We start from the raw sequence: 72,089 nt of genomic DNA, 5'->3' as shown, positions 1-72,089 counted from the left end.
TTGGCACTTAAATTTTAGGCCACTGTTCCTATATGGGATTTGTGAGTTCTGGGCAAGAGCATAATTGAACTTATTTAGGCTAGCAAAGATTTTCCAGTCCTTTCAGCAGAGTGGATTTTTAAGAAATACCTTGTCCATATAGAAACAATTTCAGGATCTGCTAATATAGCATGATCAAATTTAGGGACAGGTTGCTTCAGTGCTTCTTACATCTCCAGACAGTAGTTGGGGTGGAGAGTTGCAATATGTCACACAGTGTTAGACAGTCTCTTTCAGATGGGAAAGATCGGAAAGCCTATCAAGGTTTTGCTGATGCCAATTAGGGTAGCAAAGATTAGAAGATAAGAGATTTTCACTTATCACAGCATCCATCTTGCTTTAGGGTGAGCAGTGATGGGATGTTTTTCCTCCCACTTCCATTCTGTGACAACAGAATGTTTGGGTACAGAAGGTTTGGTTTGGGTGGTGTAATGGGTTTCCCCTCTGATTTTGGAAAACACTTTAGCAATCAGAAGGAGCTGAGAGCAAGCCTGCAGTCTCCATTGTCCAGGAGACACCAGCAAGGCATTCCTAACTCTTGAGCTCTTCAGAAATGGAAACATTTACATTTCTTTTTTGTTAGTCCTGTAAACACATCAAACCTGCAGTAAGTACAAAAAAATCCTTGTTGTTCAGAATCTATGACTGTTCACTTGTGGTGTTTAAAGACATGCCTGATTAAGTTATCCACCAGACTGTTCTAATAACTGCAACAGAGTGATCTGATGCCAGATCAAAGCATGTGTTTGAAAGCTTGATTACCTCCTGGCATTCAGAAAAGCTCCTACTGCTTCTCGCTTCATTGTCATTGTCTATCATTACTTATACTGATTATCCTGAGATATGCTACAGAGATCATTCAGGAGCTTTCTGGTCTGCTTCAGACTCGAAGGAATCTGCAGCGAATGCCTGTCTCTCAGGCAATCTCTCAGGCAATACGCAAAGTAAAATAATACCTGACAGAAACTTACCCAAGTATAATACAAAATGCAAGTTAAAGATGTTCTGTGCCTGCCCTCAGTCTTTTTCTGTCTCTCTCTGCAGTAAACATTGGCAAAAGTTTTCACCCCAAAAGGCCTGTTCCTACTCATTAAAATTACTTAGAATTAGATCATTAGCTCAGTCTGTGTGATTAATTTACATTCAGAAACTGAACCTTGTTAATTTTCCAAATGGTGCCTATTTCTGTCTGGTGACTGTAATAAGAGAGCAGACACCAGTTCAGTGGTAGATGTCTACACCTGATCAGATGAATCCCATCAGCAGCCAAATTATTGCCCAGCTACTAGATTAGAGGCCTTTCAATCCCAACATTTTCATTGTGAATTCCTTTTGATCACTTTACATAGTCATATTACTTCATTATGCCGGGTGTACAATGGGAGGAAAAGATCTGAAAATGAATCATTTGAGCTCACTTCGGTAAACCAAAGTGGATTTTTTTTGATCGTGCACTATGATAACATTGCTTTTAGATCTTAAAAACAGCAGGAAAATGTCTAGATTTTTAATTAAACTTTTTGTGGGAACATCTGTTCTCTGAAGAGCTTCATGCTCACGTTTTTTCTTCATGCGTAACAAAAACAAATGTTGAAATGCTGGAATTTTACTTGATTGAAACTGGGCTGTGTTTAACAGCACTAAAAACATACTGAATTCAGCCAATTAGGTCAGAGAGTTGCAAAAGGATTTTACAGCAAAGAACAGCATACCATATTTAAGCAGCTTTTTAGTGTTTTCGTTTTATGTTTACTGTAGCAAACCATCATGCTATGAAATACTGGCCATACCTCTACTAGTAAGCTGGACAACTGGGGTATGTTTTCTGATCATGTAAACAAATGGGACAGCCTGGCTTGCTTGCAACTCCATAGCTAGACCATTTCCAAAGCATGGTCTTCACCATGCTGTGTATTACAATCAGCCCCTGGCCTCATGTTATCCCTCAAGCCACTCCTGGCCGTCATCCGAGGAATTGCTAGTTAATGGTCATACACCGTGCAAAACAGAGGGGCAGTAGACACCAAAGAGTATGAATGATAGATGCTACTCCTCAAGCCAATGCTTTGGCCCTGTTTAGCTTGCTTCAAGTTTGCCTTTAGTTTACCACTGCTAAGTAAAAGTGGCAAAAGCTGACTCATGCTCACACCAGGGAGGGTGAGGTCCCTTCTCCTCATGCCTCAGTGGTATACTGGTGGTTCTAAGATATCCTACTGTTCAGTCTACTGCTTTCAGTTCAAAGTGTTTAAAGTAATGTAAGAGGTGTTTTGCAGTCCATCAGGATGTTTTCATTACAAGTGATGTTGGAGGTGTATTGTGTGCCCAGGGATATACTATGGCAGTGTCTGGAGGTGAGTGGTAGGGCAAAAGGTTTTCATATATTATGGAAAGACTGTACAGGGGAAGAGAGCCAAAGCTGGTGTAGTCACATACATGCTATCTTTTGGGAAAAGACCCTGGAGTGAACTGTCCCCAGAACTACAAGAGGGCTTTGTCCTAGCTAAAGCAGATAAGAGAGGGCCAAATCAGAACCATGGAGTGAAACTACAACCAAATAATCAAAGTCTCTCTCCTTTGCCCTTGTGCATTTAGCAGCAATAGCAACTTCAGGTTGTAATAAAATGTTTAACAATGGTCTATCATTGCTTTTGGGAGCTCACCATGGACTGGAGACCTGGACTTTAGAGTCAAACCGTGCTTAGCTTGCAAGTTCTCTAAAGCCAAGACTTTCAATGGCAGAATTTCACTTTCAATTTTAGAGCACGTGAACTTGAAGAGAATGTACATTTCTACAGAAAGGATAATGTAAACCTTTGCTGTTCCAAACTGCAGTATTTTTGTGTACGGTTTGTGGCCAGGCTTTGAAACAACTCTCTTGCATGGTAACAGTCAAAGTGACACTGTCATCTGTTTTGTAGAGATATGATTTCATTACAGCAATGCCCAGAGAAGAGTCCCCTTTATAAAAGATTCATAAATGTCTATTTTCAAAAGGCCTTATCTGAACCATAAAATTTATCTTTAGGCATGTGCTATAAAATAAGGCTGTGGCACTCAAGCATGATTTTATATTTTTGGCAGCAGCACAGACAGTATGTTTAAAATTGATTCAGTCCTTTTTTGGTAACTTAAGGGATGTCACAAATTATATCACATTTTTATAGCGTTAGATTTTTTTTAACAGATTTAATAAAATCCCAAAAGAAGCCTGGTTTTATGCCTGTAATTTTTATAGACTAATACATCTGAGACGGACTGGTGTTTCACAGCCAAATTCCAGCTCTATACAAGCATGTTATTTTCACTGTCTTTGTAGAAACACTAATTACTATAACCAAGAGTCTACAAAATCTTGTAGATACAGGTTTGTAATCTACTGGGAAACACCCTGAAGAATCACTTTTGTTTTTACACACTTTTATGTTTAAAGCTTAGCATGACTGACTGGTGACTCCTCACAGAGAACTATGGTTCAGAGCAACGGCAATAAAAGAAAAGTAATAAATGTGAAATCATTTTAGATCTGTGTGATAGCATCTTCTATCAGTTAATTAAAGAAGAGTTCCTTTTTTTTTTCATGCACAGCAGGACCTAGCCCAGTCTCCTGGGTTGGGAGGTGGTGGGCCAGGGATTCTCCCTGCCAGGCCAGGCATATGCAGGCATTCACATTCGGTAACAAGCCTCTATTTCCCCAGACTGCTTCAATACCCAGCAGCTGCAGCTGCACCTGTAGCATACATCCAAAACCCGCAGTGTACCAACGCATCGCTCTCACTTATGCATCACCCAAAATGCCTATTAATCCTGGGTCCCCTTACTGCCAGCTCCACTCAGCACTGCAGGCACTGCCTCTCACCTACCATCAACTGTCTCAATGCCTAATCCCATGCACAGTCCCTCACTGTAAATCTCTTATGTCCTGTCAGATCTGCCACGCTCACCTGCAAAATCACATGATTCCTTGATACAGAGCCACAGGGCTGTAGAGCTAATAGGGACTTGTGCAGGAAGGCCATGTGTTTGTCACTGCTGCTATACTCTGTGTGTTTTGACCTCAATGTCTCCTTTTTGGTCAGCACCAGAAATACACCAAAAGAAGTTTCAAAAGGTTTCAAGTGATGACTTGATGATATAACCAAAAACAAGCTTGGGAAAGTTCATGCTGGGAATTAGGTAATGCAGAAGTACTTTGGCTTCTAGGAAGAAGTAACACTGCAAAAATATTGTGAGTAAGGTAAAATGAGGAGTCACCCAAATGAGCTCATAGGGTAGATTGTCCCTGTGCTACTGAAAAGGAGGTGTTCTTATAAATCTGATAAGAATGAAAAGTGAGTGAGCAGGTTGTAGCTCAGCTTGCATAGGAACAACCATGAGCTACACAAACAAATATGAGAGCTGTATGACTAAACACAGGGTGTAATATATGTTCATTGTACTGTACAGGTAGCAAACATGCCGTCAACTAACTTGTCTTCACCTCTTCCTTATCCCCATAATCCTCCAAATATTTTATCAGTCCCACAAGACTGTGTCTCAGAAATTCAACTTTATCACCCCTGAATCCACATATCTTCCACTCTTATTATTAAAACTAATTCACAGTTACTAATTAGGATGGCTTGAAATGTCTAAAGTTTTCTTGGAATTCAGAATTTTCAGAATTAAAATAGTTTTCTCCCTTATTTTTAGTTTTAGTTTTATTATTTTTAATAAATACAGAGCTTCCCATAAAAAAATAAAAAATACATTAAAAAATAAAATAAAAGACAGTGTTTTGGTCCTGATAGGTGGCAAAAATTGGTCACCTTTCCTTTTACTCCATGGAAGGAAAGGCAGTAAAAGTAAACAAGGAAGTGGAGATATTATGCTCCTGAGAGAGAAGACGGAAGAATATCTATAAATAACCCTGTCATTTGGTGAGAAAATGCCAGCTGCAGGAGGCAGCTCCTTACTGGAATTAGTTACAGAAGGAAAGACAAACACAGAGCACAGATACAACATGCTGAATGACTGGCTGCCTGAGGCCATCCCTTGAAAAGCCTCTGGACCACACAAGGCTGGTGTTGCCAGAAGGGAAGGTACTCCGGGGTGGCAGCACAGTGATACCCACACTCCAGTCCCCAAGCCTGTGCCTGCGTGTGGCTGCTCTACAAACCCACATTCACTTTACAGAAGCCTTTTCAAGAGCCATGTGTTTCCTCACTTCGAGGGCGCTTCTGTCTATACTGCAACACCAGCACTTAGATCTTACAGAGCCTGTGAACTTACATAAATATGGCCTTATCCTCTGTTCTTATTTCCTGGTCCCCAGAAGACTTCCTACTACATGTATCTACACAGAAACGGCTGCTGAGATAGATCTGCTTCTGCTTGAAAAAGCAGCTCACGAGACACTTATTCCTTCCTATTTAACTCCATATAACAAAATACATTAAGGGACACTGTCCTTTATTAAAAGACCTACTGCACGTCTTTTTGGCTCAGAGACCAGAACTGATCAGAAAGCATACCCTAAATGAGTTTTTGGTTAGGAATAGAAAAAGCTATTTTCCCTTTCTATACTGAATTTGAAATTCATAATTAAACTTTGATCAACTCTGTCATGATTCAAAAGCTGGAAAAAAAATGCTACCCTTTCCTGTTTAGCATAAATTTATCAGTCATATTTCAGATAGGTCTAATCAGACTGATGTTGTCATAGGTAATTAATTTCCCAAAAATTCATTACACAGAACATTAGCCAAGGATAAGGTTTTAATGCCTAGGACTGCATAACTAGTTCAGCACATAAGTGAAAGCTGGAAAGTTCACCCAAAAGAGGAAGTAGACATTTCTTATCACCTTTGATCTGTTTACACTCCTGTGGCTTACTATATATCAGCAATAAATTCCTGCTAAGTATTTCCATAATTCAGATCAGTGTGTCATCATCCAATATGATACAAGGTAGCCTGCAAAAGAGCAAACATCTACAGCAAACAGAACATATCCAGTGATTGACGTCTTTCTCAACTTTCACACTTAATGTGCCTCAGTAAAAGTGAAAATGCTGGTTCATTCACTCAAATACCCACATGGAGAAAAGCAGTGGTAAGCCATACTATTTGAAGTGCATTCAGCATGACTGTCTGCAGCAGCCCAGATCTCTGAGACCCCTGAAGCTCTATGGAAATGTAAATATTACACCATCTCCAACTGCTGCAGCTTATGAGCTGCAACTCCATGTGCTACTGGCTACTGCAAAACCTTCCACTTACCTCCAGCAGAAAGCAGCCTGCTGGAAGGAGTAGTTTCCAACATCAGTGTATAGGCTAGATGATGCTACACTTAAAGACTCTACCTCTTCTTTCAGATGTTCCAGATATCCAAGGAGTAAGGATACTATATCCTTGACCTCCTATGGAGGCTCCTTTTCTTGAGCCCTTCATTGGTTATTATTAAGAAAAATAAAACCTATAGAGGGTTTTAATATTTTTTAACTTCATTAACCTTGAGCAGGTGCTAGTAGGCTGAGGATTGGTTACTATGGCAAAAAAACTGTGACTTAGACCTTCCCAACTGATCTGTGCCCTCCTTAGGTGCAGTGATTTTTCTCAGTTCTACACCAAACCAGTTCAGACCGTTCAGATGAGCACAGCCTGAGTTGTGGCAGTCCCTCGGGCAGCACAGAAAAATTCCAGTCTGCAAAGGCCAGAGGTTGCTCAGTGTTATCTTGCAGATTCCAAGGGGTTTTCTCATCTGAAATAACCCATAACCAGCTGAGAAGAGGAAGCCACACTACCTCACACACCCACATCAAAGATGATTGACACTAATGGCCTTTGCTATACTGAGGTACTTTCTTCCTTTATCACACTGTGTTGCTCTCTAGTCCTGTCAGAGGTTCCCAGCACTGTCTGGTTTGGTCTTATCATGGCAGCCTTACTGGAAACTGTCATCCCTGTTGCTGTTATTCTTCATAGGATTCATCATTCATGATTATTGCACCAGTTTTCAGAAGTGCTTGTCAATTGGAAATTCCCAACTTTGAACCCACTTACACAGATTACAGTCCGTATTGCATTTGCCTAGTTTCCTTATAGGAAACTGGGGACACGCTGTGCTTTTAGAATTAGTTGGTTTACTTTCTCTGGATTACCTTCCTCTGAAAATGAAAAGAAGCTGTGTTGTAACTAGAAAGCAGCCAAGGATAAGCAGTTTTGTAATGGGTTGTGTGTCAGATCATAAGCTTGGTTATTGTCGTTTCTGGCCAAGGCTCAGCTCCCCCCTACATAGCATGCAGCCACTGGAGCCAAGGAAGCGACTCGATTAGCTGGACACAGCAATAGGCTGTTCCCTGCAGTGGCACAGCCACTGTGGCACAGGCATTGATGACATGAATTTGCCTTCTGAAATCTCTGGCATGATTTTCTTGCTCACATTGTCTACTTGACAGAGTACTTGGAATCATCCTCTTATGCTGAAGCTAAAAATAAAACTCTGGAATGAGAATTTACACTTAAAATGGTTATTACTGGTGGTAAAGCTCTGTTAAAGATCAGTCTGTGAATTCAGACTCAAGTTAACACAGTTTAAGGACTGGAACAAATTTCAGGGAGGCCTAAAAAAACATAAATTAGGGAAGAAATGATGAAAGAGATAAGATGATTGATTTCAGCTTTTAAATTCCTGCCTGAGAGCAAAACCATTCTGAAAGACAGCTTTGAATGAATTAAAATTCATCTGAGACAAGCACTGATACCATGACCTTCTTCCTACACAATGACAAATGATATTTTCCACATTCGACAATGCAAATTACTAAATCAAAACACACATCGAATTATGAAAATAAAATGAAATACTGATAAGAGAAAAATGCAGAAACTACTTCCAAGGCCAGTTTCTCACAACAAGAAGCGTGTAGAGCAAAATGACATTTGAATATCTCTGGCAAAATAAAGTAGGAAAAAACACGTGAAATCACAATACAATAAAATCGTATTAAGTCTGTGGGCCTTCCCTTCCCCAACCCTCAACAGAAAAGAAGGGTTAGACAGGGTGCAGAGGTGGAAGCCAATCTGTGCATGGCTGGATTCAAGGACACTATGAACAGACCAGGATGTAACTCATTGTGCAATATGGGGAGAAGTATTAATACAGATTAATACCTCTGTAATAGGAAAACCAAGGCAGTAAAACCAAGGCACATTCAAAGTCAGGATTCAGAATCAAGCAATTTTCCCTCCCAAGAAATTACCTCTTACTGTGTGCATGTGTGGTCCCTGAAGACTTGGCTCTGCAATTCATACCTCAGTCATTACCTCATAGGAAGGGATAATTTGACAGCAGATATATCTTTTGTATTTTCTTTCAAAAGGTACTGCATTAGTCACAGGTTGTGCATTCCTCTTATGCACATTCTTCTCTTTTATGTAGCATTTTAGCATTCTCTTTTTGGTCCGCTTGCAGCTAAGTGAAACTGAGATTTTTATAGGGGGGGAAAAAAAGCATTTGCAAACTTGCATTTGCTTCCCTGTTCTTGTCCTTGCAGAGTGGAAGGACCTCCCATGGGGTCTGATGCTGTTATATTAATAAGTAAAGTTAGTAAAAAACTAAGAGTTAAAAAGCTGTGAGAAAAAATGGCCATACTTGCTGTTCTGGCTGTGGTTTCCTGTTCAGATTGGAGGAATGTTTTAGGAACCCTGAAACTGAAACAGCAGTGTCATGAAAAGGAAACCAATGATTGTGCGGTACAGTAGAGAGAAGTGGGTAAGAAATGAGTGTTTGAAAAGAGCTGGGAAAGAAAAGGGATCTGAAAAATTTACTTAGCTGCCTTGATGGAAAAATATTAGGGAACTGTGGATTTCGAGCTTTGCAAAACTTTTATGATTCATGACCATGTGCCTGTTTTACCTCTGAAAGCTGTATGTGGAGTAACTCTAGGGAAACTTCAAGGAGGCACATCTATGGATAGCGCAAGCAAGCCCTGCAGCCATTATGGCAAAGCCACCCCTGCTTTTCATGAGGAAAATAATTCCCAGTAACTAATATTATGAATATAACAGATTAATCTGTAACTAGCTTTCATTTGCTTTCATGAGCCCTTATTTTTTTTCCAGTGAAGCACCAGGGAAGTCACTCTCAGAGTAATCCTTTCACCTCAGGATGAACAGCTCTCCTCTGGAATTAGCAACAGCCCAAACAGAGCCTCACCTGGACCTGCCCCCTGTACCTCATGTGTTAATCAGCATTGCATATATACATGTTTGCTTTATAAAATGCGTGTTAGAACAGGAAGGTAGAGCATTTCATGAACCTATTATCTGTCCTCTTTTCCACATAAATGCTTTGGAGATGTTTTCCTGGCACACTGTGGGTTCCCTTGGTCTGCAAGCTGGCCCAGGCCCCAGGTTTTGCAGTCTGTTTTCAGCACACTTGACAAAAATGTTGCACTCCGCCATGCCTGAGTTTCACTCCCACCAAAGCTGTAGCTTTGCCTTTACAGGTACCATAGCTCAGTCATATATTCAGGGGCCACTCCTGGGCTCGCACCAAGAGACTCCCCTTCCTTCCCATAAGTTCCCAAGATGCCAGACAAAGGCAGCTCAGAGACACATCAGTGTGGGGTGTTGGTCATAACAAGTTTGCACCGATGTTGTCTCATCAGTCCCTGGAGGGAATTTCCAGACTTGTTTGCTCTCTTCACTGCACCTCAAGCCCCTGCTTTGCATTTCTGATTGCATAGGTAGACGGTGTCCCTCTCCCTGCTCTTGTTTTCTGTCAAACCCAGAGGGTGGTTAGTACAATTCCCAGATTCTGGAGATGGGGCAGTACAAATGTCAGTGGCAGAGGTTGGACACAAGTGGCATTAGCAGTCAGCTGGCTTCACATCTTACTGAATAAGCTACTGCATAAGGTAACTTCCAAGCCATCAGACTGTAACCCTCAGTACTCAAGTGCACCACAGAGGGAGGGTCCTTGTTTCTTCTTTGTCACTTTTGAAAAGAAAGAGAGGCTGAGTTGCTGCTGAGGAGTCCCACTGGGCCTTGAAAACACACAGAGCAATGGTGTCCAGAGAGGTGTCAAATGGCTTGTCTTGAAAATCAGAGGCTGACAGATGTCATTCAAGAATAAACAAACAAAGGAAACCAAACAGCAGATAACTGGGTGTCATGGATATTACACGGAGAAGTTTGCTGTGCACTTTCAGAAGAACCCCACAGTTGTGGAAGTACCTTTCAACACTGATTGAAATTCCCCCTGCCAGATTCCTAAATGCAGCAAAACCTGAGGCCCAACAGGTATTCCATTCTTTCCTTACCAATCATTATGGTTTGAATGCTGTGCTCAGGTTTTCACAATTAATTAAATAAATGCTAAACCTACGCAGCTGTTAAGAAACACTTGATAAAAATCACAGCTGAGAAGGTGAAGGAGAATGACTAATCCTCCAAAGTAAACAGTAATTTGCATAAATTAAGAAATAAATACAGGGAGACATTATTCATGGCAGAGTACTTCCCTTTGGAGCATTCTACAGCTAATTGCAAGTCAGTGCAATGTCATTCCACAGTTTTCATTTTTGGCCCCAGCTGTGCTATTAAGCAATCTATCTGAAGACAATGATGTCTTCAAGTGACAAAAAAATGAGGATGAGGCAGGGGTATGTAAAAGGTATCCAGCAATTTAAGAAGAAATATTGAAGTGAATTTTTACTGCTGTAGAGGGAGCATGGGTTGGTTTCTCAACTGCTCAACATGCTCATAAATCATCTAGCTACTGGCATAAAACATTTGCCAGTGATCCTAAGGTATTCAAGCTGAATATGACAAATTACAGATGGTTTCACAGCAGTGAGCAGCTGGTGATAAAATGGTAGGTGATGTTCAATAATGATAAATAAAGTGATATATGTAGGAAAAACACAATCCTAACTTAACAGCTCTAGAAAACACCATTGATACCAACACTACCATCACCACCCCTACCATGAAACTTTAACTACATGCAGAATGTATCCTGGCTTATAGTAACTCAGTAGACTTGGGAGTGGGGAAGCTACCATAATGACTAAGTTACAAATCTTTTCTAAAGCTATTTAACTTGCAGAAAAATATTACAATCTGCATATGATACAGTCACATACAGCCTGCTCTACATAGAAGTGATTTGGACTGGAGGCTCAGGACTACTTTCTTTTAAAACCTGACTATATTAAGAGCATGGAGTTTTTAACAGTGCTGTCATGGAGACATGAATTAAGTGAGACTAATAATAGACTTAAACAAAATCTATTTTACAAAAGCAATTGAAGCTCCATCAGCATTGGTGGGTCACAGACTTGGGATGTCAAATGCAATTGGTACTACAAAACTGACTTAAGAATTCACAAGGTTTTAGAAGGGTAACCTGGAATGTGCAGCAACTCATTCAGTAAGGCCAGTGCTCTCAGCCTCGAAGAGTTACCTTTAGTGGTGTCCTGACCCAAGAAAGAGTCACAACTACAGACTCACTGCTCCGAGGATGACTGACTTGACTGATCCTTCAGGTGGGATCCATACTTACCACAGGAACATTCATGTCAGGAGTGAACATCCTCTGGCTGGGTTTTCCCTGCAGACTGGCACAGAGGCATATTAACATGTGTGGAACTGTTACAAAAAGCTAATACAAGGAAAGTGTCTACAATTGTCTTTTTCTTCCTTCCTATTTTGCTTAGTTAAATAAGTAATAACAAAACCTCTCTTCTGTCCAGTCTACAAGAAGCAGGGTCTGCACAGAATGTAAAGCTTCATTATTTTGTAATATAGTGCTAAAGTCTGATTTGTCCATAAGAACTGGGGAATGAGATTTCAGATTTCTAAAAGTTCCATGTTGCCAACAGTTGCGTACTCAGTGGTACTGGTTAAAAACAGTCATGTAATTGTCAGCATCATCAGGTAGGGCACAGAGAACAGGACAGAACATCACTACACCACTGCATAAATTAATGAAGCACTCATATTTAACTATTGTATGCAATTCAAGTGATTTCCATACAAAGAATAATTAAATAGACCTGAATTCTTCAAGCTGAAAAAAAGAAAATAAAATAAAAATCAGGAGGCGATAACGTAGAGGTTGGTAAAGCATAGCAAGTGTGAGAAAATAAGTACAAGGAAACTGTTCACTGTACCTTTCAACACAATATATAGAGGACAACTAGAGCTAGGTGAATGACATATTGATTGGTGACAGGTTTAGAGCAGACCGATACTTCACACATCACCTGATTAAATTGTGGAGTCACTTGAAATAGAAAATTTGAGAATTTTATGAAAGCTCAGTAAAAATCTTAGGTAAATTTGTATAAGAAAAACCCTTCCAGAGATATTAAACACACACAAGAAAAAATAATTCATCATGTTCTAAAGAATAGGGCATTGAAGTTGGGGAATATTACCTTATGCTTATCCTGACTATTTGCAGATGTACCTGTTGAAGACAGTACAAGCTAGATGAATCTCTGACTTGACCCAGTACAAACTCCCACATGTCCTTATACAAAGTTAGGGAAGCCAGAGGTGACTGGGTAGAAATGTGAAAAAAGTAGGGGTGCAAAGAAACTCTGTTGACAATGTGCACTGAAACCCTGGCTAACTCATCAAGATTGATTTTGGAGTGCTCTGGAAGAAGGGATGGGATTTACAGGGGAAAGATGTAACTGTTCTTACCTCTGTCTGTGATTCTGTAAAGTCCCAGAGGTCTAGTGGTGGACCTGACAGTGCTAGGTTAACAGCTGGACTTCATGGTCTTAAAGGTATTTCCCTACCTAAATGATTCTATGATTCTGTAACAGTGTTTTTTGCTCTCCAGCTCCTTAGCCGCAATTTCTCAGCTACCAGCCAGCTGGGCTCCAAGAACAGGAGAGAAAATACAGTGTTGTGTAATAGAGAATAGAGGATGTGTGCCTCTAGCTCCAGCCCCACAATCCTCCCCCAGGGATGCACTTGATTTGGAGATGGCATAAAGGGAAGCGGCTTGCTTCATCATGTGAGAAATGCCTGAAGGAGGAACATCTTTATCCTGGCAACCATGAAAAAGTAGCTACCATCACAAAATATCCAGTCTGCATCCTGCCCTGACTTATATCAATGGGGAACTAAAGTGTTTAGGAGAACTAGCAAGGATGACAGCAAAAGCCGATAATGTCCTGATCCAGAACCCATCAAAATTTCCCTAGTGAAGAACAGACTGATTTCTCATGATCTGTACTCACTGAACAAAACCTATAATTACCCACATTCCAAAAGCTGTCCCCTATGTCTCATAGTCTAAAAACTTGTTTTCTACTTACCTGGAAATGAATCACGAGACTTCACAAGAGAATTAAAAGCTTTTGTGCTTCTGGGAAGTGAAACTCAGTAGTATGCATATACTGCCAACCAAAAAATAGCACAAAAGACAAATGGAATCCATATTTGACTGGAATTTACTACTTATTACTACAGATGACTTACAGATCAGAGGAGTACTTTCCTTGGGTGGGACAAAGTCTGTTTGTGAAAATACTAAGTGAGCTGTGAATGATGTTTTTGGCAGGCACAGTGGCTGTTGTTGTCATGTAGTGCTTCACAGGACAGATAATTCACAAGAAAAAGTTTCTTGCAATGTTCATTCTTTGTCTCCCTTTGTCTCACACTTCATACACATGAACACACACACACCCTTCACAGAAATTCACAACTGTCAGATTAAACATGGGGTGGGAATTGTGCTTGTGAACTATATTACAATGAACATTCTTTAAGTGGCCCTCCCACTTTGCTGGAGTTTTTCAGAATTCCATAAGATTGTCTATTACATTTAAAACCAGTTTCTTTACAGACTTTATGTTATAGATCTATAAGGGAATGCTGCTACCCTGTATGCCAAGTCCTATATCCAGGAAAGACTTGATGCAATGGTTCTTCATTTCTGTGAGCTGGAACCAAATTACTGGAGTATTTAGTGGAGAAAGATAATGAAACCTTTTGACAATGTAAGCCAAATTAGCCTCTGGTATTTGAGTCTTATAAAATACAAGAAACATAGAAGTTGGATTACATTCTTTAAACACTACTTTTCTCTTGTAATGGTGACAGAGCATGGCTAAGATGGAGTACAGTAGAGCATCCATTCAGGAGTCACAGAGTTCTCTTTCATCTGAGGCAGTGACACAATGGCAGCAATTTTTGTACAGCTATTTTGCATGATACCAAATGTCTCTGGAGCAAGCAGAGACATTGACAAGTGATTAACAGCCCCCACAAGTACATTTACATTAACTTTTTGATCTTTTCCGTGGAGCAGATCTTAGTCTGAAATATCAGCTTGTGCAGACTAGGTTATATATATATATGGTTCCAATCTGGCTGTGTCCACAGCCCTTGAAGGGAAGGAAGATACCCTGGAGCCGAAGCTGTGCCCATGATTTGTCTCAGATGGGAAAAGTTAGTTTGCTCCAAATGAAAGCCCTGGAGTGAACTAATATGTATGTAATATGGATGATCAGAACCCTGAAGTAAACTAGAACAATAAAGTTTCACTCTAGGGACTCCAACATATTTTTTAGACAAAGAAAATAACAGAGTATCAGAGAGTTTTGTATTCCCCAGAGATCGAGAGTCATTTTGCAATGCCTCTTCAGACCTAGTTTCCTGAAAATTAACACATTTATCTCAGCATCCTGTTGGTATTTGTCTCTCCAAAGTATAGATTTAATCAGTTCCAGCTGGCTGTGATTGGAAGAACTTCCTGTGGCATTTCACCCCACAAGATGCAAGAAAACATAGGAGGACAAGGGAGACAGAGACAAACTTATTAATAATTTCATTCATGCAAGAAAAGATCTCCAAATCCATTTGTGGAGTAGAGAAAGACAGAAGAACAAAGCTTTCTGAACTTCAAGAATTCTGCTTACAGAAGAAAAGTCAGAAGATTGCTTGCTCATCAGTGAGGAACTAACACATGCTTCAGCTGTGAAGGCATAGGTTCTTGATTTGTTCCTGGTCTTTGTTGGATTTTGGGCATGCCACAAAGGCCTAATTTCCAAACCCCTCCCCCCCACCACCCCCTCTGACCAAGGTACCCAATTCAAGAACCTGTGAGCTCATTTTCATGTGGAAGACAGATGTTGCTGCAGTGGAGCAGCTCCCAGGAATGAAAATTAGCAAACAAAATTAAAAGACAGTGCAATAAGATGGCATCTGAAAGTTTTGCAGCAGCAGTTGAAGGACATAAAGTCAAGCAGAAATAAAAGGTTGGTTGGATTTGGGTGCAGTTTTCACTGCAGTCCTTTTCCTGGGAAGTCCTGTTGCAGCACTTCTGGGAAGTGGGGATGGTATCTGATAAACTGGCCAGCAATAGCTAGCTGTGTGGTGAACATTCTCCTGGCAGTAGAAGCAGATGAAGTCTGAGCACCTTGGAGCTTACAAATAAAGGTGATCTGTAGCACACCCTTAAAGAGCTAGAAGTGTTTCTCTAGGATGAAACTTGAGGGTCACAAAACACCATAGAAGTCAGCTACCTGAAAACAGGCCAAAGGGTTTGAGTCAGGCTAGGTATTTATGACAGTTTTCTACTCATCATTAAGTCACAGAACTTGAAGGAACACAGGAAGGAAGCCTCAGCTTGAATCATAAAAGACAGCTCACAGTTTCCAAAAGAAGGGACCCCAAATGAGGTAACTCATTTGTCTCAGCTCAGTCTTGTACCTTAAATAAGCCAAGACAGAAAGAGCAGATTTGGTAAATGCAACTCAAACAACACTACAGAACATAAATCCATTTAAAAAAGCTGAATTTTTGTTTATATAGCAAGGTGAAGACAGATTCCAGATTGTTGCCTGTGCTTTGGCTTGGCCAGAGCAAGTTATCCTCAATCTGGAAACCACACTAGTGCTGTGATCAAAATTATCTATTTTGCCTTTCAGTAAATCTTACTAGATTAAGCATATTCCCACACAAATACAGTTAAGTGACTTCAGGACTCAGATACAAAGCCATTGTAGAGCATGGACAGAAAAATCTTGCTTGGTCTAGAAATACTCTGAGATATTCAGCCGCTCATGGTTGTAAGGTTCATCAGTGTAACCTGTGTAGGGCATAGAAAAGAAACTGGGTAGATAAAGAATACATTAATGGAAGAAGCAGAACATTTAAGGGTTTTTATGATGGTATCTGCAGACATACAATCATGTCTTCCAGGGTAAGCTGGGAAAAGCCTAGTCTCAAGGCACTCAGCTGGCCAGGGTCTTGCAGATAAATAATCAGTGAGTAGACGAAGGAATATATTCTGGATTTCAGAGGGAATCTGAATAGAGGAGAGGAAAAGCTGCCATAGAGGAAGCTCACTGCCACAAAATCCAACACTGCAAGAGAGAAAGAGATTCATTATCTTAAATAACTAAAGTGAGAATTCTACTTCTAAAAGTAAAGGGGAACTGACAGGAATGCAAAAAAATGAGAGAATCAGCTTTGTCAAGTTCCAGTACTTTCAAGCGGGAAAATGAACATAAAAAGGTTGTACATGGCTGTTGTGTAACTCGGTGTTTCTCCATTGTCTGAATCACACCTTTGCTATCCCTCCCCACTGCTGGGACTTTAGGACTGTTTTTACTGAAGAACTTAAAAAAAATACTGCAGGCTTTGCCCACACCCTCTCTAACTCCTGCTCTGCACTTAGAAGCTGAGGACCCAACAAAATGTGAAGTCCCATAGGGAAGAAGCCCATAGGCACATTTACATGGCTATTGGGTCAAAACAAAGAGGTTTTTAATTACATTGCCTACAATATGAAAACATCCAAAACCTTCCAGCACTCATGTGGAGACAGCAATGTGGAACATGATCCCATCCCAAGCTGATTTTGAAAACTGGACACTTAGAAGTTAGATAGGAATTTACACAGCTTTAAAGGAGCATGATTTAGGTTTCATGAGTCAAAATGTAGTCAATGGCAGGAAATATATCTTACAAATTCCACCTGTTGAAAGATGCAGTCTAAAGAAATTATCATCTGCTTTTCAGTAGATAAATTGTCCTGGTTTTGTTGTATCAGGTATCTATTAAGAAGTCATTTAGTCCAATGTGCTGGCTCACATATGTCTGACTTTGTAGTTCAAGGCATGAAATCAGCAGTAAACTAACCCTTAAAAAGAAGTCATTATTTCTCTTCCCATTTATTTCTGTGAAGTAGTTTTTCATAAGTCCAGAAGAGAAATCAGTCAGGAACACAGCATGCAGAGCACTGGACTACACCTACTGTGGCTATTACCATGGCTTATTGAATACACAGCTACCCATCAGGATGTGGTGATTCAAGCATGCCACTCAACTATAACTTGTTATCAAGGATATGCATCTGTGACTGCAAATCATAGAATCATCGAATGGTTTGGGTTGGAAAAGACCTTAAGATCAAACAGTTCCACCCCCACTGCCACGGGCAGGATGCCTATGAGAGACTGATCTGAAATCAGACTCCACTGTCCATTGTCTCAAAGATTGGTATTAGAAGCTGAAATGGGATTCCACTGACCATTGTCTCAGAGATAGGTAGGAGGAGTTGAGATAAGACTCCAATGTCTATTGCCTGGGAGAAGGGTGTGAGGAGCTGAAGTGTGACTCCACTGTCATTGCCTGAGAGATAGGTGGGAAGAGCTAAGACTCTTCCATCCATCATCTCAAGGACTGGTGTGAGGAAACTTGCTGTCCATTTTGCCAAGAATTGCTGCAGACGTGCAGTTGAAGAGCTGTCCACTAGACCAGGGAAACTGGCCCACCAGGAACGTGTAATATGGGTTGTCAAGAACAGAGGTACTCCCCCATCCCCGACTCAGTATAAAAGGGAGAAGACATTACCAGGAGCTCACCTTCAAAGGGACAGCTCCAGGAGGACACTTGCACAAGGACACTGTCCATGAGGACACCCACCTCTGATGACTGTTACGGACTCTTAGGGACACTCTGCTCTACCAACTACAGACCCTGAAGGACTCCCATCACCTCTGACAATGGCTACGGATCCCGGGGACACCACTGCATCCATGGTGGTGACTATCTCTCTCTCTCTGCACCCTGAATTCTTGCTTCATTTCTATTTTTTTTCTGATTTGTCCCATTGCTGTTTCTTTTACAATAATTTCCTTTTTTCATAACAATTGTCTTTTTGTAATAAATCAACTGATTGATTACAGTACTTGACCTTATTTGCTTCTTAATTTCACTCTTGGGATCATGAAGGAAACAGTCTACACAGTGAAGCTTTGATATCAAAGGAATCAAGCAGGATTCACTCTCTTCAGGTCACCTCAAAAACCTCGTGTTTCAACACAACACATGTCTCACACCATATTTGTCTCCTATAAATTGCTCTTTGAAAATCTTGAAACAAAAAACCACACTCAGATAGAAAGTATTTTTTATTGATCAACTTCTTGTTCCAGACCCTCACTCCCCACCCATATTCTTGATCCCACATGAGCAATTCCACATGGTTTCAGGATTTGTTAATAATAATCTTTTAGTTGACTTTCTTCTTTTCTTTGTTGCACAACAGGAAGTAAGGATATTTGAAGGGAGTATTTAGGGAAATAAAGGCCAAACATGTGATTATCAGTACAGCATGTAATATTTGTTTTGAATAATTGAGTATAAATACTGATATAATGGAAAAGAAAAAAAAAAAAAAAACAAAAAACAACTTCAATTATTTCAACTAAACTGTTTCCTGCTAGGCTGGATTTCCACATGACTGTTTTAAATAGCTATCAAACCAAAAACATGTACCTCCTCAGACAAATAAGAAGGTTATCTCCAAGTCAAATACAAATGCAAACACAGAAAGCAGTTGTTAGATATATTTAAAGAATATGGTCTGTCATGGTGAGATCATCAGAATGGCATCAGAAAACAAATGAAATTGCAGAGAATGATAATGTAACAAAGCTGAGAAAACTTCATTATTAATTTCTCAAACACTTTTGCTTATGGTTTAAAAACAAAGGTTACAAATAAGAAAATCTGAAATACTTGTTCTATAGGTACACAAGGTACTATGACAATACTCATTTATAGAATATCGTATGTATAATATTAATTTAGAAGAAAATGTGAACCTGATTCTCTAAGTGATCTAAGACATTTTTTGGTTTTAAATAGTAGGAAATAAGGAATCATAATTCACGTTCTTTTGGACATGTTAGAATAAGTCTAACTTGCTATATGCTTCTCTCACAACAATAATCTCACAGTAATTAGTAGAAACTACCAAGATGAGAGATGACCATTTAGACAAGACTTGCATGTTACACCAAAATACAACTTGATGCTGAGAACATACTAAAGACCTTCAAAATGTGTTGTTAAATTCAATGCAAGGAATGCACACTCTTCATTCTAGGGAAAAACAAAAGAGGAAAGAACATTGGCTTTTTTTTTCTCTTAAGTGTGAGAGAGTTCATTGCATTCATACATTGCTGGACTTAAATAATACATGTAACCATTTGTCTATAGCTTGTTGACTTGCACGGCACAGTCCAAACAGCACTCATATGAACAAATTAACAAATCCAAGATACCTTATTCTGAATGGTATCTCCTGACAAGGGAAAAGCCAAAGACTGCCTCAAAGCAAAGGTGATAATACTTTCTCAACCTCATGACTTGTATAACTTCTGCAAAGCTGCATCTTTTTCCCACCTTTGAACAACGAATTTTCAGAGCATCTCTACTCTCTTTTGGAGTTCTAGGTTACTCCCACTATTCAAGGTTGTCTCCAAAAAGGTATCCTAAACGTCCTAAAGAACTGAGGGTCTACCAAATCATACACCCATTGACTGCATTAATAATTGATTTTTTTACAATCTGGGAATAGGTGTTTTTCAAAAGGCTGTGGCAGTGAAAAGAACACTGAAATAGCTGAGAAGACATGTCTAATGCATGAAAGCACAGAGGGGACTAATCTGCTGCAAATGTCAGAGAGAAAGCAGGGGGCAGGTGCTAGTAATGTGAACCTCTGTCCTGGTTTCAGCTGGGATAGAGTTAATTTTCTTCCTAGTGGCTGGTGCGGTTCTGTGGTTTTGACTTTAGTCTGAGACCAATGCTGATAACACACTGATGTTTTAGTTGTTGCTCAGTAGTGCTTACCCTGATCCAGGACTTTTCACTCTCTTACTCTCTGACAGTGAGGAGGGGCACAAGAAGCTGGGACAGAGCAGAGACAGGACGCCTGATCCAAAATAGCCAAAGGGGTGTTCCATACCACAGTATGTCATGTCCAGTGTATAAACGGGAGAGTTGGCTGGGATGCACTGATTGCTGCTTAGGAACAGGCTGGGCATCAGTCAGTGGGCTGTAAGCAGTTGTATTGTGCATCACTTGGATTTTTCCTATTTTCTTTGGGTTTTATTCCTCTCTCATACACACTTCTTCATTATTACTATGATTATTATATTTTCCTTTATTTCAAATATTATTTTTTTTTATCTCAACCCGCAGGTTTTATCTTTTTTTGATCCTCCTCCCTATCCCACCAGGGAGGAGAGCAGCAAGTCAGCAACTGCGTGGTACTTGCTGCTGGGGTTAAACCATGACAATGTCATGCTCAGCAAATCTGAGATTGTTACAGGGCTTTTGAAGGTTGTCTTCTGAATTTATAAACTTCTTACTTCTACTGGTTGTTTGTCTCCCCTTGTCCCCCTCTTTGACAGCAAGGCAGCTACCTCTGATGCCAGACTGCACTGTGGTGCAATAAAAAAGTGAGAAAGAAGAGAAAGATCACAGGAGCAAGAGATGTTTTTAGTGAGGACAAGGAAAGTGGAGAGATAATAGTACAAATTTCACTCAGATGAAATTTGCTAGTACAAAATTCTCTCAAACGTTGCTCCTGTTCTTTGGAGAGGCCAATGGTATGTTTTCAGGATTAACAACTCAAACAACTCACAAAGGTGTTTTAAACTGTACATTGGATGGATACCTGTGTGCCATAGCCTTTGCTGGGTTTCCATCGCTATATGTCTGACCACGGAAACCTGAAGAAACAAGTTCAGATGTCAGTTGCCATTTTGGTTTTATTAAGATTCACATATTTATTCTCACATTAATTGATTTGGGTTATTGTTCCATTCAGAGTAGTTTATTTTTAATAGGTGAAATAATGTCTCAAAATGTTTGGCTACATTAAATGGAATACAGAAAAATGGGCAAAGGAAAATAAAACTTAAAAAGAACACAGAGGTTTGCCTCTAAGCCAATGCTATTAAAAAAAAAAAAAAGTTAAATATGTATTTTCCTATTTCCATCCTCTGTAAAGCAAGTAACAACAACCCATTCTAATTCCAAAGCACAACAACTGGTAGAAAAATGCAATGGAATTCAATATAATGCATACTAAATGTCAGTTGCAGCTGGAAAGAAAGCAGCCTTCATGATGGTTAAGTATGCTGATCTTTTTATAATAGACACTGTTGTCACTGGAATCTTGGGTTTGAGTAACAAAATATATGTTAATAACACCATGATGCTGCTTGATATTTTTAACAGTGACATATTTTCACTATCCCATTATAAGATTATTTCTCATTTATTTTGCCTTTTTGTATAATCCAAATTGTCACAAATTATGGGCTAATTTTGGGTTTAATAATCCCTTCAAATTTACGTGGGTTGTTTTTCTTAACATCTTAGGTTCAAAAACAACAGTATCCCAGGGTAATAATTATCACCCTTGGGGATATCGACTTTAAGAAAGTTTCATGATCTCCTGATTTGAAAAAGCTAGTGCTTGAGAAAATATCTTTGTTATAGGAAATAAACATCTAAGTATCCAAAAGTCCTTAGTAGTAATTCTATTACTGTTACATTAAAAGTCTTACACAATTACAGCAGTGAGTTAGACCCACCTAGTTTTGTCCCATCTCTGGCGGTAGTTTGTACCAATCTGCCTCAGAGGAAGGTTTTGGGAACCCGCTCCTGCTCAGCCGACAGAGATGGACCACATTATCCCAAAAATATAAGCATGGCAGAATTCACAAAGCATGAGGTTAATATCCTCTATGCAACAAACACAGTGATCACATATTCTGATATTCTTGATCTGCAGTTTCTCATCCTTTTTCTGTATCCCCACAAATTCTTGATCAGAACAAAACTTGTGACAGAAAGTTCCACAACTAAAGAAAATACTGTGACTCAAAAGTTCTTTAGTCAGTTTTCAGTATTCCACCATTTTCATTTAATACACAGACCCATTCTCTCCTGATGTAAGGTAGAAGGGCATTCCCAGATTGCCATCTCTGAACCCTTTCAGTATTTTACGTGTCTTTTGTCACTTCAGTTTGTTAAAAGGAAAATATGAATGAGGAAAATGCATCCAGATTACATGAATCACAACACACTGATTATTTAGTTGATTCACCTTGAGTGGGCTTGTTACAAGTTTTTAAGTGGAGAAGAAATCAGAACTTGCATTATGCAAGTGCTTCCACAGAGATCTACACTTCCAATTCCAGACTACAGATTCACGCACCCTCCTTTTTAGTGTCAGGATTCTAAATCTGAAGCTGTAGTTAACTGGCAGGTATTGTTAGACAACAAAGAACATCTGTCATAGGAATCACTATGTTTACAGTGAAGTGGGAAGGGAAGTTTGGGTAGGTGGGTTTGGGGCAATTCAGCAATGCTCAGATTGAGTCTTCTCTCAGCTTGAGTCCTTTTAGACCTCTTAGTTTTAAACTAGTCAATTCACTCTTCCTCACCGTAAACCCCACAGCCTTAGTTCATCCTGAAGTCACTAACTTCTACACTTCCAGGGCTTCCAGGGCTTTACTTCCAGGGCTTGGAGATCTTGGAATATTCTGATTCCATGAGCTCAAATCATAACAATATCCTCACTGTACTGCAATGAGAGAAGTACTACAGTCCCATTTGCAGAGATGGGGAATTCCTACTGGAATTACTACAATGACAGCACTGTGTGCCTGCTTGCCAAGGACTGTTTTTACCTAATTACCTCGTGTACTGACAGCAAGGTAAATATGGATGTGGCATGCAGAATTTGGCATGTGATGGAGAATTCACCCAGGAAGCAGAGAAAACAGCCAGCCACACAAGTTGTCCTTGCCCTAGCTAATTAAATGCTAGTTGAGGTATGAATCCATTATCTATGAGGAAAGCTGAGCATATCCAGCTCACATGCAGACTCCTGCATTCAGTCAGGTGAATCACACGTTGCTTTCTCAATGAAAATGCTCTTCATGTGGAGTGCTCTCTTCTGTATAGTTGAGACCTAATTTTTCTTTTGTTATCATTCATACTTACCGCAGTGGATATCACAGATCTGCAGTGGAACTGAATAATCTACATCTGTCCTCCAGCCCTTTTAAAAGAAAGAATTGAGGCTTATTCCCCTTTCAACAGCACTGCTACTAAACACTTGTGTTGACAAAATGAGGTTGCTTTATTAGTTTACACAAATTACTACAATTTTAATCTGTTTTTAGATATATACATATGGAGACTGCTGATCTGTTGTATATTTAGTGAGTTGCAATCACCTTTAGGTTTCTAATGATAAAGCTAATCAGATTTTTTTTCTTGAGTGGGGGCTTTATTGTGACAGATAATGTCTTATTTACAAAATAAGCTATTTATATAAGTAAACGTCAATTTTACCACCAAATCTGATTTTCACTAGGGAAAGAGGAACTGTCATTACCCAGAAGGTTCTTGTCAATCTCACTTTCACCTGTCCCTTTCTTCCTAGCACCGGAAAGTGAAGCTGACAACGGCTTGTCCTGATGTCTGTTAAGAACATTAACTCTGGAGACAAGTAAACGTACCAGCTTCATGCTCATTTGCTATTAATGCTGGATTATTAAGTTCAGCTACAGTAACAATGTGTAAAAAATGTCAAAAATCATTTGCTCAGCTCTGCTTTGAGGAGCACTAATTCTTGTGTGCCATGATGCGCTTACCATTCTGTTTGCTATATGCCTAATGTTCTCCAGCTAATGTCAATCTTTGAAAAACTCATCTATGATTTACTTGGATCTTTTGATACCTTGGAACTTTTTATTACAAAGGAATGTATAAAGACAGAATTACCAGTTTCCTGTTGGTATCCCTTTATATGTCAATGACAAAATAGCAAGATCATGGAGAGCACCTTCTCTGTTAATTAAAGTAATTTCAACAAGAGGAGGTGGCAGCACTTCAAGCTATAAATACTGCTCTTTGCCAGCTCTGTTTTCACAGTACTCAGATTTGGCTGGGATGGGAAAGCAGTGAGAGTGCCTGCTGGTTTTCCCTTTTTTGATGCTTTATTTTGCACAGAGTACCAGGTGAAATCAGGACACATACCTGAATGCAAAACGTTGACCCACACATTTCCCGTGACATAGCAATTGATACAGAATCTCCCTAACGAAAAGAAAAGAATTGAAAACTATTATTTTCCATACCCTGGAACAATGGAAATATACTGTGTCTCTCCAGCATTTTGATTTGTTTGCCAGTAATACTATATATTCTATCCTGTCAGAAAATTAATAAAGTATATATTCACAATGGTCATTTATTTTCAGAGATATCCCTGGATCTCAATGACTGTAAGTAGTGGTGTAGTTTTGTCAAGCACATTTTGGCCAGCACAGGAAGAGGGCTAATGTTCCCACATTTTATGAAGCACCAAAAGGCAGGACATCCTCCCTGCAATATCTGCTCACACCACGTTAGCCAATAACCATCTTAATTTCATTTCTCTGGTGTATACGAGTTGAAGGAATGACTCTTTCTTTACAGTTCTCCTGGACTTCCTACCACATTGTATGCTAAGAACAAGTTCAGCCTTGGGGTAAAACTGTCCTACGTGACTGTCCTGAAACTTAATGTTTGATCTTTTTCTGGTTTGTCCTCAAAATAAAGCTAGTGTACTTCACTCATAACTATGAATCCTCCACTGCTCTTTTTAGCGTGGCAAACTCCAAAAATAACTGGGGGCAAATTAGATGAATATGTTCTTTTTTCGAGCACAGATTCACAGGGATCGTGCAGAATGAACCTTGGTTTATTGGAGTAGAGAGCTAAGTCTTGATGAAAACTTTGTGAACATTGCTCATGGTGTTGAGACAGAAAATGTATGTAATTTATTGGGCTTCCATTCTGCCACAGTAGACAAGGATATAACAGCTTGTAAAAGAGGGAAGAAAACAGCATTTTTAAATGCATCAGTGCCCTTCACAAAACACACACTTCAAAACCTAGCTGTGACTTACTGGTACCCCTTTCCACTTAACAATTCACACAGGAAACCTGTAAAACCCTAAACTCCACAGACTTCATATGAAAGAAACCAGTTCAGTGCCACTATAAGTGTTCACTGAACACACTGTTGGACAACTCTTCTACCATACAAATCTCCATCTCTGCCAGTAACACAGCATTTCCCTGAATAACTTGCCCCCCTAGGACAAGCTCTTGATAGTACCACAATGTCCTCTGCGGTCTGTTGATTTGGATAGCTGTTTCTTCCTAGGCTTTTCTCCATGATTATTCAGCTCTAGGATCACCTGCAGGAGCAGTTATACTGTTCCACTGAAGTATGTTCTCAGCTTGAGCAGCAAAACTGAGTTAGGAAACTTTGCTTTTAACAGCTGCTCTGTTGCACTCAGCACTGGAGGTGTAAGAGCTAAACTGATTCATTAGAAAATTAATTCAGCTGTCAGTGCCCACCCTTTTCAGTTTAAGAAGCCCTTATTCATAGAGGCCTGCTTCATATATACCCTCTGGTATGTACACCCTGCACAGTGAAAGCATCAGAGGTACTTCAAAAAGTCCCAGCTGCAGCATATACCTGTGAACAGTGGCAAGAAAGAAGTACAGCTGTTATGTATCCTAAAAAGGGGAGAGGTGTAGGAGCTACAACATGCTTCTCTCTTCAAAAGCACATCCCCCTACAGCAGAATGAAGTCAATGCACACAGGCAGGAATAACAGTGGAAATCACAATATCTGGATTTTTCAACTTTCTCAAAGTCCGTCATATGACATCTCATATACCTTGTCAGGGGAGCAGACAGCAGGAGCACACATTTGGGGGTGGACATAACACTACCAAGGTGCTGGCTCCTGAACCAGCTGGATATCTTTCAGGATAGTCGTCCTAATAGCTGGTAGGACCTATCCTGCTAATATTCTCTATTTGAAAAATAATGCTATGGCCATTCTTCTGCTCTTTGACTCCACATTCCAGATGTACCTCTTGCTAGATCACAGGTCAGTCCAACAGGGTAACTGACAGGCTGTGCTGAAGGGCAAGGGCAGGCCAACATGCTGCACTGAAAATGCATGATACGAGCTTAGCTGCAAGAGACTAATCACTAGCTGTGCCTGAAACAGAAATCACCCTCCCCTAATCTTTTCCTTCTCTCCCCCAGCTTTGCTGGAAGAAGCAGTTGTGTACTCACACAGCCTGCTGGCTCAAAAAGCTAATTTGGCTGAAAACTTACCTTTTTTTAGTGTTGAGATTGTTTTGGCAGCTGTGGAAGTCAGAGGGGTTCAAGATCATCATGGATTTATGCCTCAAGTCTTACATTCCATGATGTGAAATTTGCCAGGTCAGCTGTACCAGTGACCCATATATGAAACACTAATACTAACTTTTGCTATATACATAATACAAATACTATACCACAAAATGATGGTAAAAGAATATTAAGTTTCCTCTCAATAGTCACTTCCTTTGGTGTGATTCATTTGACTTCAGGATCTTTATTTATTTCTTGCTTCAGTGTGAGATCAGAATTAGAACTACAACTTTAAAAAAGTTCCAGTAATTGTTCCAATATGTACATGGGTTTATTAATACTTTCAAGCTGCAGAGCAATAAACAGAATAATAAATAAATGAAGGCAGTTAGATCTGTCAAAAAGACTTAGAGTGTTTAAGAAATAATATATACAAACCACAGAGACTGAATGGTGCATCCCAAGAGATTCACATGAGGCCAGCTGCGTCCTGTTACACACAAGTACTGAGAATTGTGCCTTGGTTTGGGATGTGAAGAAAACTTGTATTTGTTCTGCAACTGCAGCAGTTCTCATTTTCCAAGCTGATATTAGGGGAAAAGACTTACTTTTAGATGTACAAGGACATGTATTCTAAGTTGTTATATCTAAAATAAAAGCCTTTTTAGTTTGTTAAGTGCTATCAAGTGATATGCAAGTAATTTTCTTGATTCCCACAAGTTACTTTTTATACTGGTAAACACTTGATCTACTGGGGTTACATAGAAGTAACAAGCTGTCAAATCTTTTTGTCATCATTTTCAAGCTACAGTGTTGTGAAACACATCTCATTTGCTTACTAGAGAAGGCTCATATCTAGTGACTGATTTAAATATTTTTCACAATTTAATTTTACATAATTAAAAAGTCTATATTTACCTGGAAATTCTCCATGAGCAAATGGACATTTAACCCAAGAGCCTTGTTTGGTTGTAAACTGAAAACAGAGAAATCTGTTAGTAAAACTAAATTTTCAGTTTCAGTCTGTGGCTACAGATTCATTCATACAGATCAGTGCATTCCAGAAAGCTGGAGAAAGTGAATTCATAGCTTATCTGCCTATGGTATCTTCCAACCCTTGATTTAAATTAGGTCCCCTAGTCCTTCAGGTATTTATACTCATGCTTATTTTACAGAAACATGTAGTTCCATTGACTTAAAAGTAATCTAAAAGAAAGCAATAATATACTTATATTAACCTTATGTGGCATCTTTTTCTCAACCAGATTAATAAAAGTCACTCCATTAAATATAGTATATCAATCATTTTTATTAACAAGTGTCTAATATGGAAAACCTTTTACATTAATTTTAGTGAATACTCCAGAGTTTGCATTGACCTAAAACCTTTTTTCCCTGCTTTTCTTAAGCAGAGAAAACAGAGCACACAATCTGACCTGTCCCCTATCTATCATTGCTGATACACTTCCAAAGAACCTCCTTTTAGTCCAATCTTTCACATTTCCTTCATTCTTACTTCCCAGCAGAGCTATGAAACAAAATATGGATCCTAAAGATTATTAGCAACTCATTTTTTTAGAGCTGACGGGAAGAGGGCAGTTAACAGGTGTTTTACAAAGAAATACCTTTACCTTCATGCAAAGCCTCGGGTGAGTGTCCACACGAGAGTATTTAACCTGCTTGAAAAGAGAGCAGTCGTTATTAGCTTGTTTCATTAACTAGCTTCACAAAAACAATTGCCCAAAATTTTCATGGTTTGATTACTGAGAAAGAGACTCGTTTGTTTCCTCTATAAGCATCCCAGGAAATTAAGCACATAAAACAGTAAGAATAGAAACCATCACTACTTTGAATTAACAATTCTTTTTATCTGTAACATGTAGCATTTTATATAGTCAGTCTGACCCATTAGAGCTCAATTAATTGATTCTATAGTGGTGCCTGCGCAAAATTCTGATTACACAGCCTTGTTTCAGTCCCTTATTTACCACTCACCAACAACTCAGCAGAACATTGAGACATAGACCTTCAAGTGCCATTCCACATTCAGTGCAGAAACATTTTTACTTTTTTGTATCCCTATTCCAGAAAAAGCCTTAAAAGTAATCTGAATTTTAGACATCCATTTAAGTGATCTACAAAATATTGTTTTTCTAACAACTGTTTACCCACCAAGGGCTACACCATAAAAAGCCTTGTCTCCTATGAACTATTACTACCCTTGTAAGTGATATTTCTTAATAAACACTGTTGCTCAAGTGAGTGAGCCCAACACGTGACACTGTGACCAAACATCTCTTTCCTGTAACTTTTTTGATAAGAACATAATGTATATCCTCATATATACCTACAAGATGGTCACAGAAGATAGTTCTGTAGGAGTCCACTCAGATATGGAGGCAGCATTGCCATCAGCAGAGAAAGCCCCATCTTAATTATAAGACTTATGTAGCTTTTGGGCCGAAGTCAGTATGTGGGCATAATATAAGAGGATGGAGCACTTTGTAGATTTATTGGGGGAGCTAGCACTACCTGAGTAACCTCTGAAGCCATCTCCAGCACACTATAGAGAATTTTTTCAGGATTACAGTACAATAAATGAACCAAATTTAATATCAAACCTTTTAGAATGAATTAGAGGAAAAAAGAAATTTGTTCTGTCCATGAATTAATATTCAGCCGGTAAAAGCAATGAGTAAATACCTTCATCGTCTGTAATAAACTAACATTGGATTGTGTTCCCGGTAATGGAGATGAGCACTGCCAGCCAAATCTCATTTTAGGCTGTTTTATTTTTCTCCTCCTCAAGCAAAGAGTTCTGCTTGTTGTCAGCAGATGACAACTCCCACGGGGGCCACTCACATGTCTTAAATACATATGCCTTTGTAAGATCAAAGTTTTGTTGAAAGCCATAAAATGACGAATCTGAAGAATCACTGAACACTTGGCCAGGACTTTCTAATCAAAAAGCATTCAACAGGCTTGAATCAGTCTCCCCAGATCATGTCATCAGAATAATACTTATAAAGTTTCAAAAATTAAGAATTTTTATTGGATTTTATTTGTTTTTTCAGTTGTTACCTCAAATTTTCTGGCTCCTCTCCACAAAGACAGCAAAGCCTGAAACCTACTTTGCAAGACAAAAGCTAGAATTCTAACCAACCTACTTCATAAATCCATAAATCAGCATCATGAGACTTCAGATTTAAGTATGAAGTGCTTCAAGATACATGTCGTGAAAACTCTTTTCAATTTGAGAATATAAGTGCTGGAAGAACTCAGGGACCTGGAATTTCAACATGCACAATTTTGGGACATTGGACCAGGCTGAGGAAGACACTTCAAAGGGATCTTAATAGAGTACAAAGCAATTGTGCCTTACTAAAGCAGTAAGTTTTAGACACAGTTTAGGTGTCTAAATGTTAAATATCCAAATCTGACCTAATCACAATAGACTCAGTTAAAAGAAAGAGATACCTTCAGAGGGAAATCCCTCCTATCTTTCTTTTATGCCTGTCTTCAGATGAATTGTTCTCTCAATATGTCTCTTACACTTACTTTAAAGGGCATCTGACATGAATATCATTGACTTGAACACCTATCTTTTAAAAATGTCAGGGCAGATGAATCATGCCTTTACTATAAATGAAAAGCAGACACACTATCCCAAAGAACTTAGCAAACATTACTAGCTTCACAGTCATCTCCACTTTTTATTTCTTAGTAGTGAGTCAGTGAGCATTTTGAATAAATCATGTGGTTAGTGTACAAGAACAGACTGTATTTGTGAATAGTTTTAAGTATCAGAGAAGAAGAGAGGAATTTGCAACTGCTTTTTTTTCAAAGTCCAGCTCTTCACATTATGCCTTTGGTGGTGGCTTTCAATCTCACAGTTTGAATAAATCTGCACAGCTCTTACTTTCTCAGGAGAACTTCTGGAAGAGTTTTGTATATCTTCACAGTAGTCATTCGACTTCATTAACCTGCATAGGTTAACCAGGACAAGCACGGGACAGGCTGGTTCCCAAGCTAGAGTTTGTGTTACTGGGTTATAAACAATATTATCCCATAGCGCCTTCGTATCTGTACACAAAGAGTGGAAATATTAGTAAAGATGTCTAAAGATGAATCAGAATTGTTCATAGACCTGGTAGCTATGCATGTGCTTAAAATCAAAACCATTGCTTTTCCATTTCCTTGGTATTTTCACCCATCAAAACTGCAGTGTTGTCCTTCCTGTGACTACATAAAGGTATGTAACCTATGCTTCAGCATCAGAGAATGATTGCAGTTGGAGGGGACGGAAAAGACGCAGAATACTGAAGGAAGAAAAGAATCATGGGATCCATGATCCAGATTTCCTGTGCTTGCAAAGCATAACTATTCCAAGCACAGGAAATAGGTAGGAATAAGAGAAAAACTGGAAAAAAACCCAACCTGTGCCCCATGAAACCCATTCTCAGGCTGAACAGCTACTAAGAATAGAGGTTAGGACTTCATACTGCAGATGTCCAGTAAGCTTTGCTTTGATGACCTTTAAGTCAGATCTGACTATATGGCATATACACAGCTACAGACAGAACTTGAACACTCCTGTATGTGCCTTCTATTGCATAAATAGAGAAAATTTATTTATCCAAACTGCACTCCATTGCTTTAAAGGAATGGTAGTGTCATAAACCCTATATTCTTCCACAGTAAAATAAATTGGAAATGAAGACTGGGCTCACTAAAGAGGAAAATCTCTCCCTGAAATCCTCTTCTCATAGCAGTATTGCAAAGCTGACCTCAGTGTCTTTTTCTCCTTCTGGCCAGTTTGTTTGTGACTTAGAAAATGTGGGAAATTACTGGAAAGTTAGTTAGTGTTTATATTGGCATAAACTTAGTGAAAAATTTGGTCTGAGAATCAGTTCTTTAGTCTAGCCACAGTGAAACAAAACAATATGATGATTTCCTTGAAGTTTTGCAATGTATGGTTTTAAGTGAATTTCAAATGGTGACATACCACTGGAGCTACTCATATAAAAAGTAATCACATAGTACTTGCCATTTTCAAAAGGGCAAAGTTGTATCCTCCTTGCATCTGGAATTGCCAGCCAGCCCTACAACCCAAAAAGTGGTCATTACCTAGAGGTTCTCAGATACAACAGTTTTTAACATTCTAGTAAGAATGAGACAGAAATGAGTCAGAATGAGACCTTTCCACCAAAGATAAAGATGCTGTGTTTATTAGAAAGCTTTCGAAGTATTTTTTTAAAGAAACTTTTGCGCTAGGTATCTATTTTATTGTTTGCAGTTACAGGCATTGGAGCTTATGAACCAAGGGGATCCCTTCTAACACTATATTCTTACTATTTCTGAGTCATATGTTTAGCCTAATTTCCTGTAGAACGTCTTCCAGTTTGATTTTCATAAAGTTTCTTACTGCGTCATTACTTTCCAGGGGGCAACAAAAGACATTCAAGAATCTCAGTATCAGACCTCCTGGCCTTTGTAGTGGTAAAAGATGTACCCTTAAAATCTGAGGACTAGAGCTTAACCCAATCTGCAAGTATATGTATATGGCTGTTATTATACCCTAGTTATTTAGATTAATGTGCAAATGTTCCTGTTGCTCACAGTTCCCATCTGTTTGCTCAGGAATTGTATTGTGGAATTCTCTGTGTATAACCTGAGAAGAATAACATCTTCCCAGTGACTTCATACCTTTCAGAGTGGAATAAAAAAATCTCTAGGCTTGGAAGAGACCCTGTGGTTCAACTTGCATATTAAGGTATGTGATTTTAGGTGCCTAGATCGCACACATCTGAGTGTGAGTGAAGTGCCCAAATTACTATCGCAATGCTCAAATGGAGTCAAGCCAATGCAGTCTACAGTGCTATCCATCACATCTCAGAATAGCCATCAACATTTGGTTGGTTAACTGACTACATTAACTAGATCTCCATTGAATAAAGAGTTTGGCCATCTAATTCAATTGTAGATATCTACAACCGGACATCAACATTTAGGTATCTAAATCCATGAGGCTTAAATCCTATTCCAAAATTCACTGAGAAACTAGGCTCACATGGTATCTTTATATCTTACCAAGAACATTTTAAATTTGGCTGGTGACTTTTTATAACTTTTTATGAAAGATATTCTGAAATCTCACTTCTCAGATTATCAGAAATAAAAAGTAAAATAAGTCTGTAGCTATCCTGAATATATTAATGAAATGATGTTTTCTCCATTCTTGTGGCAAGAATGGCTTTAACTTAAAAACCTGTTCTTCTTCTGTATAAGTGACCCTTCTGGTATGTATTTAGACCACAAATGTATTTTCTATTTTCATGGGTTTTACTACACTAATGAAAACATGTTCTTTGAATCTTTATTATAAGACAGTCTCTCCATTCCCCAACCATTTTAGATTTTTTATGTACATCTTCCATTTGAATCAATCTTTCTTGAATACAGATACCAGAAACATAAACAGTATTCAAAAAAGGCCTTGCCCATACTTTCCTGTTAGCTTAGAATAACCTAATGCACTAAACCTTTGTTCAGATTTACATCATGTAAGCATGTTAGTTTAATCACCCTGCAATGAACTATTACACCCAGATCTTTTTTCCTCCACTGTCATTTCTAAGTGAAGACTCATATCTTACAAGAGTTCTTTTTATTAGAACAAGTGCATGAACTTGCACTTCATATGTTACACTTTGTCCTCCTTTAGTTATGTCACGTACAAAAATCTCTAGTCTTTTCCAGTTTTCCCCATCCTCTTTCATTTTGATTACACCTCTCAACTGTGTTATCAGCAAATCTCTTTAACACATTCCCACTTTTTGTGCCCATGTCATTGATGAAAACATTTATACAAAAACTGCTCTAAGTGTGGTCCTTAAATAACCTTCCTACTAGCACAGCTCCATTCAACAGGAGTAGTCAAGTTAGCCCTCCAGCTAGGTGTTATCTACCGTACAAATCTTGTTCTCACCCCCAGCTTCTTCAGTTCCTCTTTTAGTTTCTCATGCAATACTATATCAGATGCTATGCTGGAATTCAGTCAGATTAAATTGTCTTTCTTTTCATTGCTTAGGAAAAAAAAAGTCAAATTAATCTTACACAATACTTTCCATAAATTAATGTAAATTGCATCCCATTTTCTTATCTCCGTGTTTTAATTAGTGTTTCCTAAAAAAATATATTCTTCATTTACATAATCATAAAGTTAGACAAGCCTTTGTAAAAAAACCTTTTCTTACAGATTTTTCCTCCTTTTGTAGCACAAATCAGAGATCAAACTTCTTTAATCAGAAACACAGGTATATAGTAAATTCCTGATTGCATTACCTCAATGCAAAGACAAGGCAGTAGCTGAGAATATTTCAGAGAAACTGATTTTAATGATTCCTTCCCTTTTATCTGAAATTAAAAAGACAGCCATGAAGCCAGGACAGTAAATTAGTTTTAATAAAGCTAAATAAAGCTACAGAAAGCCATTTACTATGACTATGACCTCAATGATTATTTCCACATACAAATCACCTCCCACCAGTTCAACAAACTGCTTTGAGCTTTAACTCACCACAGCAAATGCTCCTACATCTTCACATGTAAACCATTTGTGGCATAGGCGAATGTAATAATCTTGATCTCGAAGAAAGTTGGATACATTCACTGAAATAATTTTCCTTGCTCTGTCTACATTATAATCAAACTTTCCAGCTGAAAAAGAAAATTCAAGCATATAATTCACATCTGTTTCTTTATTACTTTATTATTTCTATTTTGTTATTTCTTTAGAAAAGGTACAGAATTAATTTTATAACTTTATATTCTGATATTCCTAAAGGTATTATTATTATTGAAATACAATAATTTTCATGAGAATAAATTTCAATATTATTCTGTTTAAAATTAGCATTGGGAATACTGAGAAGCCAGGACACCTACTGATTGTACCTCAACCTTAATACTTGAAATCTTATGTAGTTAATGTACAAATACCTGAAATATATACACTACAACTACTACAAAAGCTGATTATACCAAGGTTTCAATTTCATTACATAGAGAATATAATGGAATCATAGAATAGTTTGGATTGGAAGGGGCCTTCAAAGGCCACCTAGTCCAACTCCCCTGCAATGAGCAGGGACATCTTCAACTAGATCAGGTTGCCCAGAACCACATCCAGCCTGGCCTTGAATGTCCCCAGGGGTGGTGCATCCACCACGGATATATGTGCAACTATGTTAGACAAATACAATGCTGGGGATCGTGGGGTTTTTTTATTCATGGGTGTGCCAAAATCAGGATAGCAGTTTGGCAAATTAAATTTATTTATGAGATCTGTCCACAGACAAAATATAAAACCAGCAACCTGAAAAGAATTAAAAGGACACAAACTGATTTCCAAAAGTTCAAGTATTAAATAGATTGTCAATATCTTTATCTGCTATCTAGCATTTCCAAGTCTATATAAAGGAACACACCTTCCAGGACATTACCTATCAACTACATTGTTCATCTCTGCTTGTTCAGCTATGAAAACATTTCTCTGCATAGGTCGCCGGAAATATCTCACAGCTTTAAACTGTATAAAAGATCAACTCACCTGAACAAGCTGGAATATATTTTCCCACATCACTGTTTCTGCAATCTGCAAAATAGAAGCTAGAGTTTTCTTCAGTGCTGCTTTATTTATATAACTGTGTAAACAAACTGCCAAATTATCCAAAGGCTTCCCAACAAGAAACCTCTCTCTTGTGCCTGTTTTTAAAGGCAGATTTGCATCCACTTCTAGATAAACACCCAAAAACAAAACTACCTCTAGATAAACACCAAAAAAGAAAAGTACCCTTGCCATACACAGAGATTATATCACAACTTGCTTTAAGCAACTATCTCACTGGTGGGGGGTTTCTACTAGAAAACCTCAGCAGCAGTTTAAGGTGGCAGTCTAGATCATAACACTGCACTTTGTTACCTAGTACCTAACAGTAATTTAATTAATAACAATAATAATTGTTGTTGTTACTACTATTATTATTATTCCAGTTATCCTTTACTTGAAAGCTACTCCTGTTGTCTACCAAGCACATTCCTCTATTATAAACAACTTTGTATTTTACTATTCTGACTGTACTCTAGGCTCAGAAAGAAATATCTTATTTAGCTCCCAGGGAGAATTAGAGTCCAGGTAATAATTTCAGAATTAATACCTAATATTTGTATCTCAAAAATTAAATCTTGATTTAAGAGCACTGTATCAGCTTATAATATGCTGAGTACTGTTTTCACCTCTCCTTGCCTAACTCAGAGCAGCACTTTGCTCTCATTTCCCACACAACTCTTTTCGCTGGGAAACATTTCCTATTTTCGTTTGTTTACTCACCCTTACTGTCTGAAGAGTGTCTTAAACCTCATCTCTATAAAACCTTATTTCCCCCTCCTCTTTATTCACAAAGTACGTATCTACTTCAACAGTGAAACAGGATTTATCAAGAAAATTAAAGGCTTTTTAAACACAAAAAGGCTTTACTCCTAGGAAAGTGTGAAAGTGCTAAAATGCACCTGATACTGTGTGGAAGGGATGACACTACCAACGGGAAAGGGCAAGAGATAACCACCCACAGGCTCTGGAGATGGGAAGGCAGGACAGTCCCAGGCACTGGATCAAACATGGGATCCCATCTCACTTTTTGCGCCACCATTTAGTCTCTACTAGCCACACTGCAACTTGGTTAGACCACAGCTCTGATTCTATTTCTATATGCATATGGTAGGCATTTTACCCTAAAACCGTGGAAAAGTGATACCTATCCTTATCTAGTTACATGGAATCACGTGACAGAACAGCTAGCTAATGAAAGTAAAAGACGTTTCTTTGCATTTTCTTATTGAGTTTTCTTCAGTCTCTAAACCCACCTGTGGCCTAACTATGAAGAGAGGCAGAGGCTCAACATTCTGCACAGAGAGTACAGAAAATTGAGCCTGCAGGGAGAGAAAGAGCACATGCCAGTTACAAGAAGGCCAATAAGGATGAACACATAGTGTAGTTCAGTTTCCCATGTACCATTAGATATAAACTCTGATCTCTCTTTTTTATAGCAAGTCAGATGTTCATATGCATAAAATAAATCATCAAAATGCAAAATAAGATGGGTCTTTGCATAGATGAACTACCATCAATTAGATCAGTGTATCCCAGAATGTGATTTGGCTTTGTATTTGAGCTTTTTGGGGGTTGTGTTGAGTATTTTATTTGAGAAGATGTTTCTTGAAAAACATCTGGTTTAAGATGGTTTTCCTACCTTCAACATAGTATTCCTGACTCAGCTTGACTTCACAGTAATTTGGTACTGTTTTCATGGTCACATAGATGTGTTGTGCTACATTGACTTCAATGCAATTGAATTGTATCTGTACCTGTTTAAAACATTTAGAAAATCAAGTTTGCGTGTGCCTTCCAGAATACATGAAAACCACTGGCCATCAGAGCTAAGCAAGTAATATTTTTGATCATATTTATTTATATTTACAAGGATCAATAAGCAGTCTCAGATATTGTAGCAGTAAGAGTAAAATAATCAAGATTTCAAAGGGTATCATTATTTCTAATTCAGGATGTTGCTGTCTTTGTCACTCCCACAGATCCAAGTATCAACAAGCCATCAATTAATCCTAAAAGCATAGAAATACAGGTATCCAAGGCTTGTTGGACTTCAAAAGCAAAAACTTCTTTCACACTGCCAAGAGTCCCAATTTGCAGGCATTTTACAAGCACAAACACTTGCAAGATGGGGGGGAAATAGTCTATTTAAAGATTTAATAGCAACTTCAGCAAATATGTACACTCCAGTAACAGGCTGCGAGAGAGAAAATAACTTAGGTAACAAAAATAGAGGTCCAGTTACAGCACGTCATTCTGACAGCAGTAACTATTAAATTCTATGTAGGTTTTCATGTTGTGTACATTCTTATTTGGTACAAGGCATTTGTAGGGGAAAAGGCATCTTATGTCACCATTCTAGTCACTCAGCTAAAACTAAGAAAATTTAATTAATGTATTTGTTGATTCTTGCCTATAAACCTAGCTTACTTTGAAAGCGACCAGTTGTTCAGTGCTGGCCCTGCGTTGTCTGTAAGGCCATTTGATCATCAAGTGGTACAGAGCACAAACTGCAATTGCAGTTTGGGACAATAACTTTAATTCACATGTGCAATCAATGTAACATGTACAAAGCACATGAAGTAACACATTTTGTTTGGGATTAATAACAGTTACCCACCAGTAACTGTCTTTTAAACAGTTGGTCAAGGGTGGTTCTTATTTTTTATCCCCAGTTGCAAATTTTAATAACAAATATTTCTGGGTTTAATTAAGTAAAAAATTGTACTCTGTTATTGCATTTATTACCATGAGTTTAGGACACAATGGTTGTCTTCTAGATGTGTAAATTCCACTTAGATCATAGTATCATAGAATCATAGCATAGTTAGGGTTGGAAAGGACCTTAAGATCATCTAGTTCCAACCCCCCTGCAATGGGCAGGGACACCTCACCATGTCATCCAAGGCTTCATCATAAATCATATATATGCATTCTAAATCCCTGTGGAATTGTGCTTCCTATCATTTAGAGTTACAAAAGTTTTCCCACAATTTGGTGGGTGCAAAAGGAAAGCTAGCAAGGTTGATGTGAAAATTAGCCTTTGCAGAGGAAGCTTCACTTGCAAAAAGGTAAGTGGAAGAAGAACAAAACTGGTGGAAAATTCAAATTATAGGTTGTAAAAGGACATTTTGTTAGTTTCATCTAACAGTGCTGAAGCATACTTTTCATTGCAGTTTTCCACAGATTTAACAGAAAATAGGAGATATAAATTCTTATTTTCCCAAAGTCTCATAAACATTTAAAAGAATATCAATCCAAAATAAAGAAGTCTACCTTTTTTCCATTAAGCATCTTGCTTTTTTTCCTAGCAAACCTCACATTTACGCATTGAGATTTCTGCGTGTCCAGTGAAAGAGAACAAATTTCCAGCCCACGAATATTCTCTGAAATGAGTTAGGAATAGATTTCAAAAATGTAATTTGAGCATCTTTAAGGAAAAGAAAAAATAAATTAAAATATATTATATTGTAAGCTTTCCTTCTGAGCAAAAAGCACATGTATTTTATCTTGTTAAGAAACAGACATTATATATAACACACAAATGGGAGTAGGAGCAAGGATTTAATACAGATTGTTACAAATTGAAACTTTAACTATGCAAATTAAAAAAAAAAAACAAAACAAAACCAAACCAAACCTATTAACTCTGAGTGAAGCACACCAGGAAATATCTAAATAGCAACACGCTAAGCACACAAATGGTGGGGTGTTAGTAAAAATAGATTATGCCCCAAAGTCTGAGTGCTTTCGGTTTATTTTAGAGAAGAATTGTAACTTCAGATGCATAACCTGTTTTTTTTCCTTCTGTTGGGGCAGACACTCATGTCTGGGTTAGCAGGGCAGAGAGAATTAGTGTATGTGTGTGCATGCATGCATGTCAGAGCAAGAAAGAAAAGGGCAGCAGTATGCCTGGGGCACTGGTAGAGGGTAAGTGTATTATGTTGGGAGGAAAAATTCACTTGTCTTTAATTCACTATCTCAGTTCTCACTCCCTTGAGAAGGGCCATGGCTTTATCCTGGTTTGTAGTAAAATGGTTTCACAAAAAAGTATCTTTCTAATTATATGAAAACAGCTTGGACACAAATATTGCAACATGGAACAAAATTTGGCTGAAAAACTATAAACAAAAAGTAAACAGAAATATTCAGCAGCAAATCTGCTTCCTACCATCCAGACTCAGTGTTCCTTTAATGTTTAAATGAAGAGAGCATGGGCTTGCTTGGGCACATTTCATCACTGTTGAGATCTTCATGCTTTTCAGTACCACAGAAGGTAAAGATGCAGGAGCATCATGGCAGAAGCTGTTAAAAATACCACCTGCAAATGCAAAGGAAGAGAAATCTCATTGTGCACAGGATACCTGAGTCAGAGAAAGCACCAAAGATGAAGCTCCAGTTCTACTGAAATAAATAGGAAAGTCACCACTGACGTCAGCAAAGCCAATACTTTACTTAACACTTTCGCATGGACAATATAGCTAGTTGGCTTCACTACCAATGCGGGGGGGATTGGAAAGAAATAAATTAGAGATGGGGTTTGATAATACTTTTCCTGGCTTACGTAAGTGTTAACCCAGAAGAGAAAGGAATCACACTCCTAACAATTAAAGCACACCTATACTAATAGTGATTTTAAATAATCAAATCTGCTAGTTCGTGGCTAGGCTAATAGTCCATTTAAAATATTTTCAAAACCATTACCTGTACCTTATTAGCACTCACATAAACAGTATTTTAATTTTAGGTTTAGTTAATGCTAAATTAAGTGTTAAATGTTAAAATATCCCTTTCACACAAGAGGGCACCATTGTATTCCTAGTCCTGGAAAAATCCCTCACACCTACAAGATTTCCTTCTGCTTTAGGCCAGAACAGAAAGAGCAGGATAAATATTATTCAGGCTTTCTTCAAGGTGCAATTGGTTGGCACAGAACATGACTACTATGTCTCATTTTATTTTCCTATGGAAAGCCCCCAAAAAAGAAAAAGAGTTTTAAGGCCCCAAATCTCATCAATGATTGATATTTTATCTGCTTATTTCTCAGACTGCCCTGCACAGAAATCAAGTATTTTTTATGAATTTATGTTGGTACAGTGGATTTATAGAATCATAAAACCAAATAGATTGGAAAAGACCCTTAAGATCATCAAGTCCAACCTTTAAATTCAATCCCAAATGCATTCCTTGGGCACCTTTATGTCACATACACTGGTTTTAGTCTCAAAAATTAAGAGATCCAAAAAACTATCAGAACAAATAGCCAGGGAAGTGGGGTTTGCCCCTGGGCTTTGTGGTATACAATACAAAACACCTCAGTTTAGCTGTAATTACTTCATAGCAATTTCTTCGAAATACTTCTTATTCTTCCACTTTGGTACATAGCATGGAAGTTAAAAGTCACCCAAGTAAAACAAAGTATTTTACTGCACATTCTCCTCCCCCCAGCAGAGGCGGTAAGAACAAAAATAAACACTTGACTCTTGTTAGTTACACTGCTTAACATACTCCTAGGAGGAGTTCAACTAGTATGGTGAAGAGCATAGGATGAAACACCCATGCAACAACACTATGTGTACCATAAAATACAGGATAACACTCCTAAATCATCAGGAAAGGATGCATCCCTCAATGCCTACCCAAGAATTGTTGTCAAGCATGGCTGCCCATTGACTCATGTGGAAGATGTATCCACAGCTCTCACAGAGGAAAGGTAGGGTGTGGAGGAGGACAAAGAGCAAAGCTTATCCATACTTACCCCTTCAACCCCTCCAGTGAAGAAAATGCTCTAAATTTAAAGGTCAAGGATCAGATGCTGATACATGCAGAGTGTGAAGACAGGCTGACATAAGGCTTGAACATGTCAGGACTTAAGGTGCCCTCACACTTGGTATCAGGACAAATAAGTTTTCATTATACACATCAAATGTCATAAAAAACCAACACTTCATACCTGAATCTCCACTCCATCATCTTGGTTTTGAGCCATTAAGCATCTTTTGGAGGTAACAGGATTACTGATATAAACCAAGTGGAAAAGAATGGAAAAACAATGACACTTTACCTCAACTGACAGTAGAGTCAACTCTTGATTATCCAAAGTAATTTTGGCAACAAGAGAAGACGATTTGTGCAAACCAAAGAAAAGGCACAGATCATTCAAAACATACAGATTGGGCTTTAAGAGCAGAGGAGTACATAGACTTTTGAAGAACCAGTAAACCTGCTTCCACAGAAACGAGAGAGCCTTATAGTACAATGCACAGCAGCAAGATGTGAACACTGTACTCCATGTGCCAAGAATGGGTGGTGTAACAATGCTGAAGGTATCTCAGGATGAAGAGTTGCTGTACATCACCCAATCAATCCACCCACAGTTAACTGGGAGGTTATTATATTGCAGAACTACCTGATAATTATTATTAATAATGTGATAAGTGATGATAAGTTTTAGCTTTCTTTCCTCAAAAAGATCCTTTCTTGACTGCATAGCATGACATGCAGTTGTGAATACCAAACGGTATCCAGGAGTGACTGTTTCTGCTCAGTTCTTTGGTTGTTGGTGTAAATGTCTTGATCCAGGACTATAATCTAGCCAATTCCCATGTTTATGTAGAAACAATTTAACGGAAGAGCAATGTGTATATATATATATACACGTTGTCACAGCTGACAGTTCTTTACAAAGTATTCTGTTTGAGTGAATCTAACTGTATTATTTGACCCTACTAATTTTTAGGAAAGTTCATCATGACTTATTTGAATTTTGTCCTTAGTTATACTGCCTGAGGTAATGTATTACCAGATGTCTCAATCTTGGAACTGTCTCAGAAGAATTCTAAGTCATGACTAGGTGCATTACTGACATTAGATTGGTATCAGGCAGATGCCAAAACACAGTTTTGGGGACTACTGTCTATCCATAAGCAGGGACACTGTCCTTGTTCACAGTTTCTACCTTCAAAGTCAGAACAAGTAAGCAATACACTGGATAAAATAAAATTATTCTTCCACTTTGGATTTTTTCCATTATGATCCATTTTGAGAGTTGCAAAAGATGCTGCAATACTCATTATTATTATTAACTTAAATGGATCATATCATGCATGAGGGTATTAGTTTTAGATCACAATAAATCTGTCAGAAAATAATTTTAATTCTATAAATCATCACAGTATGACACTCATTTCTGACTAATTCCTCAGTAAACTCTTACCTTATCATCGTTTAATCCCCCCACCTTAGATAGTTTCCTCTGGAACACACACCTCTTTCCTTTTCTCATGAGTAGTTTGATCTACACCCCAGAAGACATAAAGATACATCTTGCTACACAACCATCTGCTAGATAAATCTTGCCTAAGCTTTATCTTTATGAATTATAACTGTAATTAGCCCTACATGAGAGAGGGATTGTTGCTGTAATAAAAGATTCCTTAATTATGGACACATATAAGCCCAGGCATAAAGAAGCCAAGGCTTATTATTCAGCATGTAGACACTTTCCTTGTACTTTCGCCATCAGCTCAACCACAGCAGATTATTTTTTTATCTGATGATGCAGCAATCAACCCAGAACTGTCACGACAGCAAAACACACCTTATGTATACTTGGATAATAGAAGCCAGAGCTGAGCAATGGATACGTAACAGAAATTACTAGATGGATAATTTGAAGCCTCAGGCAAGAATATGAAATTGGAGAACAGCAAAAAAAATTGCAGAGAAAACACATTAACAAGTCCAGGCCAACACCCAATAGAAAATCCTAACTGTTTTTCGTTCTGTATTTCTCCCCTACAGGAACTGTAAGAATCTGAACTACTTAGGATGCTGACAGTGCTAAAACTATGAGCATATCTAAAGGACACTAAAATTGCTTCAATGAGTATATACTCAAATGAGTATAAAATATAATAGCATTTCTAAATTATTTACTACAGTATGATTTACTACAGTATGATTTACTATAGTATCTGATGATTTACTACAGTAGCTGATGCATCTGTGCACTAGGATGGTTCAACAAAACTCATAAACAAACTAGATATGCTCTTCTAAGATAACCACACGGTGCACTTCAGTTCATAAATAATAAAATTGACTACTTAAAAGTACTTACATCAATTATGAAATTGATTAGATCTCAGACTGACAGCCTCTCTTTCCCCATAGATTTCAATGCACAGTAAATTAGAAGGGTTTCACAGGTGTACATTCAGAAACATTTCAAACTTTCAAGGATATTGGGCAGCACGGTGACACGCGGTGCCAAATATAAGGCTTTTTAAAAATCATAGACATATTGATATCAATGTCTGGATATATTGCAGTGAATTTCGAATACTACAGTAGCCCTTAGGGACTACTAATAGTGTAGAAGGCAGAATAAAAGCTACTGTCAAATACCACTGAGCTGATAGCTGTGAATTCAAAGAAATAGTTATCTTTTCATGGTAGCTAAAAGCAGTGAGTACTGGAAAGGTGTTCTATTATACAGTTAAAGTCTTTTAAGGTTATTTTATCCCAGTAAATACTAAAAAGAATTACTATGGAAAAGGAAATATGGAAAGGAGTATACACCCACTGTTGCACAAGTGAATTAGGATGAAGACTAGAAATATGTCTTTTCATCACCCCTATAAGGCTGAGTCATCCTGCATGTTACTTGTATTAAAGATAGCTGATAAGCCATCTTCAGGCAGCACTGAAAACCTACAACCAGGTCTGCTTCATGTAAATCATCTTGAAAGATAAGGATCTTTAGTTTACAAACTCTTCTGTGCCCAAAGTGTATATACAGCTAATAGCTAAACATCTATTTTAAGCTTATGTGCATCATCTGTATGACCCTGCATCTGTGTGACCCTGAGCAGGGGTTTTGGACCAGATGACCTCCAGAGGTCTCTTCCAACCTCAATCAGCCAGTGATCTAAGCACCTCTGACAGTCAACAGAGGGAGAACCCCTTTCACCTCCCTCCCAGCACATAAAGCACCTTGTCCTAAGATGGGTGAATCACCACCTCATGGTACATGTAATGAGTCTTCACTATCTAGATCTAAATTTGTGTAACACCCAGCACAGATTTTAACTCATAAACCAACAATACTGCATGTGTCCTTCCCTTTGAGATAAAGGTTGAAGGGCTTGGATTCCTCAGCCTGTGCTGCCCAAGGGCTTGAAGGCATGCTTCAGCAAGGCAGAGCAAAGGTCAGTGTCCCTCTTTCTTCTCCAGTCTTCCATGTAGTTTGTGTAACTAGAAGCTCAGCTGCTTAATCCTGAAGAGATTCATTCACAATCCTTGAACCAGCCATGGATGGTTCACTCTGCTCACCATCAGAAGACTACAGACTTTTTCAGGTGGGACTTTTAAGTACACCCTTCCACAGCCATGTCCTTTCTCCCCACTTCAACACATGTCCCATAAATGCCATGCTTTCAGAGTAAGACTCCTTACAGCTGATATTCAACTCACACCTAATGCCATAGCATCAGCATTTCACATACTTGCTGCTCCGTATTGCAGCTTCTCTCTGCCTGTGGACTCTGAGACATGGATCCAGGAATGGCTCCATGGAGGCAAGCAGAGCTCAGAATTGGGCCTCCGGCTAGGAGGGAACAGTCTACAGGGCACCTGCCTCATACTTCCGTGTCAAGTGACCATGTGCACTAGAGGAGTGATTCATGGATGCTCAGGTTCAGGTAATTCAAGAGCTGTATTATTGCTGTAGGTAATAACAATAAGTAGAAGCAATGAAAACATGTGAAATGACTAAGCAAATTCTCCCAATGACCATGTATGGTAAGGAAAAATATAAAGCAACAATGCACAGTCATTATTAACCTATTATTTATCAGAGCCTACCAATTTGCAGTGTTTCATAGAAGGAAACTGGTGGCAAACATCCTGGCAGGACAGAGTGCATGTCACCAAGCAAGTGGATTTATTAGCTGCAATAAATTATCTTTATCTTTCAAAACCAAATGCAGTAAAAATGTGAATGAGGTATACTCACTGGAAGGTTTGCTTTTACAATGAATCCCCTGCAAACAGAAACAAAAATATTATAAAAGCTGAGGTGACAATAAAAATAAATACACAAATCCAAACATACCTTAAACAAGTAAACATACAGTCCACAACAGAAATAATTTTCAGGATTAAACAAAGATTTTCAAATACACTGAAAATGCACATCACTACTCAATATGACAACCTGATATATATGGGGACACAAGATCAGTAATATCCTTATTTTCAATTATTTCTACTGAGGTGCAATTGTTCTAACAAGTTTAACAGTTCAGTCAAATACAGACGTCATTTCATCAGGTACTGCCATTCACAGTGACCAATAGCTTATTCTTTACAATGGACTGCTTCATACCAGGGCAAAGAAACCAAGCAACTTTTTAATGAAAGATATGTAGAACACTGCTGACTATTATATATTCTTTTAGAAGATCATACTAGGCCAGTGGAAGGAAGTATTACAGTAATTGCAAATGAAGTTTAGAAATGAGACTTTCATTTTTATTTCTTAGAACTATCTGGCTTGGAAACCTGAAAATGAAATAGGCACAGCACTTAGGGTGTTCAAGTGGGAAAGTGTATTTGTAAGAGGCAAAGTGAACGTGACAGTGAGATTTTAGTGAGTTTCCAACTATCTTTCAGACAGATTACATTAATTCTCCCAGTAAAAAAAAAAAAAAAATACTTAACCACACACTAAAATTCTGTAGAGTATAAAAATAACAAATCTTATTTTGACTATTATGCATGGTATTCTAAAGAGAGGCAATTACTTAGCCAGCAAATACTGTTTTCTGCTGTTCTGTCATTCAAGTTTTTGATGTAGCACTTTTATACCAGTATTCCTTTGTACAGGGCAAAGCTTTCTGATTCCCTCTAAAATCAGTGTCTCGTTCACAGAGACACTTTTGTCACACCAACAAAAGGAGCAGGCACCAACATGTCTCCTCTGCTCTCAAAAGGACTGGCAGCTCTTGGCCTTTTTAAAACTAAGTCAATAAGACAACAACCTCTGAGATTTAGAACCAGCAGAAGTCTCTCAGTGGACATCCTGACGTTCCCACATTGCAGACAGACTGCAACCCAGTAAGCGTTAGCACACCATAAAATAACTATTGCTTGGTCATCCATGAGGCATTCTCATCCACAGGTAATTCTGTCCTCCTCATAAACACAGCTGTAGAACAAAATCATATTATTGTTCAGGTGAGAAATGACAGCATGTTAGCTACTCTAGTCAGCTGCCTAGAGTACCCAAGAAGTGTTTTCTGTCCTTCATTGTCGCTTTTAAGTTCTTAGCGAGGTAAATTTCTTTTCAAAGGAGGCCTTCAGGAAACCAGTCAACAGGATCTAAACTGTATCAGTTCTCATTCCTCTGTCCTTTTCTTTATTTTTATATCTTATTTTATTTTTAATAATAACTTCTGGAGTAAGTTGTCATCTTTTACAACTGGCAGTTTGTCACTATGACTGATAAAAGTGCAGATGCATTAAAGGCAGCATTTTAAACCACTCATTATAAAAAGACAGAAATGGTTGTATATTTTCATAGACTGGAGATTATAAAATTACTTGTGATGTTGTTAAAGGTATTACTTTGGCTGCTTCTATGCAATACTACATCAACACTCAAAAAAGTGTGGCCTGTTGTGATAGGACATGGGGTAATGGTTTTAAACTAAAAGAGGGGAAATTTAGACATAAGGAAGATTTTTTTTTACAATGATGGCTGCGAAGCACTGGCACAGGTTGCCCAGAGAGGTGGTAGATTCCCCATCCCTGGAAACATTCAAGGTCAGGCTGAAGGCAACTCTGAATAACCTGATCTAGTTGAAGATGCCGCTGCTCATTGCAGGGGGTTTGGAGTAGAAGGTCCCTTTCAACGTAAATTACTCTATGATTCTATAACAGAAATCAAACTTCTCTGCATAACTGTTCAAAACTGGGGTACTTCTATTTCAGTGGTTTCAGAAATTCCTCAAATCCCCCTGAAGGACTGAAAAATGTAACTGATGCAACCTCATTTCTGCTGTAATATGTCCATAGAAATATTTGTCATATATTAATTCTGCCCCCTACAAAAGAACTTCATTGGTAGTTTGGTGATTCTCCTAATGCACAATGATCAACAGAAAGAAGACCACAGCTTCCTGAATAATTCACTGCAACACTAAACCAATAGAAAAGGAACATGCCAGCTCATATAAAACTACTGGAATTTTAACTGCTGTTTCAAAGCCCTAATTTTGAATTCATTCTAATAGAACCCTGCAGGAGTATGCAGAAGGAAAATTTGAACTCAGCCTCTTAACTTGAGGTTCTCCATGGCCTTAGGGTGTGGAATAGACAAATACACAAAATGACTGCAAAAAAAATCAACTGAGTGGGCTAAGGAGCTAACTTTCTTGCTGAGAAAACCTAACTGTTGGATCAACACATTGCTGAGCCATTGCTTACTGGAAGAAGTTAATCTTTCATGAGGCTGATAATTTAGCAAATTACTTCTGTATTTTTAACTTCCCATTTGGCAGCTGAACTACTGAAAATAATTTGGTTAGGCTGCTTGAGAGAGTTCCCAATTGCCAGTTAAAATTTCTTTGAACATTGTCTTTAAATTAACTTCTCCAACCGTTCTGTCTGGTTACAGTCAGGGTGCAAAAATATGTTAGAAAAAAATAAAGATCTCATTGAAATAAACAACAAAAATCTCACACAACTCAGAGGATTCAGTCTTTTATTTAAAGGCCAGTGCTTTGATGCCCCTGTTATGGCACCTGAAGAATGCAAATTACATGTAAATAAATTGTCTCAAGTTACAAACATGGAAAAAAAAGAAAATCACCCACTTCCATGGAGCTGTGGGATGACGCAGAAATCCACCTGTACCTTCTGGTGTATCTTAATTAATTACTGGTTTACACTATTGCTCAGATGAATCCTACCATCTGAGCACTTCCCAGTACCATCTTGCATTTATTTTCTCATCTTCTCCATGGGAAAAAAGAAACATATCCATCAGTGATTTCTGTTCTGGTAGGGAGATGTTTTGTCATTCTTAAGCACTTGGTTTTGTTCTGGGTGAGGCGTTGTTGGGAAGATTTACATAAAGAATCAAACATTTGCACAAACACTTGCCAGTTGGTCACAGCTAAATTTCTTTTTATTGTACAATACCAAGGGGGAGGGGTGGAGGCAGTATATTCTTTTATAATCCTTTTGCAAAATAGCCAAAAGAGACCATCTGTCTCAAAGAAGAACTCAAATAAATTAATCAAGTTCCCCTCCCACTTTCTATATCTTTTGTTTTCAGGAATTTTCAGTGATGAATGCAATAGAAAAACATAACACACTAAAACCAGCATGGAAATTTTCTTCCTCTTTCACAAATGCCGTGGGTGACTTTTATGCAAAAATAAGATCCTGATCATGATAGCACATTTTACTCCTATACAGAGAGCATCTTTGATTCCTATCCGCTTTGGCAAAGAGCCTAAGCAAAATATACTTACACAATGCACAAACAGTTAGGGATTTTCCTATTTCTCTAGGGTTTTCCCCATTTGTGGTATTACTCAACTGTAGCTAGAGGTTATCTGAACAGACACCACCAACGTGCAGCATTCTGAATAGAAGGTGTGGTGCCAAATTTTCAGCTAGCACAGCAATTTCTCAGTCTAAGCCAATTGTAATATCAGATTCTTTTGTTTAAAGACTGTAGAGAAGAAAGTGAGATCAGCAGAGAAAGACTTGGATTTGGGGGCACAGAGTGTATTTCCATAAATTAAGATTGCCATGGATAAGAAACAAAGATTAGACCTGTTGCCTGTTTCCTCTCATACCTCCAGGCACTGAATCAAGTGCAGAATTGTGGAAATTCTTCCCTGAATGTTCTGTCATGTAGGAAAGAATATGAGGCAAATCCAGTTTCACAGTTCACCTGTTAGCACTGTTGTACCTTGTCCATATAAGAGTTGGTGGCAGCTCTTCCATAACTCCACAAGGAATAGTACCATTCCTGAAAATGCCTTAAAATTTGTTCTTTAACTGGGACAAGGCTATCAGACACTTAACATTTATCAATTAAGTTGTCTACATTAAAGTCAGTGTATGTAGAGTTATCCTCGGTTCAGCAGTAGCTACTACTGCTCCTGCTGAACCCAGGACAAGAGTGAAGAGTTCTTCCTCCTTTGAGAGATCCTCAGTGGCAAAGCTATTACCTACATTTCTACTTTAGTTTCAACTGACAGAGAGGGCAGAGAAAAAGGAACACACCATATTCTGATGTTTCCTTCTATTCCAGCAATTTCTGGTTTTGGCCACCATTAACAATAAGCATGGGACTGCACATATTATTAAAACAGCGAAAGTGCAGCCTTGCAACAACTGATGCTCAAATTGTAGCCAAAAGGCTGATAAAGATGATTAATTTAATCATGTTATTTTTTCTTTAAAGTCCAGAAGGGATGTTCTGCACAGATCCATCTTACTCAGCACAGAATTAGAAAGGATGTCCCAGATCACTGGGTCTAATCCCCTGATAACAACATCATCCAATCCCCTTCAAAAAGTGGTGAAACTACATTTTAAAATCAGCCAGCCTTTTGTGTGCACTGCTCCAATAGCCTATGCTATTCCAGATTCCCTGTTCTCTGCCAGCACCAAATCTTAATTTCTAATGTAAACACAATAATGGTTAGCTTGTACTGACTTCTGATTGTGCCCATTATCTTTTCACTTCAATAGATGACTTCCACCCTGGAATTTACTTTCCATTTATCTTCAAACAGTAATATACCTTTTCTCATCTTTTTCTCTGAGACTATAAAACGCAAGCTCGTTAATCCTCCCTAACAAAACAGGCTTTCCTTCTTACCATCACCTTTCTCAGCAGCTTTTTCTGCTATTATGCATTTGTCCAAATGAAGTGACCAGAACCACATACAGTTCCAAAGACAGTTTCCCACTAGGGTTTATTTGATGTGTTGGAAAGTGGTAATCTTTGTCTCTGTTGGAAACACCAAAACCATGTCATATCAGTAGTTATCCTCCAATATAGAGACAGAGCTACTTACCCCCTTCTATGTCAGCAGTCAGCAGCAGCCTTCTTTTCTCCATCTGCTCACCCCATTTGTTTCATGGGGGGAAAAGCCTAAAGATACTGGGCCATAAGAGTCCTTTTTAGGACTTAGGTTTCTTATGGCCTTGAGTGAAACACTTGAACATGCTGATGCGATCTCAGTCACCTCCATAAACAAAAAAGTCTTTGAGCAGTGGACAGCCACAGTTAAAGTTATATGGCCCTATACAGCATAAGAACTTTGAATAGAAACAGAGAGGACTCAGAGCAGTATCATAAGCTTCTCAGACTACCAAAAACTGCTGTAGTTTCTTTCACAGAGACATTCAGCCCCAAAAACTGTATCTAGGGAGAGCTTCACAAATGGAAACAGAGTATGTTTTAGGTTTTTCCAGAGCTATTTGCACAGGCAGAGGCAACAGCTTTGCAATTTATATGTCCTTGTTGCTGGTGGGGACTGGGACTCACAGGACTTTTCTCATTCTATTCCTATAAATGTTACCACTGTACTTGTCTTCCCAAATGTAAGGAAATAGAATTCTTTACAGTAAGAAAAATCACATGGATCACATAATGATTCCTCTCCCACTAAAAGAAAATAACTTTAACTATGTCATGATCAAGAATTCATACAGAAAGACATGTTACTGGAAATGGGTGAAAAAGAAAAATAATAGGCTTAGAGAAATTCCAGTTATATTTACTGAGAAACAGAGGAATTATAATGATGAATAAACATAATATGATAAATTAGAACTGTTAAAAATTCATAGTGCTACTGATGCAGTGTCCTCAGAAGACCTTTTCTCAAAAGGAGCATCTGTATTTGTTTTGATATCATGTGTCATTACTTCCATTGCCAAGGTAAAACTATCTTACTCTTTATCCTTCTTAATTTTGGCATACCACAAGGTTGTTCTTCAACTTTTACTGACAACTTGGTGATCAGATACATGCAAACAGCATGCAATGGGATCAGCTAAGCAATCATAGAAGGAAACATTTGGACTGTTATCCATGCAGAAAAGGAAGAGGAACCTGAACTTACAGCAAAGCTTTATTTTGGACTACTTTGGACTACTGCTTCTACAGGAGTGCCTGGATGCTACTGGATTTTTTAACAGAACACTAAAAACAAAACACTGAATCATGTGTACGCATCATCCAGATCCAAGTCTCTCTCTCTCTGTTCCAAGCCAAACAAAAACAGTCCCATGACTTTAGTGCAGTGCTGAACTGCAGAAGTTAAGTACTACTGAGAAGTGGGATCTTATACTGAGGCTCAGTACAGTGCCAACATGGTCACACGCCTTTTGGATAAGAGCTGGCTTGTGTCCAACAGAGCAAGGTAACATCTGCCTGTGCTAATGCTATGCTGATGTGCTCTCAGCTAAGCAGTGAATTGACAACAAGGAATATATTATTGGGGCTACTGAAGATGATCGGACAATCTTCAGTAAGGCTTCACAATGCTCTAAAGCAGAGCCTTTTACCAATTTTTGTCTCCTGCACCATTTGTCATTTCACATGCACATGCAAATGTTACGGACCTATCCTCCAAAACCTGCTGCTTGTCACAAAGCCATCACTTCCATAAGCATCTAGCAGTACTTCAATAATGTAGGAACACAGATGACACAAGACCCTCAGGACCCTTAGATTTTTGTCCTTCTCTTTACCTGCTGCTATCCAAGAATAACAGTTTTCTGTATTCAAGTCAGTATTATTTCCTTCTGCACTATACTGAAGCAGAGAAATCCTGTTCCTGTATTTTAACTGGATTGTCACCTACTTTAGCTGGACTGCATGCAGCATATAATATCTTCTGACCTTTACTGTGGCTGCATGGCTGCACCTCTTTTATAGAGCAGCACAAGTGAAAGAGTGGGCAGCACAGTAATTATATCTTTGAGAACTCTTTGCAGAGACATGCATTTATCCTATGAGTGAATGTCCGGACAAAATAATATTGCTTTGAGGTCTCATAACTGGGAAGAATGCCTTCCTCATATTAAGTGAATTGTATATAAAAATAACATGATACAAAAAGGATGTATATAGAAACCACTTTCTTTTAAATTTATTGGATGAAAGGGAGCTATGACAGTCTGAAATAAAAACTGCCTGTTCTATTGTATGCTTCAACTACAAGGCTAGAAGCATAATTTTCTTGAAGCAACGTTTTAGGGAAAAAAAATACATATGCCAATCATTTTGATGTCATGTTTCCTAAAACATTCATACAAGTTGTTAACAAATCAGAATTTCATACAATAGACAAAGTAAAATTAAAATGTACTTTGAATGCCATATCCTCAGCTGGTATAAATCAGCACTATCCCATGCACACAGTGTCAAAAATTTCAGACTACTCAGCTACTTGAATACTAATCTACCAAATCAACACTTCTAGTCTAACAATGAGACGGGGACATTCTAACACAGCATTAATGGATAGTTCAATGAATGGCTGGAGATCTCACACAGAGGATGATAAAATGGAAACAAAGAAATCTAGGGTGTAAGGGGTCTCTGGAGGTCACCAAGTCCAGCCTCCTGCTAGAAGCAGTACTGTCACCAACACCAGATCACATCAGCCACTTCTTTTACCATTTCTTGAAAAACTGGAGGACATTGATTCCACAAGCTCTCCAGACAACTACAGCTACCCCATGCTTTGAGGTCAGCAGGGAATAATGGTCTCTGTAGCATAGAAAAGGCTACAAGAAAAACCCAGCTTGAGGACTTTAAAGAAGAATGACTAAGGGTGTGGAGCATCTCTCACATCAGGAAAGGCTGAGGGAGCTGGGTCTGCTCAGCCTAGAGAAGAGCAGGCTCAGGGGGATCTGATCAACAGATATAAGTTTCTGAAGGGAGGGTATCAAGAGGATGGGGCCAGACTCTTCTCAGTGATCCCAGGTGATAGCACAAGAGGCAACAGGCATAAAGTAAATCACAGGAAGTTCCACCTGAACATGAGGAAGAACTTCTGCACTGTGGGGATGACCGAGCATTGGAATAGGCTGCCCAGAGAGGTTGTGGAGTCTCCTTCCCTGGAGATACTCAAGAGCCGTCTGGATGCAATCCTGAGCAATGTGCTCTGGGTGACCCTGCTTGAGCAGGGAGGTTGGACTAGATGATCCCTGATGGTCCCTTCCAATCTCAACCATGCTGTGAAACTATGAAGTCAGCCACTTCTAAAAGATGATTTAGGTACCTGAGACATGATTTAAGCAAACTGTGGTAATCTCAGCCAGACACCATGATCCATAATTACTAATTGCCACGTAAAACTTAGAGACACATAAGCTTATTAAGCACCTCCCTTTCTGATCTGAAAGCTTCATGGATACATGACCAGAATGAAAGCTGGAATGACATCTAGCTTATGCCAGAGTTCTTTGGGATAGCGTACACTCACTTGTGAGACACCTACATCCCCAGAGTAGCAAGTGGCTGGAGGAGATTTAACAGTAACAGAGATCAAACTAACAAAGCTTAAGCTTAGCTTCTTTCAAGCTGGAAATATTATAAGAGGAAAGTAGAATATAGGAACATTCCAGCTTTTCTATTCTAGCATCCAAGTCCTTATCTCACGTGACAGCCATGTTCAACATCCTACTTCACCTGAAGCAGTTCTACCCCTATGCTGTCTGTTTGCTACACTGCCCAGTGACAGAGAGGGTTTCCCAGGCCTCCTGTCAAAGCAGTGATACTGCATATGGAGGATATGAAAAGAGATGGTCTGAGAGAAGGACAGGCAAGATGTAATTTTTAAAGCTGAGTGATTTCACCATTCAAATGGGAAATCTCTTTCCTTCTTCAGAGGCTGCTTACATTTTATTTTCAATAGTCTTCAAAAACCCACCCAAAATCCAGAATCTGCAACTTTGGAAGAGTGTCTCAGCAGCTACTCTGAAGAAAGAACGTCAAACTGGCTCCTAACTCAGGTGCCTGGGCTGTAGAGACTGGAGGTGAGACTAACATAGTGCTTAACTTTTACCCTTGCCTAACTTGAGGCAGCACTATGGTGAGCATGCAGGTTTCTCATACTGCCCTGACAAGTCACTAATGTTTTTTCATTGTCTCCATTTAATCTGTATTTAATAACCTGGAACAACAGGAAAGGAGCAGGGTCATAGAATAGGTGAACGTTGCAGAGATACTATCTTGAACTGTTGGGAGCAGGAGGGTTTAAAACCAAAAATTCACTTGCTAATCACAACCCTGCCAGTATGAATCACAAATACCAAAATTTAGAACAACACACACTTGGCAATAATTTATTATAACAGTTTCAATACTTTGGAGGCCACGTGTCAGGGCTGACACCCTTCAAAGCCATGGAAATATATGCAGGAGTACATTTCTGTTTTTTTGTAGCTCCCATACATGTTGTGTTTCTTCCTCTTCTCCTTAAACAAAAAAATTTCAAACTTAAATAACCTTGAAACTACCCCTGATTATAGCTTTTCCTGATGGGAAATAATTTAAATGTTGTCTTTGGTTTTATTCTAGCCTTAGCTTGTTACATGAATTGTGTAAGGCTGTTAGGCCGTACAAATGATACCTCAGGCCATGCTAGAAGCAGTGGGAAAGTAGTTTCTGATGGCAGTTCTGAGAGGCCACTGCATTCCTTCCTGATGCCACAGTATCAGTTAAGGAACTGTTTCCATTAAAGACTTGATGATTAAGACACCTGATTAGCTCTAACTGTGCTTGCTTGAGTTACAGAAACACTCTAGCCACAGCAAAATGGGAAAAGTTTAGTACACAAAGGTGAAAACATAAATTTATTTATTTATTTTGCAGCTGCACACTTGAATTTTTTTCACAGGATTACTTCCTAACTATTCCTATTTGTATTATTATGGCAACTGAAAGTCTTAATCCGACATCCGAAATCTTGCACCAGAATCCCTCTATACACACTTTCATCTCGTATCAAAAGCCACAAAAGCCAAAACATCTTTCCTTGAAAGAGCTAGCAGTGTGTGTACATGAAAGATTAAAACACATTCAAAAAATGCCATATAAAAAAACCCTACTGAAAATATCTCTATGGTGCATTCCAGCCACATTTGCAGTTCAAGATGACCAATATAGAAGCCAGTTAGGAATAAATTTGGAAATGCTAAGGAAGAATAAATAATATAAAATACAAAATAAAAAATAATTACTCAAAAAGTCATTACACAGTCTATTTCTTTTTTTACTGTGAACTTCTAACTTTGTTGGGGGCTGAGGACCAAATTATGGAATAATTATGTTTGGCTTTATCTTGTGTACCCTTCCAAGTACTGTAGTTGCTAAAGTTAGCACAGTCCAACTAAAGAAGGCAGAGGTCCAAAAAAGGGCTTCCAAAGAGGCAGGATTCTACCAGTGTTTCAACAGCAGCATTGGTTCACCTGATTCTCCTGATCACGCTGTTGTCCCTAAAGGCAGCAATAATTCCTGGGCATTGCCTCAGCTTAATAAACCCATCAGTGTTCAGTACCTTCATATATTGCTTCACTCTATGTCTCATTTTTAATGACACCTCTTACTCATTGAAAACCACCTATGCCTCACATTTGGCTAAAAAGTCTGTGTTTCTTCCCCCTAAGTGGAAGAGAAAATAATCACAGAATTATAGAATCAACTAGATTGCAAAAGACGTTTAAGATCATGAAGTCCAGCCATTACTCCAGGACTGCCAAGTCCACCCCTAAACCGTGTCACTAATGGCCTCATCTACATTAAACAGTAACACAGATGAGACCATGCTGTAAAAATTATTCTATTCTATCTAAATATATTGAAAATGAGGGATAATACAGCTAGTGGAGACAGAAGAGCTATAGCTCCTTTAACCCCTGCTCCAAATTCTAGTAATCCTAGAAGTATCTCTTCCTGCAGTGACCATGAGATAGGGGAGTTTAGGATCCTGTGTGGGAGGAATAGAATACCTAGCAAGGCCACAGTTCTGGATTTCCAAAGGGCCAACTTTGGCCTGTTCAATCAACTGCTAAGGGAAGTCCCATGGGAAAGGGTACAAGGTGGTAAAGGGGCTCATGATAGTTGGTCAGCATTCAAGGACCACTTCTTCCAAGCTCAGGATCAGAGCATCCCAATGAGTAGGAAATCAAGTAAGGGATCTAGGAGACCAGCGTGGTTAAACAAGTTGCTGCTGGGCAAACTCAAGTGGAAAAGGAGAATTTATGGATTATGGAAAGAGGGGCTGGCCACTTGGGAGGAATATAGGACAGTTGTTAGAGGATGTAGGGAGGCAATTAGGACAGCTAAGTCCTCCTTGGAAATTAATCTTGCTAGTCGGATTAAGGACAATAGAAAGGGCTTCTTCAAATACATAGCAAATAAAACTAACACAAGAGTCAATATAGGCCCACTGTTGAACCTGGTGGGTGCCCTGGAGACAGAGGATATAAAGAAGGCAGAGGTGCTGAATGCTTGCTTTGCCTCTGTCTTTACTCCTGCAGACTCTCCCCAGGGGCCCCAGATTCCTATAGCCCCAGAAGGAGTCAGGACAAAGGAGGAGTTTGCTTTGGTAAATGAGGATTGGGTTAGGGATCAGCTATGCAATCTGGACATCTATAAATCGATGGGTCCAGATGGAATGCACCCACGGGTGCTGAGGGAGCTGCCGGAGGTCATTGCTAGGCCACTCTCCATCATCTTTGGTAAATCATGGGAAATGGGAGAGGTGCCTGAGGATTGGAAGATGGCAAATGTCACACCAGTCTATAAGAAGGGCAAGAAGGAGGACCCGGGTAATTATAGACCGGTCAGGCTTACCTCCGTCCCTGGAAAGGTGATGGAATAACTTATTCTTGACGCCATCTCTAGGCATATCAAGGATGAGGGGGTCATTAGGAACAGCCAACATGGTTTTATGAAGGGGAAGTCATGTTTGACCAACCTTACAGCCTTCTATGAGGAAGTGACTAGGTGGAGGGATGATGGTAGAGCGGTAGGTGTGGTTTTTTTTGATTTCAGTAAGGCATTTGATACTGTCTCCCACAGCATCCTCATAGATGAGCTAAGGAAGTGTGGGCTTGATGATCAGGTAGTGAGGTGGATCAAGAACTGGTTGAAAGGAAGAAGGCAGAGAGTTGTGGTCAATGGGGCAGAATCTAACTGGAGGTCTGTGACTAGTGGAGTCCCTCAGGGGTCAGTGCTGGGACCAGTGCTGTTTAATACTGTCATCAACAACCTGGATGAGGGAACTGAGTGTACCCTCAGCAAGTTCACTGATGACACTAAACTGGGAGGAGTGGCTGACACACCAGAAGGCTGTGTTGCCATTCAGCGAGACCTGGACAGGTTAGAGAGTTGGGCAGGGAGAAACTTGATGAAATTCAGCAAGGGCAAGTGTAGAGTCTTGCATCTGGGGAAGAACAACCCCATGTACCAGTACAGGTTGGGGGTTGCCCTGCTGGAAAGGAGTGAAGGGGAAAGGGACCTGGGGGTCCTGGTGGACAGGAGGATGACCATGAGCCAGCAATGTGCCCTTGTGGCCAGGAAGGCAAATGGCATCCTAGGGTGCATTAGAAAGGATGTGGCTAGTAGGGCAAGAGAGGTTCTCCTTCCCCTCTACTCTGCCTTGGTGAGGCCACATCTGGAATATTGCGTCCAGTTCTGGGCCCCAGTTCAAGAAGGACAGGGAAATGCTTGAAAGAGTCCAGCGCAGAGCCACAAAGATGATGAAGGGAGTGGAACACCTCCCTTATGAGAAGAGGCTGAGGGAGCTGGGTCTCTTGAGCTTGGAGGAGACTGAGGGGTGACCTCATCAGTGTTTACAAATATGTAAAGGGTGGGTGTCAGGATGATGGAGCTAGGCTTTTTCCAGTGATATCCAGTGGTAGGACAAGGGACAATGGGTGTAAACTGGAGCATAGGAGGTTCCACGTTAACATCAGGAAGAACTTCTTTACTGTAAGAGTGACAGAGCACTGGAACAGGTTGCCCATGGAGGTTGTGGAGTCTCGTACATTGGAGATATTCAAGGCCCGCCTGGACAAGTTCCTGTGTGATGTACTCTAGGTTACCCTGCTCTTGCAGGGGCAGGATGATCTTTTGAGGTCCCTTCCAACCCTTGGGATTCTGTGATTCCTGGAAGAAACTGGTAAGAGGAAAACAAACCTGCTTACTTATTTTCTAGTTCTCTCCCACTTAAAAATGTCATATTATAGATAAACTAACACACCACAGACCAAAACTAAACATGAAGCATGATACTATAATGAGAATAGAAAAAATATTTTCTTTTTTTTAAAAAAATGAGATAAATTATAACAGAAAGATATAGACATTTGTAAAGCAATGGAGAAAACTGTCATTGCAGTCATGGAAGGAAGAACAGCAGGTCAGGGAGATGAGGAAGTGGGAAAAAGATCAAGGAAGTTTGCATATGTAGGGATGAAACGGAAAAACAAAACTGGAGACAGTGAAATGCATTAAGTGCAATAAGTTCTATTTCCTCAAAGTTTTTCCAAGAAAAGACAATGAATGCACATCTAGTACTGTACAATGTTGTTTATATGATTCATACTTTCTGAAAATATGCAGGCAAGTAGGGGCAACTCCAAGACAATCAGTTTTCCAGAAATGATTGAAATTCACCACACATACTCAAAGCAACTAAGTTGAAATATTTTCTTGCAAGATCCAAGATAATCTGCAAAGTAAAATGGAAACTCTCATCTTTTTTGCATAGACACTTCCTGAAGGAGATTATGTCACATACAGTTTTCATGGTGAGTTCAGTACTTTGCATGCTGAAAGGGCAGGACATGCCGTACAGCAAGAGCAACCACAGCTCTGTTGACTGTTCCGAAGTAATAAGCTAAATATGACCTGACAGACCATTTTTACATTCCACAAGAGAGAAAATTATGAATGAAAGCAGAGATATTAGGGTGAGAAAGAACTCAAGATGCCATCTACTTTACATTTCTGCCTTAGAAAGAACGACCTTTATGGGAGACATGACTGAGATTTTCTTAGCATGTACGGGGATCTCTATAAGCTCCACAAGCAGCCCATACCAGACCTTATCATTGCTAGTTACTGTGACTTTCCAGCTTATTCATGACCTCAGAAAATTCTAGACTACAGGATTCCTGCAGTTGTAAAAGCAGGGTCAGTACTGTGAGGTGTCCATATCATAGAGCTGGTCTGGAGCTTGGTCACCAACACGCTGCTGTTCGGGATATATTCTCTGCTTTGTATTTTTAAGATAGCAAATAAATCCCTGGTTTACAAAAAAAAAAAAAAAAGCCAATAAATGCCAAAAAATGAAAAAAGTTTCACAAAGAAAAATATTTTCCTGAGAGTATGAAGACTGATACAAAAACATCATCTGGGGAAGAACACCAACCCCATGTACCAGTACAGGTTGGGGGTTGCCCTGCTGGAAAGGAGTGAAGGGGAAAGGGACCTGGGGGTCCTGGTGGACAGGAGGATGACCATGAGCCAGCAATGTGCCCTTGTGGCCAGGAAGGCAAATGGCATCCTAGGGTGCATTAGAAAGGATGTGGTTAGTAGGGCAAGAGAGGTTCTCCTTCCCCTCTACTCTGCCTTGGTGAGGCCACATCTGGAATATTGCGTCCAGTTCTGGGCCCCAGTTCAAGAAGGACAGGGAAATGCTTGAAAGAGTCCAGCGCAGAGCCACAAAGATGATGAAGGGAGTGGAACACCTCCCTTATGAGAAGAGGCTGAGGGAGCTGGGTCTCTTGAGCTTGGAGGAGACTGAGGGGTGACCTCATCAGTGTTTACAAATATGTAAAGGGTGGGTGTCAGGATGATGGAGCTAGGCTTTTTCCAGTGATACCCAGTGGTAGGACAAGGGACAGTGGGTGTAAACTGGAGCATAGGCGGTTCCACGTTAACATCAGGAAGAACTTCTTTACTGTAAGAGTGACAGAGCACTGGAACAGGTTGCCCATGGAGGTTGTGGAGTCTCGTACATTGGAGATATTCAAGGCCCGCCTGGACAAGTTCCTGTGTGATGTACTCTAGGTTACCCTGCTCTTGCAGGGGGGTTGGACTAGATGATCTTTTGAGGTCCCTTCCAACCCTTGGGATTCTGGGATTCTGTGATCTGTGCCAGCGTTGATATATAAAACCTAGGCATCTCTTGCGAGGATGATGGTAACAAAACACATAGAACTTCAAATAACAATTCCTTATTTGAATAGCCTTGTAATGACAGCACACAGGAATTCAGGGCTCCTAGAAACCAAATTATTTGTAGGTAGGGGTAAACTTCTTTCTTAGATCCAAATTACCTACCTATCTGGGAATGAGGTGAGCTTCTCAATGCTCAACCAAAAAGCCACAAGAGTATCCAAAGCTATCCTTAGAAATAAGCCTTTAAACCCTCTTTTTGTTCCTCCTAATTTTTTACCATCCCTGGTTCTCACCCACGCACAGGCATTCTGGCAAGAGAGGAAGACCAGGATAGTATAAACAAACATGACAAAGGACAGGTTCAGCATTGCCAGCTTCAGCAAATGGACAAATTAAGCTAACCCTAGACCTCACTTAATGAATTCCAGCTAGGCCACACCACATGGTCTCATTATAGTTACTACCATTCCTAAAAAAGATTTGTCAGCCTAGATTTCATCAAATTAGAAGTAGCTTTCCAACTGCGAAGCAGTCAGACAACAATACTCTGCAGCTGGGGAAAGCATCTACTCCCAGATCTCCATATTCACCACTGTATGCTGGGCTCAAATGCAGCTGATGGACATCCTCCCTCCCTAAGATCAGGGCTGAGAGAGATCTGTGAGCTAACATTCACAGCCAATAATAAAGGTCACCTGCTCCCATCTCCTGCTGAGCCTGATTATATATCCCCTTTTTGTTTGTTATTTTTTAATATCTACCTCCTCCTATGGGTACTGATGGAACGTATTTATGTGACATACGATGATGGTGAAGCTTCTAGCACTGCCTTGTGTTTCAGTTTCAGGATACCTTGTCAGGTCCAGCTCCAACATCTGTTAATTTTGTGACCCCAGCTTCCATGACTTTCTTGTAGTGCCTCAGCTCATGCTACTCCAGTGGATTACTTCTTTTGAACCTCCTAACTTCTTTTCCAGAGTTCTCAAGGAAGGGAGAAGCAAGAAAGAAAATAAACAAGAGCTACTGCTGCATTTTTTGCAAGTTTGGACTTGCAGGGCTTTCTTCACCTCCACCACTCCTGAAAGTGTTGGTAGATGCTCTAATAATGAGGAACACTGGAGTATTTTGTAAGTCCCTGCTTGTATCTGTCACTGGCTGTTTTCTTCTCAGGGGGTGAGGAAATGGGATGGCATAGGACATAGCAGGAAACATGGAATTTAAGTGTCTTATATCATTGTTAAGCTATTTCTGACCTTAAGAGCAAATGTAAAACACACTTCAAGAGATAAGTCACCTTAACTCACTAAAGTGCAGCTCTCCTGACTATCAGCAGAGAAAGCAAGCAGGAATATCTAAGCAAATGGGTTAATATCACTCTAATACAGTGACTAAATATGATTGTTTTGACTAATGAGCACTTAACACTTAATCATAGTATTCAAAGCACTTAAAACCTGTAATTAAGACACATCACACAGGAAGGTCAGCACAATTTTGTACTTGTGAAAACTGGAGAAAGGAAATCACTTGAATAGGGCCACACAAGTGAGTCAGTGACAGGCAAGGGTGCAAAACCCACGCTTTCTATGTAGCGCATGTTTTTGTGGATTATACTCGGCAAATATTAGCAGAGGGTATGATTTATATTTTTATGCATGTCCTCCAGTCATCAACTATATCAATGCATGCACAAAAATGTCTGTGGTGAGTCATCATCCTGTGTCAGGACTTCACACTGTATCTATCTCTCTCACTCATTCTGAGGAAGCCAGCTCTATGATCAGTCTCTTCAGACATTTTCTATGTCTGAAAATAGATTTTCAAACATATTTTAGGGAACAACAATTATGTCACCTAGATTATCATGTCCATTTTTTAGTGGTTTGGGATCACTGTCAAAATATGAATTGCTTAAGAATGCCAAAGTATGCCAATCTATGCCAGCTGAGTTAGTGGCCTAAGGGCTGTTTTTGCACAGGTTTTGCAGTGTATGGTATTCAGCAACAGTAGATTGATCGCCGGCATAAATACCCAGTAAAGAAACACCACATACATCAACTGTGAATACCATGAACAGGGAGCAACTATATCAAGAATTTGTTGCCAATAACCTTTATAATTGCAGGGAAATCCCGGATTCCATTTTGGGTTTCCTTCTTTATCCATGGACTTTCGAAACATTACTACATTTAATGGCAAACAATACAAACACTATTTCATAGTCTTCTGGAAAGCTTTTTAAATGTAGTGCTCTTGATCTTTACCAGCTGTTCAGTCAAATTTGGTGTAAGCCTGTTTCTTTGTGTACAGCCTGCAAACAATGCAGATTGTAAAATGAGTAGGGCACAAACCCAATTTCAATTGCAGGCTGGGATTCCCCTATGCTTTTACAGGGAAACTTGGTTGATAACTATGTTTGCTATTGGGTGAGGCATGGAGACCAAACCCATTGTATTTAACCTTTGAATACCAGAATACCACACAAGTTCTAAAGCCAAGCCATTAAAATAAGGAAGGAGAAATAAATCATAGTGCATATTAAAGGCTTGGTTGTTCCTTTGCCCTAACTCAACCCACAATTGTATATTTTCATGCTGTTTAAATTTTCATTTACTTGCATACACATCCAGTGTTCTTTTGTTTTTTCCTTTCATGTACTGAACAGAAGTACAGCGTGTGGTATAGTAATGAAACCTGGATGTTGCCTTGTATAAGGCAATGCAAAGATGTCTTGCTGAATACATATGGTAAAGTAAGAATGATTCATAAAATTATAATAAGATCCAAAATCTAAACAGTTCAGTGAAGGGTTTTTAAGTCATATACCTCAAAACAGTTGTGTCACTATTTCCCTCTCACAGCCCATGCTTTACTCTTGTTAGAGTGAACAACTCAAAGTGAATAACCAAAGTGGAGTAGCCAAGAAGGTCAAAACTGCTTACAAATATTCAGGAGACATAGCCACCTTAAAATCTAATCTGCTGGTCAGACTCTAGGGTTTTAGTTATTAATGCTGCTCAAAACCGTCTGACAGTACCCACGGTCTGAAAAATGCAGCAAAATGCAAATCAATAGCTTTTCATTCCCCTGTTGCTTGATGAAGAGCCACACAACTTCAGGGCTGACTGCAGAAGAGAAATCCACTTATATAAACTTATCAGAAAACTTCATAAAGAAGAAAACAATTTTCTATAATAGTCACTTGTAGCAATAGCAGCTACAGAAAACTTACGGTGGTTTTAAAATTACAGTATCTCACTATCACATTAAGCAAATTGCTATAAAATATGGCACTGAAGACAGCACAGATATTGCATATAGACAAGGACAAATTTTAAACCCTGATTAGTGCCCCTTTTAAGACCATTGAGTCAAAATTATGGAGGAAGTTAAACAGCTCCCTTTTAAACTAACACAGGTAAGAATGGGATGGAAGCCACAAATTGTTCTGTAGGGAAATTGAAGTTACTTCCAAAGAAAAGGAAGGAGTTTTCTCTAACAAGCTAGTAGTGAGACTCCTAATTTCATGTAGCTAAAATGCTCTGCAGTGGACTGAAACCCTGTGCTGGCAGTAATTTATCCTGTTGAGATCATTGTTGTTTCCAGTGAGAAAACATTTTTGTCTTAAAAAGTCATTAATGTGTTCAAGATTCCACAGAATAAAACTAGCAAAAACATCATATAGAGAACATGAACTGAATCCTGTCTTTAACATCACAGATGATTAATTGATTCCATTATAGCGGAAACAATCTATTTCCCCTGTAAACTAAAGCAAAACAAGACAAAAAAAACAAACAAAAAACCTCACAAAATGACAAAGCTAAAAAAAAAAAAAAATCAAAACCAAACAATACAACACCTTTCTCATTTATCCAGCATTCATTTAATAAGTTGTAGGACAAATCTATATCTTAGGCATCCAATGAATCAGTCTTCTTAACATGCATGCCTATGACAGGGAAAGATGCCGTTTAAGGTCCTCAGAGGTCAACCCTATCCGCTAGAGAGAACCCCACTATAAAAAGGCTGGTATTGTTTTTCACATGCTGAGTCTGACAGTCACACACTCTGTGGAGGGATAAATTAGAATGGTTAATCATCTCTATTTTAAACTCTCATTGCAGCAGGCCAAGGAGCATAAATTATTTAAAATGCACATTTGCATTCATAAATGTTAAGTACATAAAATTTCTTTAAAAGTCCTCAGCCACATCTAGAGATTAACATCTTATGACTGTACTTTATTATTCTGAAAACATTATTTCAGTGGATAGACACTACAGAATTTAAATGTGGGAATATTAAAAAACTTCAAGGGAGGGGTCCCTCAACCTAGTGTTCTATAAGCATCTTTATTCCTGATATTTTCTAGGATAAACATAGAAACATATAAAATATAGAATAACTTGGTGAAAGATGTACTAACTTAATATCTGTGTAGTGCCACTTCAGGATGTCTCATTGCTCTCCTAAACACTGGCTCAAGAAGTGTGAACAGACAGCCACTGTCTTTCATGCCATCAATTCTACTTCTCTGTAGAAAGTACGTAGTTATCATTCTCAACTAAGACTGAAAGTCAGGTACATTATTATTTTATTCCTTTTTATTATTATTATTTACATATCTTTCAGATTATTCTTACAAAATGCCAACAGAAGTAGGATATCTCCACACTGCCCCTTTGTGGGGATATTTGGAAACATACGAATTTCAAATATACTAAAGAGATGATATATGGTTCAGACTCCACTTTATGTACATACATAAGTAATTAATTTAACACTGCAGTTCCATTCATCCCACAACATTAAACCCAGTTTTTACTCTTTCTCAAGCTTAATTCATCTTTTTTTCACAGGAAAGTCAGTATTATGTATTCTTAACATAATTAGCAATTTCTGAACCCTTCCATCCCTCCCTCCTTCATCTCTTAGGCAGCACTGCTCTTGCAAACACTAACTCTCCAAAGCAAGTAATATGAGCTTAGTAAATATTTTCAAATACAAAGGACAGATTTAAAAGTTACTAACAACAGCAGTTGGAAATAGTGTAAGATACATTTTCTTACTCCCTTGCTAACAATCATTTTTACCACTTTGGACACTTGATTCAGAATGACAGAAATATAAAGTGAATGTTCAGGACAGCTGAATTAGTTTTCCATTTTTCTTTCTTGCTTTTCTCACTATTATTTTGGCCACATACAACTACTAAATTAATAGGTAGCAAATAGGAACAAGTAAGAGATTACCTGAGAACATGAAAGTCCACATTCTTCAATCCTGGGAATAATCTGACAATCAGAATTCCAAAAAAGAATTGTTAGAAGAATCTGAACATGAATATTTATCATCCTAAATTGAAAAAAAAAAATAAAAATAAGAAAGCAAAACCTCAGAAGAAACCTTCTACTCTGACAATTCTTCCTCTCATGCTAAAACTTTAATATGAATTTTAGTCCCTCCCACAGTACTTCTGGGCTCCTCCCTCTAACACATTTCAAAGAAAGAAAATTGCTAGTTGTAGGAAATATAAAACAGGTTCAACTCATGTTCCATTTTGAAAAACAGGAAACATGAATTTCTGACAATCACAGTCAAAGCATTTTCCTTCTGGATTTCATCATGCCAGCTTCATACCAGTTTTAACAAATTTCTTTTCTGTAAATTCTGTGTGTAAGCAGGAATTTTGTTTCTAGAGTGATGTACCAGGCAGGTACACTGAAATATAAATGCATTCTTACATCTAGTTGTTTTCCTGGTTTTCTGATGCATTAAAAACAGCTTTGCCAAAGCAGCTCAACATCACCAGCTCTAAAAGCAGGGTGCCAGTGAGTCCCAGCACTTCAATAGCTGTTAGCACAACAAAATGCCCAGGAATGTCTTTCTGGGTGCTTCCTTATATAGTCCCACTACTCATCGCAAGGAACAAGTATTCCAAAACCACATTTTCTGGTTCACAGGGCTCTATGTGGTGTGTTACGCCCATAGGTGCACTAGGGAGTTATTACTCCATAGGGAGGGCTTGCTCACAACTAAGAGAGCTATCATTTAGTAGGACAGTACCAGAACCCAAGTTCTCAGTGCTCTCACAAAACCTTTTATACCAGTTAAAGTAGGGAATACACAATTAACACCATGTGCTAGGATGTGATTTCATCAATGTTCTTTCTTAACAAACAGGTAAAAGACAGTGTCTACTCTGCCAATGTATCTACTGTACTTGTATTTTAGACACTTCATGTGAGTCCAGCCTATCAATTTTCCAGTAAGACTTCATTTTTGGAAGAAAAAGAGCAGTATCAATCACAGTACTGAAAAAATACACCAGATGAAAGATCTGCCCAGCCCAGTCTCTTGTGCCTAACAGGATTACAGAGGCAAATGCATAGGAAAAATAAGAAAGAAGTTAACTATGCTACTTCCACGGATTATTTTAAGCTATATGCTACCAGTTCTAATGACCTGGGTCCTACAGATTTCCTGAGCTGAAAGCTATGTGCACATTACTGTTTTTAATAGCTTTTATTGGCCTTTCTTACATGAATTTATACCACAATTCTTTGCATCTATTTATCCTTCCAGTTTTCCAAACTTTTGTGGCAACAAGTTACACAACCAAACTATGTTTATTTGGTTTGTTTTTATTTTAAAACTGTTTCCAAATAGTTCAGTTGGGTTCCCCCCCTTGTTCATGCTTTATTAAAAATAGAGAATATCCATTCTCATCTCACCTTTGCCAAAACAGACACAATTTTATTGATTTCTAGTATATCACCCAATTTTTTCCAAGATTATATCCCTTCATTGTTACTATACCATTTCCTGAGATAGCAGGTCCCACACACAATATTCAGGTGTGAGCAGATCAAGGATCTTTTACACAATAGCACAGTGATGTTGACTGAATGCTCAGAATCATGATGTTCCTCTAACAAAAAGACATTTTGACTCTGTTTAGTGGGTCATTTAGCAGCATGTCTACTGCAAGCAAGCCAGTTTCAGCACACTCCACAGTCTGTAGTTTTATAACCTTAATTTCCATTGCAATTTATGGGTCCCTGTAGAATACTGTTTGACTACTGTTTCAGATACTAGTCTAATTCTTTTGGATTATTTTTTTAAACTTAGATCTGAGACAACTCCTCCAACTCACACTTCAGTAGCTTCTCCTGTGATGAACTCCACTGCAAGCAAGCAAGCACTTCATTTTTTTACTGTGTCATTGCCAGAGTCCAATTGCATAAAACCCAGTGTCTGACTTATTTGATTTGTAATCCCAAGAGTGAAATTAAGATGCAAGTGAGGTCAAATACCATAATTGATCAGTTTATTATATAAAGATTATTATTATAGAAAGATAATTATCATAAAAATGGTATGTCCTAGCAATAGGACAGATCATACAAAAAAGATAGAAATGAAGCAAGCATTGAGAGTGCAGAGAGATAGTCACCACCGTGGGTCCATAGTTGTCATCTTCAGTGGTGGGTGTCCCCCAGGGTCCATAGTCCTCATCAGAGATGGGTGGCCAGAATGGTGATTATCTTTTTCCCCCTTTATTATGTGTTGGGAGGAGTACCTCTGTTCTGACTGTCATGTACTGCACATTCCTGGTGGATCATGAGCATCCAGTTTTGCTGGTCTTGCAGGCAGCTCTTCAACTGTGTGTGTCTGTCAGCAATCCTTGACATAATGGGCAGCAATTCCGTACACCAGTCCTTGATGGTGGAGTCTCAGCTCCTTGCACCCATCTCTCAGGCAATGGATGGCAGAGTCCCATCTCTGCTCCTCACACCCATCTTAGATATAGTGGACCTAGGCTCCTCACACTCATCTTTGAGACAGTGCATGGTTGAGTCTGATTTCAGTTCAGTCTCTCACAGCCATTAGATTGCTTGAGAATAGATGTCCTTTCGTATCTCCATTACTAATCCGCTTCATAAATATTTTAGGTGGCTTCCTTCTCATCTTTAGTTAAAAAGGGTTGGTATTGACCTTTCTTTAAAATACCATGTTGGGGGCTGCAAAAGGATGTTTTCTCACAGGTGGCATTTTGGGGGTTACCTTATATATGTACTGTTACTTTTAAAAACACTCCTTGTGCCTGGAGAGCTTCTACCCTTTCAATAGCCCCTTTTAGTTTCCTTTTGAAGACATATTAATTTTTTATAGCTCCTTTTTTAATTATGCATTAACATAACATTTTTTTGGATGTTGAACTTCTGTCATTATTGAAGAGCAGCTTTTGGGGTTTGTAAAGAAAACAAGTGTTCTTTCTCTTCCTCTGGGGTCTGTGATTACTTGCCCCAAGCAAGTCCTTTGTAGTGTTTACAAATAAAGTTTCTGCATCCAGCCATGAGGTAACACTCCTCGAGTTTCCATAGAAATGAGTGATATTACTCACTTTTTGCATTTTCTTCTCTCTTACTGTTTCCAGTATTTCTTAGTACACCTCTGTCACCTTCTGAATAAAGTGGTTGGTTGCACTGCTCTAGCAGTACATTCTTTCAAGCAGAAACAGTGTTTCAGTCCAGACAGTTTCTGTAATACCTGTTATTAAATTCAGAAAGCAACAACCTTACTGCTATTTGCTTTATTTTACAGTAAGCTTTTTTAAAAAAAAGATGTCTAAACTAGCACAATCTATTTTGTTATTCCTACATCATTTGTGTCCTGGAATTAGTGTTCATCCATTGCTTTGATTACATCATGTTATGGAACCCCCATTATGGCAATATTCCCACTAAAAGCTGGGCAATATAATGGACCCATGCCATGCTTCTTGAAAAAAATACATAGGAGCACCTATGCACATGAAATGCATATGAAATGTATATGAAATCTATATGGGCACTGGCTGCTGGGCTCCCTGCTCAAATGTGACTAATTCTTGATAATAATTATTGAAAACCATTTTTGATAATAGATTTCTTTTATTCCTTGTTCCTCACCACACCTCACCTATATTTGATCAACATTTGTCTTGTGCTTGATGGTTTTATCATTTAAATTTATTACCTGAAGAACAAATCATGGCAAAGTACATACTTGCCTTCTTCTAACAATGTTCCCTCCATCTTAAAAATAACCACTCTTTAAAAAACCCTTAATAGGAAGTGCCTCCTTTTGCCCTTTGGTAATTTAGACACTTTGTGCCCTAAAGCATTATTAGAGCACTGGTCAAGGATATAGAAAAGCCAAAATCTAAACATTTCTCCATTCAAGAAAGTATGAGTCTAAACTTTGCACATTTCAGGATGGCAGCCTGGCTGCTCTTTTTTGTTTAAGAAAATGCAGAGGCAGACCCTGGAGTAGAGTAAAATCCAGTATTTCACATTCTCCATTTTATCTTGGGTCAAGCCTGATCTCAGGACCATCAGTCCAAATCCCTTCTCCTTAATTGCTCTCTGGTTTCATCAACTTTGATGCTTGGCTACATATTTGGCCCATTTCAAGAGAGACCACTAGTACAATTCTGCTATTTTTCAAGTGAGTTCAAGGAGCATATGTGCAAATAAAAGTTAGGACATGTGCATCACCAGACATACCTGAGCAGCCACACATGGATTTTGTCACTTGTGTAGGAGTTTAGGCACAAACTCCACACAGATTTCTACCTTCACTAGTATTCATCGACTTCGTTGAGATGAATGTGTCAGTGTCTAGGCTGGAAGGCACGTCCCTGTCCCATCCATACTGGAGAAGTCCCAGCCTCCTTTTGAGCACAATAGCCACATTCACACTACATTTTACAAGACTATCCTGTGGTACAGCACTACATACTTTCATGTCTCACCAACACAGACACACAGCTGTCTTGAGATGAAGTATCATGGCCAACACAGTCCCATGGCTCCTCTTTTAACTTAGTGTGCCAGTCATGCTGCCTGCACCAGGCAACAGACATCTTGCCTTAGGGCCACTCACATCAACCCCAGGACAGCTGAGTGTTTATAACTTAACAGCTTCTTGTCATGTTAGGCAAGCTCTGGAGCCGAGCTGTGTGGGGTGTTACTGTCATCACAACCAGATATGCACAGTGATTCAGAACTACTTGGGAGCTGTGCTTTTCCAGGAGTGTGCCTACATCTGCTGTCCAGAGTGAGCCTGCATGGACAGGGCAGGTACTCAGCAGAGGGTATGAGCAGGGCATATAGATCCCACAGAGCCGCAAGACAGGTTGGTGAAGCAGGACCTGCTCAGTACTGCTTTCCCAGCATGTTACAGCTTCATTGTCTAAAAACAATCGCTCCTTATTTCAACTACATGATCCAAGAGGACCCTCACTTCTTCCCCCACCCCGTTCCTTTCCTACAAGAGTGACAAGTATTCAGAAATGATGGCAAATGTTACAGTAAGTAGCACCTCAGGAGCATTGCCTACAACCTGTAGAAGCAGTCAAAATCCTAACCCTAATACAGAACTGCAGGTAGAGGCTGGAAATGTTATTCATGCATAAGTCTGCAGTACATGAGGCAAACGAAATGCTCAGTGTGGTGCAAGAAGGCTCTTGTTTCACCTGGATTATGCTGTACTATAAGCAGGCATTTATAGCTAGACCCCAGTTTGATGAGATTACACATTTTGCAATTATCCTGCATTTGTGCTCCTGTGGAAAAAAGCAACTTTTAAAATATGGCTTTAAGCAGAGCAGGTTAGATGCACCAGATACCTAGGGATTAATTCCTATTTATGTACTACTAAAATCCGTGTATACTGTATTAGGCCACAATGTCTGGTTAAGAGGTGGCTTACTTCCAGGTAGAACTACTAGCTATAGCATTATGTCCAGTGATATTGCTTCCCTGACAAAGCCAGTTTTTCCTGGTGAGTTTTTCAGTGAGTAACCAAGAGTTCCTCCTCATATGTACTTCTCCTCTGACCACCCACAGCAGACAATGGAGAGAACCATGGGGGAGCAACTATTTCCCTGAAGTTCCTGAAGAAGGATGGAGAAAGAGGAGTGTACCAACCGCACTGCTGCCATCCTCCCCACATCACTTAGGGTTGGGGAAAGAAATCAGGATGGAAAGAATGAAGTTCAGCCTGGGACAGAAAGTGAGGAAAGGTGGTGGTTTAAGGTTTGTTTTTCACTACCTCAATCAATTTTAATTGGCAATAAATGAATTTTCTCCACGTCTGTTTTCCTGTGACAGTAACTGGTAAGCACCCTCTCTGTCTCTATTGTGACCCACATGCTTCATTGTCCTATTTTATCCCCCTGTTCTCCTGGAGGAGTGCGAGCACTTGGAGTTTGGCCCTTAGCTAAAGTTGACCCCCCACAGGTATCAGACAGGCAAGGGTGTCCATGCTGGTATTTGAGAGGAAACACAAGCACAGGGTGCCTGTGAGATGAGTGTGTTTGTCAGCACACACAAAGCGGGACCAACTGGCAAGTAGCAGACCTATAGACCAGGTAAGAGCACTTGGGATCTGGGCAGGGGTAGTGGACAGAGAAGCCATGCTGATGCTCAAGGGATCTGCAAATGTCCCTGTGACTACTGAGTGAGAGTGTGTGGTTTCACTAGTGAGTTTCAGTCTTGATGAGCTGAAGAGGATGAGGAGATTTGCCTTTCTGTACTTACATAAGTCCTGCAGTGCTATACA

The 72,089-nt window shown here is 39.0% G+C and overlaps 1 protein-coding gene across 8 annotated transcripts; it reads right to left on the bottom strand.

The window, feature by feature from the left end:
* Positions 1 to 18,450: 18,450 nt before the first annotated feature.
* IL17REL (interleukin 17 receptor E like) lies at positions 18,451 to 65,911 on the bottom strand. 8 transcript variants are annotated; one of them, XM_031046305.2, is made up of 18 exons: positions 65,874 to 65,911; positions 65,732 to 65,773; positions 39,405 to 39,554; positions 38,510 to 38,619; positions 36,876 to 36,990; positions 35,177 to 35,221; positions 34,145 to 34,284; positions 33,910 to 33,981; positions 31,613 to 31,667; positions 30,485 to 30,648; positions 28,197 to 28,244; positions 27,484 to 27,541; positions 27,004 to 27,149; positions 24,402 to 24,461; positions 23,361 to 23,418; positions 21,944 to 22,013; positions 21,019 to 21,073; positions 18,451 to 19,439 (listed from the first exon to the last, which is right to left on the bottom strand). In XM_031046305.2, the coding sequence occupies exons 2-17, from the start codon at positions 65,751 to 65,753 to the stop codon at positions 21,052 to 21,054; spliced, it is 1,335 nt and encodes a 444-aa protein (XP_030902165.2). In that variant the 5' UTR covers positions 65,754 to 65,773; positions 65,874 to 65,911; the 3' UTR covers positions 18,451 to 19,439; positions 21,019 to 21,051. The 8 variants fall into 8 exon arrangements, 7 of the variants coding, with proteins under 7 accessions (XP_030902165.2, XP_033918887.1, XP_033918888.1 ...); XM_034062996.1 differs by adding an exon at positions 45,252 to 45,279 and having other exon boundaries at positions 65,732 to 65,901; XM_034062997.1 differs by adding an exon at positions 45,252 to 45,279 and having other exon boundaries at positions 28,197 to 28,241; positions 65,732 to 65,901.
* Positions 65,912 to 72,089: the final 6,178 nt, after the last annotated feature.

Source organism: Melopsittacus undulatus, chromosome 5 (assembly GCF_012275295.1).
Source record: "Melopsittacus undulatus isolate bMelUnd1 chromosome 5, bMelUnd1.mat.Z, whole genome shotgun sequence".
NCBI lineage: Eukaryota > Metazoa > Chordata > Aves > Psittaciformes > Psittaculidae > Melopsittacus > Melopsittacus undulatus.
Note: the sequence above shows the minus strand (reverse complement) of the source record. Positions and strands in the feature narration are given on the sequence as shown.

Bases quoted from the DNA above. Each gene is read 5' to 3' on its own strand.
- IL17REL (XM_034062996.1), bottom strand. From the start codon at position 65,833: ATGATAAATATTCATGTTCAGATTCTTCTAACAATTCTTTTTTGGAAT. The intron at 33,982-34,144 runs GTGAGTTAAAGC...TTTTAATTTCAG, and splicing joins ATGTAGGAGCATTTGCTGTG to ATAAAAGGGAAGGAATCATT. The intron at 24,462-27,003 runs GTTTGTATATAT...TCTTTTCGTTAG, and splicing joins TGCACCATTCAGTCTCTGTG to GGAGATTCTGTATCAATTGC.